Source organism: Lolium perenne, chromosome 3 (assembly GCF_019359855.2).
Source record: "Lolium perenne isolate Kyuss_39 chromosome 3, Kyuss_2.0, whole genome shotgun sequence".
In the NCBI taxonomy this organism is placed as follows: Eukaryota; Viridiplantae; Streptophyta; class Magnoliopsida; order Poales; family Poaceae; genus Lolium; species Lolium perenne.
Genome location: NC_067246.2, coordinates 35,797,286 through 35,869,374, shown reverse-complemented (window position 1 = coordinate 35,869,374; position 72,089 = coordinate 35,797,286). Strand labels below are relative to the sequence as shown.

General features: G+C 44.6%; 1 protein-coding gene and 1 long non-coding RNA gene across 2 annotated transcripts; both read left to right on the top strand.

The window, feature by feature from the left end:
- Nucleotides 1–26,833: 26,833 nt before the first annotated feature.
- Nucleotides 26,834–29,620, top strand: LOC127338049 (uncharacterized). The gene is made up of 6 exons (XR_007874174.2): nucleotides 26,834–27,137; nucleotides 27,273–27,360; nucleotides 27,606–27,662; nucleotides 28,288–28,457; nucleotides 28,639–28,757; nucleotides 28,873–29,620. It is a non-coding gene; the product is annotated as an uncharacterized lncRNA (long non-coding RNA).
- Nucleotides 29,621–30,974: 1,354 nt separating this feature from the next.
- LOC127339069 (uncharacterized) lies at nucleotides 30,975–32,945 on the top strand. Its single transcript, XM_051364968.1, has 3 exons — nucleotides 30,975–32,390; nucleotides 32,526–32,717; nucleotides 32,868–32,945. The coding sequence occupies exons 1-3, from the start codon at nucleotides 30,975–30,977 to the stop codon at nucleotides 32,943–32,945; spliced, it is 1,686 nt and encodes a 561-aa protein (XP_051220928.1).
- Nucleotides 32,946–72,089: the final 39,144 nt, after the last annotated feature.

The window sequence follows — 72,089 nt, the reverse complement described above, 5'->3', positions numbered from 1 at the left end:
AATGGTAATTCGTGATAGTTTATCATTTACCGTAATGGCTACAACAAATCGTTGATGGTTTATCATTTTTTGCGTGAAAAGTAATGGCTACAAGAAATGGGTGATGGTGTATCATTTTTTGCGTGCAAAGTAATGGATACAACAAAATCGGTGATGGTTTATCGTTTTTTGCGTGAAAAGTAATGGCTACAAGAAATGGGTGATGGTGTATCATTTTTTGCGTGCAAAGTAATGGCTACAACAAAATCGGTGATGGTTTATCGTTTTTTGCGTGAAAAGTAATGGCTACAAGAAATGGGTGATGGTGTATCATTTTTTGCGTGAAAAGTAATGGCTACAACAAAATCGGTGATGATTTATCGTTTTTTGCGTGAAAAGTAATGGGTACAAGAAATGGGTGATGGTGTATCATTTTTGTGCGTGAAAAGTAATGGCTACAACAAATCGGTGATGGTTTATCGTTTTTTGCGTGAAAAGTAATGGCTACAAGAAATGGGTGATGGTGTATCATTTTTTGCGTGAAAAGTAATGGCTACAGCAAAATCGGTGATGATTTATCGTTTTTTGCGTGAAAAGTAATGGGTACAATCCCTACAAGAAATGGGTGATGGTGTATCATTTTTTTGCGTGAAAAGTAATGGCTACAACAAATCGGTGATGGTTTATCATTTTTTGCGTGAAAAGTAATGCCTAAAAAGAGTTTATAATTTAGCTCGTGAAAAATAATGCAGAAAACCAAACTTTGCGTGAAGCTAACCGACGACAGAGAGAGAGGGTGGTGGCCCCGACCAGAGAGAGAGATAGGGGTTATCCTGCCCGTTAGATCATACGATCAACGGTCGGCGGGCACGATCCGCGTGACATGGGCTAGACCAATCAGGGCAATGTTGGGCGTCTGTGAGAGTTTGTGAAGGGAGAGGGCAAAACTGAGTAGTATCAAGAAACCAAGGGCAAGTGAGTAGTAAACAGACTAAGGGATTCAAATATGAGATTTAAAAAATGGAAAATGCGTGTTTTGTACAATGAAACCCATCTTGGCCTACCTCAAACTATTTGCAATACAAATCTACATGAGTGTGAAAATTATGGCCTCATTCAGACAAAGTATGTTTTGGGGAAAGCTGTTTTGGGTAGGGCTTATTATGGAAAACCATGCACCTTCATAGCTACTAGGTGATTTGAGAAGTGGCAATTTGTGGTGAAACTTGATTTATCTATGATTTATCTATGATTTGAGAAGTGGCAATTTGTGGTAAAGACTCCATGAGTAAGTGCCACTCTTTTTCGGAATTTTTTGCACATTAAATAACTCATTTAACTAGTTAATCCCATTTGTTGACTCTCTGTTGACCAGCCACTTGAGGGTAAAACTGAGTATATTACACTAGCCGCATTAGCACTCAAGGAGAAAACTGAGCACACAAAAAATGCTAGTATATGACTCGGGGGTATACTTGAGTATATCTAAATTTCCAGGGTTAGACCCGAGGACGCGTGTTGCGGTGCAGAAGTGCAAGACGTGCCATTGTTGACGCGTGTCGCGGTGCAGACGTGCAAATAGTGGACGCGTAGGACGCGGGTCGCATTTAGGACGCGTAAGCCCCACCCTCCCTCCCTCTCGCACACGATCGTCTCATTCTCGCTCACGCATGAAACCACCCCTCTCACGTCCCATCAACTTCTCCAAATCGAAAAAACCCCAACCGCCGTACGCACGCTACCCTGCCGGCGATGGAGAAGAAGAATGCGCCGGCGGCCGTCGCCTCCGAGCCCGTCGCCTCCGAGCCCGTCGCCTCCGCGCCCGTCGCCTCCGAGCCCGTTGCCGCCGAGCCCATCGCCGCCGAGCCCGTCGCCGCCGAGCGCGCCGCCGCCGAGCGCGTCGCCTCCGAGGGCGGCGCATCCAAGCGCGGCGCCTCCGTGAACTGGGCCTCTCTCTCGGCTGATGGACCACTTCACAAGATCGGCCAATTCTTACTGGCGAACGAGGAGTACGCCGACACCTACTCTGCTATGAGGCAAGTCTGTAGAAATTGGCGCTCAGGTTTGCCTGAGCCCGACGTGCACCTGGACGAATGGATCATGCTACACCACGCCCTTCCACGCGTCGCTGAGTTCACCTTCCTCCAACTCGGCACATCACGCTACGTCACCATAGATCTATCGGAAGTTCATACAAGGTTCAAATTCCTCCATATCTACCTTTTTATTTTCAATCTTAAACACATCTTAGTGCTGAATGTTATCTTCATCAATATATTTTAGATACTACTTCATCGGCTTTTGCCGTGGTGTCATCGTGCTTGCCCAGAAGAACCCGCCGCACAAGATACGGCTGCTGAACCCACTCACAAAGAAATCAAACACTATGTTTGAGGCACAGATGCCATCTGTTTTTCTGAAATCAGTCGCTGTTATCAAATCCCCGACTATGGTCTTCGTTGCCGCACATTACCCGTCGGAAATTGGTTGGGTCGATGAGAGCACTCCAACTAAGGATATAAATGAAGATTGGGGAGAAGGAAGATTTTCGATCAAGAACCATTGTCCGCGTTGCATTACCCCGTTCAATGGTGAACTGTATGCAGTAGCTGCGGACAATTTTGAGATCGGAAGAATAGTGTGCACCAATGTACAGTTGCGGCAGCGCGCGAGCACTGTCAAGATGGAGACACTAATTTCATTTCCAGAACTTGGACGTCAGAAGTTCTACCTTGTGAAGTCGGATGGTGATCTACTGCTTGTGTTGTTGGTCAGCGAGGCTTTGGCGGGCAAACCTTTGGTGTACCGTGTGGACACTCAGAGCCGCTCTCTCCATCCGGTCAGTAACATTGGCAGTAATGCCTTCTTCGTAAATTATATCCGGTGTATCTCCGTTGACACCAGAGTGTACCCGACACTTCGACCTGGCAGCATCTACTACGCGGATTTGGGTTATATCAGAGAGTACTCTCATGATACAAAGGCCTGGGATGAGTGGCCAGTACGTGTGGATAGAATAGGAAGCTACAGTATGAGAAATGAACACAAGCCATACCGTTTGGAGGATGTATTGGCCGCACACTGCAGACGGAAGGAGTTCAATGAATATTTCCTTGGGGAAATGCACGAATGGAGCGACGAAGAAATATATGAGGAGGAATGAAGAACAAATTCATTCATCCTAATCTTTTTGTTGTCCATACATTGCGTGCGTCTTGTATATTTTTCAGCTTAGTTTGTCGTGAACATTAACAACGTTATTGCCTGCTTTTGGCTGCTGTATGCAGTTTATGTATTATACTTAGTTTTTTGATTATGCTGTTGTGAATTTATCATATACTAGCTTCTAGATTTGCTACTAGATTTGCTGCCATATTGGGCAAAAAACGAGGGCCAAAAGACATAAATAACCCCAGAGAATTGCTACTAGATTTGCTGCCATATTGAAGAAAGACAGAAATAGAAGCTTCTCTAGATTTGATACTAATTTGGTGAAAAAGACAGAGAGAGAAAGAGGGGAAAAGGTGCTCTTAAAAATGCCAATTTGGGCCGAGAGAGACAAAACCCAGCTCCTGCTCACGTGCAACCAAACGCTTCTCGTCCTGTCCCACGCGGTCCCTTTCTACCAGCCCCACGCGACGCGGCCCCACACGACGCGGCCCCACACGACGCGGCGCAACACGCCAGCACAGAATGTCCAAATAAACGGATTCCTTCCGTCTGAGCTCCTTCTGCGGGTTTCAGACATAGGCTTGGGGAAAACTGAGGAAAAACTAAGGGGCTGGGGAAAACTGAGTACAACTAACGACCCGAGGGCACAAAAATAGAAATCCCTTTACTTTATTTACCTCTTGTTTATTTCATCATGTTTCCTCCTAAGTACACTCTAAAAGACATACCGGTAGGCTGAGGGTCTATAATTGGAAGAGATAATATAGAAAATTTCTTCACTCATGTTAGTACCGCTGAAGATTTTGAAGATAGACACTTGGTAGAACTTGCTCCTACTTATGAAATTGCTGCTGCTTCTTTAGTTCGCATGTTGGAAACTAAATTTGTTAATCTCAATCCTATAATCCAACATATGTTTCTTACACTCTCTGATATGGAGGAAGGAGAAAAGAAAGATTTTGTCTTAGAAACCCTTCTTAAAGAATTTGGTGGTGTAGCAAGAGAGGCCAGAAAGGTCTTTATTAAATACAATATGCTTGGTTCTTACACCAACTTTGCTAGTACCCTTAAAAAGATGGACATTGATAGGATAAAGTACACTAATGATGTTAACGATGTAGGGGATATTAAGACATCAATACCTTGCAAGCTCCTAGGAATGCATGAAGCTCTAGAAAATAATTATGCTTGGCTTGTTCTTGAAAATTTGTTTGATGAGAATAGTAAGCCTAAAAGCGTACAAAGAGGAGTTACTTATATAGACCAGATAACATGCATTGTTGAGGAAACTCCCAACACCCCTGGTAATGATGTTGATGCTTCATCTCTTGATAACACTTGATTCACACTTTCTGCGCCTAGCTGAAAGGCGTTAAAGAAAAGCGCTTATGGGAGACAATCCATGTTTTTACTTCTGCACTTTATTTTATATTTGAGTCTTGGAAGTTGTTACTACTGTAGCAACCTCTCCTTATCTTTATTTTATTGCATTGTTGTGCCAAGGAAAGTCTTTGATAGTAAAGCCAATACTAGATTTGGATTACTGCACAGGAACAGATTTCTTGCTGTCATGAATCTGGGCAGAATTCTCTGTAGGTAACTCATAAAAATCTGCCAATTTACGTGCGTGATCCTCAGATATGTATGCAACTTTTATTCAATTTGGGCATTTTCATCTGAGCAAGTCTGGTGCCACTTTAAAATTCGTCTTTACGGACTGTTCTGTTTTGACAGATTCTGCCTTTTATTTCGCATTGCCTGTTTTGCTATGTTTGATGGATTTCTTTGTTCCATTAACTTTCAGTAGCTTTGTGCAATGTTCAGAAGTATTAAGAATGATTATGTCACCTCTGAATATATGAATTATGCACTGACCCTCTAATGAGTTTGTTTCGAGTTTGGTGTGGAGGAAGTTTTCAAGGGTCAAGAGAGGAGGATGATACAATATGATCAAGAAGAGTGAAAAGTCTAAGCTTGGGGATGCCCCCGTGGTTCATCCCTGCATATTTCAAGAAGACTCAAGCATCTAAGCTGGGGGTGCCCAAGGCATCCCCTTCTTCATCGACAACATTATCAGGTTCCTCTAATGAAACTATATTTTTATTCAGTCACATCTTATGTGCTTTGCTTGGAGCGTCTGTTTGCTTTAGTTTTTGTTTTGTTTGAATAAAATTGGATCCCACAATCCTTTATATTGGAGATATTACGCTCCGCTGTTTCGTATGAACACATGTGTTCTTAGCTTTATTCTTAAATGTTCATTGCGAAAGTTGAACTACCTCATTCATTGATATATGGTTGGAAACGGAAAATGCCGCATGTGGTAAATGGTATAATGTCTTGAATAATGTGATACTTGGCAATTGTTGTGCTCATATAGATCTTGTTTAAGCTCTTGCATCATGTACCTTGTACCCATTAATGACTAACTACATAGAGCATGTTAAAATTTGGTTTGCATGATTGTTCTCTCTAAGTCTAGATATTTTCTGGTTGAGGTGTTTGAACAACAAGGAGACGATGTAAAGTCTTATAATGCTTACAATATGTTCATATGTGAGTCTTGCTGCACCATTTCATACTTGAGTTTGCTTCAAACAACCTTGCTAGCCTAGCCTTGTATTGAGAGGGATTCTTCTCGTGCATCCAAATCCTTGAGCCAATAACCATGCCATTTGTGTCCACCATACCTACCTACCACATGGTATTTCTCTGCCATTCCAAAGTACATTACTTGAGTGCTACCTTTAAAATTTCTATTCTTTGCCTTTACAATACATAGCTCATGGGACAAAATAGCTTAAAAACTATCGTGGTGAAGAATATGTACTTATGTGTCTTATTTCTTAGTAAGTTGCTTGTTGAGCATTAACCATGTTTTCTGGGGACGCCATCAACTTTTACCTTTGTTGAATATCATGTGAGTTGCTATGCATGTTTGTCTTGTCTGAAGTAAGGGAGATTTTCATGATCAAATGGTTTGAGTATGCATATTGTTAGAGAAGAACATTGGGCCGCTAACTAAAGCCATGAATCATGGTGGAAGTTTCAGTTTGGACATAAAACCTCAATCTCTTATGAGAAATATTAACTGTTGTTGAATGCTTAAGCATTAAAAGAGGAGTCCATTATCTGTTGTCTATGTTGTCCCGGTATGGGTGTCTAAGTTGAGAATGATCAAAAGCGAGAAATCCAATGCGAACCTTCTCCTTAGACCCTTGTACAAAGTGACATAGAGGTACCCCTTTGTGACACTTGGTTGAAACATATGTTATGCAATGATAATCCGTGTTAATCCAAGCTAATTAGGACAAGGTGCGGGCACTATTAGTATACTATGCATGAGGCTTGCAACTTATAAGATATCTTATACATAACTCATATGCTTTATTACTACCGTTGACAAAATTGTTTCTTGTTTTTAAAATAAAAGCTCTAGCACAAAAATAGTAATCCATGCTTCCCTCTGCGAAGGGCCTATCTTCTACTTTATTGTTGAGTCAGTCTACCTACTTCTTTCTATCTTAGAAGCAAACACTTGTAAACTGTGTGCATTGATTCTTACATGTTTACCTATTGCACTTGTTATATTACTTTATGTTGACAATTATCCATGAGATATACATGTTGAAGTTGAAAGCAACCGCTGAAACTTATATCTTCCTTTGTGTTGTTTCAAAGCTTTCTACTAAGAATTTATTGCTTATGAGTTAACTGTTATGGAAGTCTTATTGATGCTTGTCTTGAAAGTATTATTCATGAAAACTCTTTGCTATATGATTCATTTGTTTACTCATTATCTTCATCATTGCTTCGAATCGCTGCATTCATCTCATGTGCTTTACAATAGTATGATCAAGATTATGATAGCATGTCACTTCAGAAATTATCTTTGTTATCGTTTACCTACTCGAGGGCGAGTAGGAACTAAGCTTGGGGATGCTTGATACATCCCAAACGTATCTATAATTTCTTATGTTCCATGCTACTTTTATGATGATACTCACATGTTTTATACACATTATATGTAGTTATTATGCATTTTCCGGCACTAACCTATTGACGAGATGCCGAAGAGCCAGTTGCTATTTTCTGCTGTTTTTGGTTTCAGAAATCCTAGTAAGGAAATATTCTCGGAATTGGACGAAATCAACGCCCAGGGTCCTATTTTTGCACGAAGCTTCCAGAAGACCGGAGGGGAGACGAAGTGGGGCCACGGGGTGCCGCCACACTAGGGCGGCGCGGCCTAGAGGGGGCCCGCGCGGCCCTTGCGTGTGGGGCCCCCGTGACTCTCCCGACTCCGCCCTTCCGCCTACTTAAAGCCTCCGTCGCGAAACCCCCAGTACCGAGAGCCACGATACGGAAAACCTTCCAGAGACGCAGCCGCCGCCAATCCCATCTCGGGGGATTCAGGAGATCGCCTCCGGCACCCTGCCGGAGAGGGGAATCATCTCCCGGAGGACTCTTCATCGCCATGATCGCCTCCGGATTGATGTGTGAGTAGTTCACCCCTGGACCATGGGTCCATAGCAGTAGCTAGATGGTCGTCTTCTCCTAATTGTGCTATCATGCTCGATCTTGTGAGCTGCCTATCATGATCAAGATCGTTTCTTTGTAATCCTACATGTTGTGTTTGTTGGGATCCGATGGATATTGAATACTATGTCAAGTTGATTATCAATCTATCATATATGAGTTGTTTATGTTCTTGCATGCTCTCCGTTGCTAGTAGAGGCTCTGGCCAAGTTGATACTTGTGACTCCAAGAGGGAGTATTTATGCTCGATAGTGGGTTCATGCCTCCATTAAATCTGGGACAGTGACAGAAAGTTCTAAGGTTGTGGATGTGCTGTTGCCACTAGGGATAAAACATCGATGCTTTGTCTAAGGATATTTGTGTTGATTACATTACGCACCATACTTAATGCAATTGTCTGTTGCTTGCAACTTAATACCGGAAGGGGTTCGGATGATAACCTGAAAGTGGACTTTTTAGGCATAGATGCATGCTGGATGGCGGTCTATGTACTTTGTCGTAATGCCCTGATTAAATCTCATAGTACTCATCATGATATATGTATGTGCATTTTTATGCCTTCTTTATTTGTCAATTGTCCAACTGTAATTTGTTCACCCAACATGCTATTTATCTTATGGGAGAGACACCGCTAGTGAACTGTGGACCCCGGTCTATTCTTTACATCTGAAATACAATCTACTGCAATACTTGTTCTTTACTGTTCTTCGCAAACAATCATCTTCCACACAATACGGTTAATCCTTTGTTCACAGCAAGCCGGTGAGATTGACAACCTCACTGTTACGTTGGGGCAAAGTACTTTGGTTGTGTTGTGCAGGTTCCACGTTGGCGCCGGAATCCCTGGTGTTGCGCCGCACTACACTCCTCCGCCATCAACCTTCAACGTGCTTCTTGACTCCTACTGGTTCGATTAAACCTTGGTTTCTTACTGAGGGAAACTTGCTACTGTGCGCATCACACCTTCCTCTTGGGGTTCCCAACGGACGTGTCAACTACATGCATCAGCTACCGATGAAGAAAAGATGGCGATAGAGGCGTTGATGAAGCGCATCCACGAGCTCCAGAATACCCGCGGCAAAGAGCTGTCGGGTATTCAGATTACCGCTTATTTTCTCAGGATCAGGGTGCAGCCTCTGCAGGCTCGCAAGAAACCTCTCTGGATGTACGCTGGCGACAAAGACGTGGACCGCTTCTCCAAGGATCTGTCGGTGAAAGACTTGGAAAAGCTTGTCCGGAAGATTTCGTCACTAAGCAAGAAAGATTCCATTCTGTCCTCATGTCGCGTGGAGCCGTATAGCGGCACCAACGCCCTCCCCAAGGTAAACTATCTTTGTCCTCGATGATTTTAACTTTGTCGACTACTATTTTGCTGAGTTCACTGGTGTAACTTGTTGTCGGTATATTTTTTCCTTCTGTAGAAACATCAAGTTATATCCTCTCTACCTCCCCTTCCTGAAGGCGGCGAAGTCGAGGAACGAACCATCATCACCGACGATACCCAGGGTACTTCTCGCCCTGAGAGTGAAGTTGCGGGTTCTCAAATATCCGCGGCTTCCTCTGAAAGAGAAGCTGAATCGGAGGCTTCCGAGTCGACGCATTCTCTCCCTTCCGCTGTTTCTCCTAGGAACAAGAGGAAAAGGGGTGATGGCGAAGATTCCGGCACCTCCAAAGCCGGCGGATCACCTGCCGAGGAAACTTCTCCCGAAGAGCAGGATGTTTGCGATCCTTACACTGATGATCTTGTTAGCTCGTAAGTTATTCTGCCGTCTCTTTCTTTATATATTGTTTTTTGAGTATTCTTATACTGTCTTTTGTACATAGTGGCGATGAAGAGGAAGAGCCTACAACCAATGTGACTACTCCCACAAGCACATCACAAACTTTAGTTCTTTCGGAAACTCGTCCTGCCACGGAGGAAACCTCGCCTCCTCAACAGGATCTGCAAAAGTCAACTCCTATCGCTAGCCCCCGAGCCTCCTCGCCAAAGAGAGCGAGGATTGAACTTGGCGAGGAACACAACGTAGCCGGGAGTTCAGCGACTCCTCCTTTGGATGATGTAAGTATCTTTGCATCTTTTGTTGTTTTTTGTCGAGTTTTTGCCGCTCTGAGCCTTTCTTGTCATCTTCCTTTTCCATAGCCTCTGATGCAACACTTCATCAGTCTCGGCACTCAATTTATTGGGTATCACGACACTGTCAATGGTCTACAAGGTACACTGTCGAATTGACTATCTTGTTTTTTGTTATGTAAATTTGTATTGCTCCCCATGTTATCTTGACTTATGTTGTATTTCCTTCCAACAGAGGCTCTCGCCACGGCTAACAAGCGTGCTGATGACCTCGCCGTTAGTCTCGAAAAAAGTGACAAGGCTCGCGAGAAAGCTGAAAAGGATGTTGCCTCCGTCGGAGATCTTCGGAAGAGGCTCCATGAAGCAGAAACTGCTTTAAGCAAGAAGATTACCCAGCAGATTGCTCGAGAGGAAGATATCATTGGCCGTTTGGAGTCGCATAATCGTCTTTTTGCCAGTAAGTTCTGATAACCCACAAGTATAGGGGATCGCAACAGTCTTCGAGGGAAGTAAACCCAAATTTATTGATTCGACACAAGGGGAGGTAAAGAATACTTATAAGCCTTAACAACTGAGTTGTCAATTCAGCTGCACCTGGAAAAGCACTAGTAACAGGGGTGATGTGAAAGTAGCAGTAATATGGGAGCAACAGTAATAGTAACACAGCAACAGTAGCAGTAATATGAGAGCAATGGCACCAGAAAATAGTTGATACTACTTCTAATGACATGTAGGAACGAGTATATGATGATGAAAGATGGACCGGGGTTCCCAGCTATCTACACTAGTGGTAACTCTCCAATAACAAGTGTTGGGTGAACAAATTACAGTTGGGCAATTGATAGGATTGAAATAGCATTAAGACAGAACATCAAGATTATTAATCATGTAGGCATGTTTCCCATATATAGTCATACGTGCTCGCAATGAGAAACTTGTACAACATCTTTTGTCCTACCGGCCGGTGGCAGCCGGGCCTCTAGGGAATCTACTGGAAATTAAGGTACTCCTTTTAATAGAGCACCGGAGCAAAGCATTAACACTCCGTGAAAACATGTGATCCTCATATCTAAGCCTTCCCCTCCAGTTGTCCCAATTTCTGTCACTTTGGGGCCTTTGGTTCCGGACATAGACATGTGCATACAACTTGTAGATACAATCTAAGCAATAAGTATAGAGCTTAAATCTAAGATCATGCCACTCGGGCCCTAGTGACAAGCATTAAACACAACAAGATTGCAGCAACAATAACTTCATAAACTTTGTAGATAGACAATCATAATGTAACAATCCATCGGATCCCAACAAACACAACACCGATTACATAAGATGAATCTCAATCATGTAAGGCAGCTCATGAGATCATTGCATTGAAGTACATGGGGGAGAGAATACCAACTAGCTACAGCTAGAACCCGTAGTCCATGGGGGAACTACTCACGGAGCATGATGGAGGCGGTGGCGTTGATGGAGATGGCTTCCGGGGGCACTTCCCCGTCCCGGCAGGGTGCCGGAACAGAGACTTCTGTCCCCCGAATTGGAGTTTCGCGATGGTGGCGGCGCCCCTGGAGTCTTTCTGGAGTTTTGTCAATCGGTATCGAGGTTTTAGGTCACCAGGGCTTAAATAGGCGAAGAGTCGGAGTCGGAGGGGCCACGGGGCCTCCTCACACTAGGCCGGCGCGGCCAGGGTGGAGCCCGCGCGGCCCTGTTGTGTGGGCCCCCAGGGCACCTCTCTGGTCCCCCTTTGACTTTCTGGAAGGTTCCGGGAAAAATAAGATGTTGGGTCTTCGTTTCGTCGAATTCCGAGAATATTGCCCGAACAGCCTTTCTGGAACCAAAAACAACAGAACAACAATCGGCCCTTCGGCATCTCGTTAATAGGTTAGTTCCATAAAATGCTTAAAAACATTATAAAGTGCAAGCAAAACATGTAAGTATTGTCATAAAACAAGCATGGAACATCAGAGATTATAGGTACGTTGGAGACGTATCAGCATCCCCAAGCTTAGTTCCTGCTCGCCCTCGAGTAGGTAAACGATAAAAAGAGTAATTTCTGTAGTGACATGCTACTTACATAACCTTGATCATACTATTATAAAGCATATGAGATGAATGCAGTGACTCAAGGCAATGATCTATAGTTGCTAACAGATAGATAACATATAGCAAAACTTTTCATGAATAGTACTTTCAAGACAAGCATCAAAAGTCTTGCATAAGAGTTAACTCATAAAGCAATAAATTCAAAGTAAAGGCATTGAAGCAACACAGAGGAAGATTTAAGTTTCAGCAATTGCTTTCAACTTTCAACATGCATATCTCATGGATAATTGTCAACACAAAGTAATATGATGAATGCAAATAAGCAAGTATGTAAGAATTAATGCACAGTTGACACAAGTGTTTGCTTCTAAGGTGGAAGGAAGTAGGTAAACTGACTCAACATAAAAGTAAAAGAAAGGACCTTTGCAAAGGGAAGCAGGGATAAAATCATGTGCTAGAGCTTTTTAAGTTTTGAAATCATATAGAGAGCATAAAAGTAAAGTTTTGAGAGGTGTTTGTTGTTGTCAACGAATGGTAATGGGCACTCTAACTACCTCATCAACCAGACTCTCAAGAGCGGCTCCCATGAAGGACGTTATCTCTACCAGCAAGGTAGATCATCCCTCTTCTCTTTTGTTTACACATGTATTTTAGTTTTATTATTTATGGATGACACTCCTCCCAACCTTTTGCTTACACAAGCCATGGCTAACCGAATCCTCGGGTGCCTTCCAACATTCACATACCATGAAGGAGTGTCTATTTGCAAAATTAAGTTGCTTACTGATGAATCAGAGCAAAACATGTGAAGAGAATTATTGATGAAAGTTGATTAATTGGGGGCTGGGAACCCCGCGCCAGCTCTTTTTGCAAAATTATTGGATAAGCGGATGAAGCCACTAGTCCATTGTGAAAGTCTGTCCAAAGTAAATGACAAGATCGAAAGATAAAACACCACATACTTCCTCATGAGCTATAAAACATTGACACAAATAAGAGATAATAGCTTTTGAATTGTTTAAAGGTAGCACATGAAGTATTTGCTTGGAATGGCAGGAAATACCACATAGTAGGTAGATATGGTGGACACAAATGGCATAGGTTTTGGCTCAAGGTTTTGGATGCACGAGAAGCATTCCCTCTCAGTACAAGGCTTTGGCTAGCAAGGTTGTTTGAAGCAAACACAAGTATGAACCGGTACAACAAAACTTACATAAGAACATATTGCAAGCATTATAAAACTCTACACTGTCTTCCTTGTTGCTCAAATACTTTTACCAGAAAATATCTAGACCTTAGAGAGACCAATCATGCAAACCAATTTCAACAAGCTCTACGGTAGTTCTCCACTAATAGGTTTAAACTACATGATGCAAGAGTTTAATCATGATCTACTTGAGAGCTCAAAACAATTGCCAAGTATCAAATTATTCAAGACAATATGAAGCATTTTCTGTTTCCAACCAAATATCAATAAGTGCAATAGCTTCCAACTTTTACCATTGAACATTAAAAGAAAGTTAAGAACACCAGTGTTCCTATGAAAAAGCGGAGCGTGTCTCTCTCCCACACAAGGATTGCTAGGATCCGATCTTATTCAAACACAAACAAAAATAAAAACACACAGACGCTCCAAGTAAAGAACATATGATGTGACCGAATAAAAATATAGTTTCAATAAAAGAAACCTGATAAGTTGATGAAGAAGGGGATGCCTTGGGCATCCCCAAGCTTAGATGCTTGAGTCTTCTTGAAATATGCAGGGATGAACCACGGGGGCATCCCCAAGCTTAGACTTTTCACTCTTCTTGATCATATATCATCCTCCTCTCTTGACCCTTGAAAACTTCCTTCACACCAAACTTCTCATAAACTTCATTAGAGGGGTTAGTACTCAAAAAACTTTAATCCACTTTGGCCCTGTAGTGACACATTGCAAGAACTCAATAAAACATTAGCTACAGCTCTCCACGTCTAGAAAGCCTCACTTAAAGTCCACAAGAGACAATGCAAAAAACAGAGACAGAATCTGTCAAAACAGAACAGCCAGTAAACACGAATTTTTAAACGGTACTTCCGCTGCTCAAATCAGAAAACTCAAAACTAACGAAAGTTGCGTACATATCTGTGGAATGCGCACGTAAATTGGCAGATTTGTCTGAGTTACCTACAGAGAGCCCTGCCCAGATTCGTGACAGATAGAAATCTGTTTCTGCGCAGAAATCCAAATCTAGCATCAACCTTCTATTAGAGACTTCACTTGGCACAACAATGCAATAAAATAAAGATAAGGAGAGGTTGCTACAGTAGTAACAACTTCCAAGACACAACAAAACAGTAGCAAAATAAACACATGGGTTATCTCCCAAGAAGTTCTTTCTTTATAGCCATTAAGATGGGCTCAGCAATTTTAATGATGCACTCGCAAGAAATAAGAGTTGAAGCAAAAGAGAGCATCAAGAAGCAAATTCAAAACACATTTAAGCCTAACCCACTTCCTATGCATAGGAATCTTGTACACAAATAAATTCATGAAGAACAAAGTGACAAGCATAAGAAGATAAAACAAGAGCAACTTCAAAATTTTCAGCATATAGAGAGGTGTTTTAGCACCATGCAAATTTCTACAACCATATTTTCCTCTCTCATAATAATTTTCAGTAGCTTCATGAACAAACTCAAAAATATAACTATCACATAAAGCATGTTTCTCATGATCCATAAACATATAATTCTTATCAAGCTCAAAAATAGCGGGATTAAAACTTTCAAATCCACTTTTATCAATAATATAACAAGATGATTGATCAATCTCAAAAGATATGGGACTCATAGATAAAGTCAAGACTTCTCCAATCCCATTTTCATTAGTAGTACAATTAATATTATCAAGTAACATAGGACCATCATCTAGAGATTTATCATAAACATTTGCCAAGCAGAACTCTTTAGTACCATGCATTTCGATATCAGGCACAAACAAAGCATTATCATAAAATTTATCAAAGTAGCATGGATTATCATAGATAACAATAGCATAATTATTCTCACAAGTTTTACTCATAGGGAATATTTTAAGAGAATCCACAGGAACATAACATTCATCCTCTTTCGGTAAGCATGGAGGACAATCAAATAGTGTAAGAGATAAAGAGTTACTCTCATTAGAAGGTTGGCATGGGTAGCTAATCCATTCTTCCTCCTTTTGTTCATCACTCTCCTCTTCTTTTTCATCCAATGAGCTTTCAGGTTCATCAATTTCCTCCTCTTTTTCATCCAATGAGCTTTCAGGTTCATCAATTTCTTCTTCCACAGGTTCCTGCAAATTGTGAGTGCATTCTTGTGCATTAATGAGTCTCTCTTTATAATCAATGATATAAGGATTATCACTGTAGCTTTTTATGCAAAAATTAAGGATAGAAGAGACATAATATTTAAGGTCCTTACAAACAACACAAGTTTCATAATTTTTAACAATGAAGGATTCGATCTCAGAAGCTCCCATAAATATGACAAATTGTTCTACCTCTTCGAACCCAAAATGAATATAGTTATTCCAATTATAGTTCTTAATTAAAACTTCTTCATTAAAGCCACATTGAAATTTAAGATGTTTAGTATCCTCTTTAGAGCAACAATTTATATCATGGCATTTAAGCAAGATTTTAGCAATTGTATTCAATTTTTCTATCACAACACTCATAACTTTTCCCGATCTTGATTATCTATAATTATTATATAATTCAATAAGCTCCAAATAGGTTGTAGGTTCTCCCATAGCAACAGTTTTTAATTTTTCGTTTTTCAAATTTTTATGGATTTTTGGGTATATGAGGAAAGTAAAACAAAACAAAAACAAACTAAACAAAAGTAAACTAAGTAAAATAATACTAGACAGAAATAAACTAAGCACAAATAAACTAGACAAAAGTAAACTAAGCAAAACAAAATAAAATAAAACAGAGAGAGAGGTAGAGTGTACTCCCCAGGTGAACTTATGAGTAGAGCTATGCCTCCCCGGCAACGGCGCCAGAAAATAGTCTTGATAACCCACAAGTATAGGGGATCGCAACAGTCTTCGAGGGAAGTAAACCCAAATTTATTGATTCGACACAAGGGGAGGTAAAGAATACTTATAAGCCTTAACAACTGAGTTGTCAATTCAGCTGCACCTGGAAAAGCACTAGTAACAGGGGTGATGTGAAAGTAGCAGTAATATGGGAGCAATAGTAACAGTAACACAGCAGCAGTAGCAGTAATATGAGAGCAATGGCACCAGAAAATAGTTGATACTACTTCTAATGACATGTAGGAACGAGTATATGATGATGAAAGATGGACCGGGGTTCCCAGCTATCTACACTAGTGGTAACTCTCCAATAACAAGTGTTGGGTGAACAAATTACAGTTGGGCAATTGATAGGATTGAAATAGCATTAAGACAGAACATCAAGATTATTAATCATGTAGGCATGTTTCCCATATATAGTCATACGTTCTCGCAATGAGAAACTTGTACAACATCTTTTGTCCTACCCGGTAGGTGGCAGCCGGGCCTCTAGGGAATCTACTGGAAATTAAGGTACTCCTTTTAATAGAGCACCGGAGCAAAGCATTAACACTCCGTGAAAACATGTGATCCGCATATCTAAGCCTTCCCCTCCAGTTGTCCCAATTTCTGTCACTTTGGGGCCTTTGGTTCCGGACATAGACATGTGCATACAACTTGTAGATACAATCTAAGCAATAAGTATAGAGCTTAAATCTAAGATCATGCCACTCGGGCCCTAGTGACAAGCATTAAACACAACAAGATTGCAGCAACAATAACTTCATAAACTTTGTAGATAGACAATCATAATGTAACAATCCATCGGATCCCAACAAACACAACACCGATTACATAAGATGAATCTCAATCATGTAAGGCAGCTCATGAGATCATTGCATTGAAGTACATGGGGGAGAGAATACCAACTAGCTACAGCTAGAACCCGTAGTCCATGGGGGAACTACTCACGGAGCATGATGGAGGCGGTGGCGTTGATGGAGATGGCTTCCGGGGGCACTTCCCCGTCCCGGCAGGGTGCCGGAACAGAGACTTCTGTCCCCCGAATTGGAGTTTCGCGATGGTGGCAGCGCCCCTGGAGTCTTTCTGGAGTTTCGTCAATCGGTATCGAGGTTTTAGGTCACCAGGGATTAAATAGGCGAAGAGTCGGAGTCGGAGGGGCCACGGGGCCTCCTCACACTAGGCCGGCGCGGCCAGGGTGGAGCCCGCGTGGCCCTATTGTGTGGGGCCCCCAGGGCACCCCTCTGGTCCCCCTCTGACTTTCTGGAAGGTTCCGGGAAAAATAAGATGTTGGGTCTTCGTTTCGTCGAATTCCGAGAATATTGCCCGAACAGCCTTTCTGGAACCAAAAACAACAGAAAACAGCAACTGGCCCTTCGGCATCTCGTTAATAGGTTAGTTCCATAAAATGCTTAAAAACATTATAAAGTGCAAGCAAAACATGTAAGTATTGTCATAAAACAAGCATGGAACATCAGAGATTATAGGTACGTTGGAGACGTATCAAGTTCTAAGATCATTTTACTCGGGTCTATGTTGGTAACTCATGCTTTTCCCTCAGCAGAGAAAATGGGGCAAGATTTTGAGCTTGAAGAACCTGAGGAAGATCGTCTTCGAGATGCCCTCTCCTTACTTGAAATTCATGGGGATTTGGCGCGTCGCACTATTGTTGACGCGAAAACTGCCTTTACGCGCCTCTTCCCCTATTTCTGATGGGATTCGTAGCATAGAAAACAAAAAATTCCTACCGCAAGAACGAATAACAAGCCAAGATCCAAACTAGAAGATGGTAGCAACGAGAAGATCATGAGACTAACCCTCGAAGATTTCCAAAGCCTACGAGATTAGATCTCGTTGTTGCAGAAGATGATCACTTGCCGCTTTCAAAAACGCGTAGAAGATCTTGACGGTGCCACAGTCGGGCAGCACCTCCGTACTCGGTCACACGTTCGGTGTTGATGACGACGTCCTTCTCCCCGTTCCAGCGGGCAGATCCTCCTCGGAATCCCGACAGCACGACGGCGTGGTGGCGGTGGTGGTGGAGAAATCCTGCAGGGCTTCGTTGTAGCCGTGCAAGAGGGAGGAGGAGGAAGGGGCGGCAAGGGTTTGGGGAGAGGGAGCTAGGGCTGCGACTTGTGCACCTCTTGGGGATCCCCTTGCCCTCCTTTTATAGGTGGAAAAGGTCCTTGGGTCGTCCAAGACCTGCCCCAAAAGTTTGGGAGAGTTCTGGTAGGTTTCTGTCAGCCGAAACCTACTAGAACTAGGACTCTTTTGCCAAATCCGAATCTGCCTTAGGGGAAACTTCTTAACCCTTAAGGAAAACATGGATACACCAATTATGGAACCCTCTGGACTTCCTTAGACAGCCCGGGTCGTCCCGGACACTTCCGGAACCTTCCACAATATTCCGGACTATTCCGGTCCTTCCAAAACCTTCTAGAAGCTCCGATCAAAACACCGAACTTTTTCCGAACCCCGGAAAATGACTTCCCATATATGAATCTTATTCTCCGGACCATTCCGAACCTCCTCGTGATGTCTCGGATCCCATCCGAGACTCCGAACAACATTCAAGCTTCATTCCATATTCCATATCTACTTAAAACGACATCAAACCTTAAGTGTGTCACCCTATGGTTCGTGAACTATGCATACATGGTCGAGACTCCTCTCCGACCAATAACCAATAGCGGGATCTGGAGATCCATAATGGCTCCCACACATTCAACGATAACTTAGTGATCGATTGAACCATTTACATACGATACCGATTCCCTTTGTCACGCGATATTTTACTTGTCCGAGGTTTGATCATCGGTATCTCCATACCTCGTTCAACCTTGTCTCCGACAAGTACTCTTTACTCGTATCATGGTATATCATCTCTTATGAACCATTCATATGCATGCAAGCTAATCAGACGACATTCCACCGAGAGGGCCCAGAGTATATCTATCCGTCATCGGGATGGACAATATCCCACTCTTGATCCATATGCCTCAACTCATACTTTCCGAATACTTAATCTCACCTTTATAACCACTCATTTACGCAGTGGCGTTTGATGTAATCAAAGTACCCTTCCGGTATAAGTGATTTACATGATCTCATGGTCGAAGGACTAGGTAACTATGTATGGGAAGCTTATAGCAATTTGAACTTAATGACGTGATCTTATGCTACGCTTATTTGCACTACAAGAAAAGTTGCCATGGCCGACGAAGTTGAAGTCGCGCCGTGGTTGCTGGTGCACTATGGCCGACGATTTTTGGTCTCTCTGTGGTGCATGTCAAAACTTTTTTTCTCGTTTTTGAGGCCACCTGGCCCGACGAAAACGGCCAAAACGTCTCCTATGGTGGCCCGGGACGTGGTGCATCTCGAATTCTCGGGTTCACCGGCCGAGTCAACGCAAATCCGCACCACCCAGGGATGTAGGGCCCAGATGGCAGCCTCTCTAGCATTGTTTTTTTCTCGATCGCGCCATCTCGTTCAACGCTCTCCGATCGAGCCGTTTACGATGCAGGATCATGGGTCCCACATGTCATCCTCTATGAACCAAAATTCTTTCTTTTCTTGGATTGTTTTTGACCCCCTGATTTCTGGCTACTTCCTTTTTCTTTTGATCCCGTGCTGCCTTGGAAACGTTGAGACCGCTGCTGCTAAATGGGACTGCATGTCATCCTCTATGAGCAATCAACTTTCTTTTCTTGGAGTTTGTTTGGCACCTCATATTTGGTCACTTGCCTTTTTCTTTCGATCCCCTGCCGCCTCTCAAACGGTGATACCGCTGCTGCAAATGGGACCCGCATATTATCCTCTATGTACTATAAAACTTTCTTTTCTAGGATTTTTTTGGTACCTCATATTTGGTCACTTGCCTTTTTCTTTCGATCCCGTGCCGCCTCTCAAACGGTGAGACCGCTTCTGCTAAATGGGACCCGCATGTCATCCTCTATGTACTATAAAACTTTTTTTTCTTGAATTATTTTTGGCTCCTGATATTTGGTCACTTGCCTTTTTCTTTCGATCCCGTGTAGCCTCTCAAACGGTGATACCGCTGCTGCTAAATGGGACCTGCATGTCATCCTCTATGTACAATCAAGTTTCTTTTCTTGAATTATTTTGGCTCCTGAATTTGGTCACTTGCCTTTTTCTTTCGATCTCATGCCACGTTTGAAACGTTGAGGAACCTGCAGGCTCATGGGACCCGCATGTCATCCTCTATGTACTATAAAACTTTCTTTTCTTGGATTTTTTTGGCACCTCATATTTGGTTACTTGCCTTATTTCTTTCGATCCCCTGCAGCCTCTCAAACGGTGATACCGCTGCTGCTAAATGGGACCCGCATGTCATCCTCTATGTACAATCAAGTTTCTTTTCTTGAATTATTTTTGGATTCTGATATTTGGTCAGTTACCTTTTTCTTTCGATCTCATGCCACGTTTGAAACGTTGAGGAACCTGCTGGCTCATGGGACCCGCATGTCATCCTCTATGTGCTATAAAAGTTTATTTTCTTGGATTTTTTTCACCCTCTGATTTTTGGCTATTTCCTTTTTCTTTTGATCCCCTGCCGCCTTGGAAACGTTGAGTAAGCTGCTGACTCATGGGACCCGCATGTCATCCTCTATGTACAATCAACTTTCTTTTTCTTTTGATCTCAAGCCGCATTTGAAACGTTGAGACCGCTGCTGCTAAATAGGACCCGCATGTCATCCTCTATGTACAATAAAGTTTCTTTTTTTGGATTATCTTTGGCTCCTGATATTTTGTCACTTGCCTTTTTCTTTCGATCTCATGCCGCCTTTGAAACGTTGAGTAAGCTGCTGGCTCATGGGTCCCGCATGTCATCCTCTACGAACAATAAAAGTTTTCTTTCTTGGAGTTATTTTTGACCCCTAATTTCTGGCTATTTGCCTTTTTCTTTTGATCTCCTGCCCCCTTTGAAACGATGAGGACGCTGTTGGCAGGTCGGTCCCACATGTCATCCTCTATGAACAATAAAAGTTTCCTTTGATGGATTTATTTTGAACCCCTAATTAATTTCTGGATATTTCCTTTTTTTCTTTTGATCCCCTGCCGCCTTGGAATCGTTGAGGATGTTGCTGCCTCATGGGTCCCGCATGTCATCCTCTCAGAACGGTAAATGTTTCTTTTCTTGGATTTTGTTTACCAAACGATTTTTGGCTTATTTTTTCTTTCGATCTCCTGCCGCCTTTAAAACGTTGAGGACGCTGCTGGCTCACGGGTCCCACATGTCAGCCTCTATGAACAATAAACGCTGAGGATGCTGCTGCCTCATGGGTCCCGCATGTCATCCTCTCAGAACGAAAATGTTTCTTTTCTTGGATTTTTTACCAACAGATTTTTGGTTTATTTTTTCTTTCCATCCCCTGCCGCCTTTAAAACGTTGACGACGCTGCTGGCTCATGGGTCCCCGGGATTAAGAGCGAGGTATCCACGCAGGAACCAATGAAGCCAAGTCGAAGAAGATGATCGACGAAGTGGTGTAGCATGCACGTGGCGCATGTTTAAGCCCATATATAGAGTGACTTATTTAAGTGGCACACGTGATTGGGTTGGGATACCTCGACGAACCTCGGATGGTTGGGCACAATAAACCGTCTCGGTGAGAGTACCATGTAGAAACACATTGTTGATGTCAAGCTGATGAATCAGTTAGTCTGGAGCAACGACGATGGACAAGACGGTCCGAACAGTTGCCTGCTTAACGACCGGGATGAAATATCGACCAGATGGCTAACTCATTGAAATCTAATTAAGTAAATCATGCATTAGCAAAACCTATTCAATAAGTTCAACATAACACGATTTTGCAAGTTCTGATTCTCTTCTACCGGAATGACACCAATAATAACATATCATCATTTTTTATGAAATTGAGGATGGGACCCTGGCCTCCGCATCAAAAATATGCATAGGACATTTTTATTAATTTATTTAACAAAGGACGAACAAATAGCATGCATCGAAAAACCTGAAGCCTCCACACAACACTTACAGGCCCAACAATCACTAAACATCATGTCAATATGACATTCTACCCAGAAAACAACAAAATCCCTTCATCTGGTTTAGCATATTCTTAGCGAGCATCTCATATACACGCTAGAGATGTACGTCCGAAAACCCGCTGCCGCCAAATGAAGGGAGCCGCAACCCATGGAGAAGGGCAGGCCGCCTTTCGCTCTGTGGGCTTTGCCCAACAACCTCATCCAACGGCAATGAGGGAGGAGATGGGTAGAGTGGCGGCTAGAGTTAGGTGGAAGGGGTTGGGGGCAACCTAGAAGTTCGGGTGGCCCGTAATCTAAACGATCAAAGTTTAAGCTTGCAATTTTGCAAACCAAGTTATATTTCTTAATAAGAACAAACCACATGTCAACAAATTCAATACAATTATTATACAACAAACAAATAAAAATAAACATTACATTTGTAGGTTATGTTTACTAGTCAGCGTGCCCTGCCAGCACGCTCCTGATGATGCTGGGACTCCAAGTGTAGAGTGTTACGTCAGCAGAGTATTTTCCTCACAAGGTTGACTCGAGGGTTATATCGAACTCTCAGGCAATTAGGAAAGAGGTATCTCCCTTCCTCTTATTATAGCAATCCTGCAAAGTAAAATAAAGCCGTGTGTACCAACTCCATTGTGAAGCCCAAGGTTTCGTATTAGTAGGAGTAAATAAAAGTAGTAACACAAGTAAAGTAAACTAAACAAGTAAAATAAACTATGTAAAAGCGGTAAAGGAATGATTGTTTCTAGGTTTTGTGTGTAATTAAGAGAATTAAATATTTTATATTTTCGAATTAAAATAGTGCTGCAAATAGAAAGTAAGATAAATGCAATGAAAAAGTGTTTCTTATGATTAAAATTGGACCGGGGTTCATGGGTTTACTTGTCTACTCTCTCTTTAAAGTTGTAGTGGATAATAACAATTCATCAGTGAGATAATAATAATAATAGAACTTTAATATGTGTAAGATACACATTCATATGGGCATCACGTAGCAGCGGACGCAAGAAGAAATTATAGTGTGGGCGCACCTCTAATTTTTTTTTGCACTTCTCAATTGTGATAAAAATTTGCCAAATGAACAATCTATGAGACCAATCAGTTAAAACGCGGAGGGCATTAGAGCACACCCTTGCAGCGTATTTGCGAGCAACGAGGCGGCGCTAGGTGGTCTATGTGCGGTGGTGGAGGCCGTTGAGATAGCATGGGAATGGATCTAGGTGGTGCTGCATTGTCGAAGATACCGAAAGGGAAGGCGGCGGCGCTCGGGTGCGAGGCCCCGCGCTGAATGGAAAAGACTGGCCCTGCGCTGAACTTGGCTAGTCCTCATATGTTAAAGAAGATGCAATATCTTCTTTGCTTCATGTTTCTCGTAATTTCACGCAATTTGGATTGCCCTCTTCATTTCTACACAACAAAATTATAGTAACATATAAATGACATATTCACATATATTCCTCTCTTTATTCTACACATCAAATATTTTTTACGAGTGCCAAACTACAAGTTGAATCAGTACAAAGAATAGGACATTTTGACAACAGTATGGACAGTAATACAAAGAATAGGACATTTTGACAGTGTCCTGAAACCTAATCTTGATTCGACGGGAGAATACCTGCATAGGAGGCAGCGGCGGCAGGCAGGAGGAGCTGGGCAGTCGAGCACGGAGCTGTCGGAGTACCTGCTTATGCTTCAGCGGCCAGGGGGGAGAAAAGGGGGCAGCAGGCTAGCGGCGACCGAAGTTAAGGAGGGGAAACGAAAGGTGAGTCGGCGAAGGGAGGCACCGAGGTGGCCAGTGGGGGAAGAAGGGGACTCAGCGATGCGGCTGTGGCAGGGGGTCGAATTGGAGAATCGTGCGACTCTCCCTCCCCTGCAGTTGCGTTTTGCGGCTGACTTTCTAGGTCTGCTTGATGTCTGGATCAACAAACATGTCAATTGAGCTGTTTTCAAGCACTAACATTAGGGGTACAAAAAAAATCCAAAAATTCTGGGTGGGCCACGGCCCCCTCGCCCCCCCCCCCCCCCCCGGGTACGCCCATGACATCACGTCCTACATAGAGATGATGCAACACATCTCTCTTATACTTCACAAGAAAGGAAAATTCCATGCAATCTTGTATTAAGAATTAACACAGTATAACCATAAGTACTTTGACATGATGTTTGAATGTCAAATATGCTACATTGAACAAACAAAATCATCAGTTTTGTCACGTTACGAACATAGCACTATCCCTAGTGAGGTAGCAAAAGAAAAGGAAAATCCATAATATTTGTTGTCACTATCCGATCACTAAAACCATGCTACTCCATCTAACACACATCTTTCCACACATATTCTTGCATACAAGTTGGATCAGAATCAATACTTAAGAATGAGGTACATAATATGCATCTATCAATACATCTTACACAAAATAGATTCAAATCCCATATCCAAATATCATAGAATAAATATCCACCGCATAGGAATTACATACATAACCATAATCATGTTGGGCAGCTCATATGCTACTAAGATCTATGAAGAACACGAGACAAATAGATCAAGCTACTGCCATAAACCTGTAGTCCAGAGGTGGACTACTCCCTATTGATCATGGTGTTGATGAGGAAGACGTTGGAGAAGATGGAGATCCTCCGAGATCCTCCGGCGGCGGCTCCGGTGGAGTTTCCCCCTCCAAACTTCGCTGATGCCACCTCCATTTTCGTGTTTCTGTGTTTTTGCGGCGCTCTATTCAGAGAACCCTCGGGGGTCATATATTGCGCTTTATAGGGCAAAAGTGGTAGGTTCGCGAAAGAATCAAACGAATCGACGATCGATGGTCAAAAGAGGTGGGGTGGTGCGCACCCTTTGCTGGGCGCGCCACGTGTCCTCTTTTGAGCCTCCAGGCCCACCAGGTCAGGCCCAAGTGCTAATGCTGCTAAAAATGGCATCCCGAAATTCTAGCTTAATTTAACTCCATATAAATTTCTGGAAGTGAAAAATAATTTAGCGACCATATTGGAACAAGAACAAGAATAACAAAACAAAAGTTTCATGTTCTGCAGAGTTATTTCACCATTTAGCTAGTTTGCGTTTTTTCTTAGAAAACCAAGATAGTTTACTGATTGATAGTTGTTTAGCGACAATATAGGAACAAAAATAAGAATAGGCTGCAAGTAAGGACGTTCGATTTTCGGGGTTGGGTGATCATCGGCCAGCCGTTAGAGTAGCAGCGGAGAAGAGTTGAGCCCATGAACGCTCTCTTACGTTCATATGGCCTTATCTACACTACTTAAAAAGGAGGAACATGTTCCCTATTCTGCCACTACAACAAATATTTTGGTTGTCCTGGTCGCTCGACATCCTTTCGCCCCTCTGCTCTGGAGTCTGACTCCACCCCCTAATCGTGCCTATTATTCCTCATTGCCATCAGCGGTAATCAAACTTTTCATTCCCCAAACAACGCCAGGCGCTGCACATGCCCACATCCCTACCGCATCGCGGCCGCGCTGCACGAGCCTGCTGGCCACCGTCGCGCGATTCTACCCGCCGCCGCCTCGATCCTGCATACCCGGTTGCCACGATCCTGGACGCGAGGCCGCCACCCTGCACTCGCTGGTCGCCGCGCGTGCCTTCCCGCCGATGCGTGCCGATCTGGCCGCTGCTTCGAGTTGGGGTGCGGTGACGCCATCGGCGTGGTGGCGGAACAGTGAGCAGGGAGCACCGGGGACGGAGGCGCCTACATCGACCACAGGTCCAACGGCGAACAACGGCGGTGCGTAGGTACGTACCTGACTTTTCCCTCCTTTACTCTCCTCTCCCTCTCTGGCCTCACCTCTTCTCCCTCTGCTAGCGAGCGCAACGGCGGGCGAACCGGAAGATCTCGATCTTCGCTGCCGCATCCTTGGCTCCACGGCTTCTGCCAGCGGCGTAGTTTGGCGGTCGGGCGGTGGAGGATGATGCAGCCATCCCCGTGGTCGGTCCCCTTTCCCAAGTGGAGGAGAGGCCTGCACGTGGTCGTCGGCGGAGCGACGGGATTGGATTGGGGGCGGAGCTCCAGCCTCCTTCTATCTCACCGGAACCGGCGATCAAGGCCGGCATCCTCCTCTCTCCCTCGCCGTCGCCGCCGCCGCCATAGGGCACCTGGACAGTTCCTCCCTCTATATAAGCTCTCTTTTTATGTCTGCTTGGCTGAGGACACGAAGCGGGAGGAGGGGGAAATCCGCACTTGTTCACATCTTCCAAAGGCCTGGCCCCCGGCGCCTCATCCTGCCTGGCCGCCGTCCGCATACATCCGTCATGGAGGCACGCCCTGGCCCCCACCCCACTTCCCAGGCCGAGCTTCTCTGTGTCTGCCGGATGCAGCTTCTTATGACCTCGCCGGCTGTTCCGTCGTGTGGCTGCTCCATAGCCAGCAGCGCCACCTCCTTCTCTCGCCAATGGTGACAACACATCTAACTCTGTAGGAGGAGGCAACAGCGAGCAGGCGCTGATGCGCTAGAGTGAGGCGAAGGGAGAGGAGATGGTGGTGAGGGGAACGGCAGAAGGCTCGGTCTGGATAGACTGGACAGAGGCGTTGTTCTGTTTCTGCTGATACACGTCCAGGACGAGGTGGTTCTCCTGATCGTCGGCATGGCGGCGTCTGCGGCTTCGTATGCGGCCAAGTCACCTTAAGCTGGCAATGGATCCAACAGCAAGGCAAGTTTTTCGCTAACCGATCTTTGTGTTTTCTGCTTTTATCCTCTTTTCTTCAAGAAGTAGTCGATCGGCAAGTCAAGTTCTTCCCTGACTGATCTATGTAGTTAGATAACAAATACTAGACTATTACCATGTTTCTATTTCTCTGGATCACATGTTGTCTGGATACTTATCGATATAGACAACCTACTTGCATGCATTCATGTGTTTAGGTAACCAGTATACTGATTAAAAGATTCAGTATTAGTTATTCACTTCTATTCTTGCAAATACCAATTTTTCTTTCAATCCAACGAACACTGAAAATCTTCTTCTATTCCAGGGTAACATAATAGAGGGGTGCTAGCTGCATAGATCGACTGAAGGCACAGCTCAAAGAAAGTTCAGTTTACACCTTTGAAATGTTCATGGTTGTTGATACATGGAGGAAGTACAAGATAACAGATTATCCATACGAAATCAAGATTACTCATCGCTCAAAGATCCAATAGATTATCCCACTTGAGGTCCTCCAAGCATGTACTGTCGACAACACACTTCTATATGGTATTTTATTTACTCCACACACTTCTTTAATTATTCATTCTACCCTATTATTATTATTATTATTATTATTATTATTATTTTCCCCTCTAACTGCCATTTTCCTACTAAGCCAATACTTTTCTCATGTGTCACAAGATGTTGGTTTAGTGGATGTGGTGACAGATATCATACCATAAGAAACAAATCAAGACCCAAGAACAAATATTCACCTTATCGACACAAGGTATAATTTCCAACACATCCACCGATAGTTTGACTTCTAATTAGAACACGACACAGGGTATAATTTCCAGAACACAGTTTCAGATAATTTGAATTCAAATAGTTTTTTGTACTGCCCTGTCCAGAAACTTGATGTTACATGGTTTCATCAAACTAGAACTCTTGGGAGTGCATTGCATGTTGAGTTAAATTTGGCTAGAATATTATTGAGTAATTATTTCAGCTGAAAATTTGTTCGTGATGCAGATTGTGGGCAATCATGGATAGGAGATACAATTGATGTTTAGTAATATTCACTTCATGGTATGTTTCCCCTTTCACCGTATTTTGTATATTAGAGAAAATATGTTGTGACCTTCTGGTCTAGCAGATGCTTCTTGATTTGAGGATCCAACACTTTAAGTGATTCATTTTCGTGATTCGTTTTCAAGTCCATGTAGATTACTCATTTGAATAACAAGAACAGTATCTTCTACCAGGTTGTTTGAGCACCCTCTATCAGATAGTCAAGCATAGGTACATCTTATGTTAGTTCCTGATTCACGTTTTCCTGGACTCATATATGTATGTCCACATATGCAGAACAATAATATTTTTTTGTGGTATTGGGAGTATCTTTGTTCTTTGCCTCAAACTGGCCCAACGGGGAACATTATCCACCTACCTACCGATGTAGGCATGCGTACCACCTACATTATCAATGCATTGGGGATTGTTTGTGCTTTCTAGATAAAATTATGTTGTATAATACTGTAAAATTATTTGTTGCCTCAATGGTTTGGACCCTCCAGAAAGTTTTGTGGGCAAAGTAACGTTAATTGTGATTTTTTATGCTTTACTACTTGTACGTATCTGCAGACGAAATATGATTAATTATTCCTCATTAGAAAGTGTGGCATGTTGATCGATAGATGTGCATTCTCTCCAGCTGCTACAAGAGCAACGAATGGCAATTAATAAATTACATGGATGGTGTCAACCTATAGCTTCCGTGTATCCAAGTGGCTCTCCTAAATTTAACTTGCAGCAGTCCAACTCAGCGGGAAGGAAATTTAAGGAAAAAGCCTTCGCCGAAGGCCAAAAAGGCTTCTCCAAAAGGTATTCAGTCTAAGTTTGTCCATGCGCATTATATTATGCTGTTATCTTCTTGTAACAATAAGACTAGCTGCGAAAACTTTAAAATGAATGGATCTTACATATATTTATTTTCCTTGATTCCATTCCATCTTTGTTGAAAATCATTTTGCTATTGGTTTGACCGTCCATGTTTTGACCCTAGCCGCCTCTATCTCCGATGAGGACTTCTACATCGGCGCCTCCCCTCCTTGCAGTCTCCGTTTCGATTCTGCAGGGGCTTTCTTACAAGCTACGGAGAATTTGGGATTTGTTTATGCACATGTATGTAGTCCACCTGTCTTATTTGCAAACCCTTGATAATGCAATAATTAATTGTGCTATAGTTGATAAAAATTCCTGCAGGGAAAGTAACTAACTATGTTAACTTTTCATTCAGAAAGTGCATATTTAATGGAAATGGAAGACATTGGAAGATCTTGTTTTAGCCGCAGAGGGTGGAGTATCTGAAAATATAGACAGTGAATTTGATTTTGATTTGGAAAATATTAGTACCGATGCTGAGTTGCAGGAAATAAAGTGCCTGTTTTGTTCTCAAAATATTACCATAGGTACAATTATCCCTCCGATGTTCCTTGTTGCTCTAATCTCAAGGGAGATTATCTTAGTTGATGGATATATAAGGATATGTATTGGTTTCTAAATTCAAGCATACATGGTAAATAGTCCTTGTGGAGGGGGCATAGCATCACAGAAGCGTTGGCGAGGTACACGGTGGGTACGGAGATCACAATTGGGCTTGTCAAATCTACCTGGAAGCCTAAATTTGTAAGGATGTTCAGAACATATCAATAGACACAGTAGAATGGATCGGAATTAGAAGGTTCGATTCATTTGAAGCAAAATACAGACTGCAACGTTCATACTGAAGTTCAGAAGAGATATGATGACATGTTATATAGGTATAGCTGAAGCTTATTAGACTAATTATTGTAGAATACAAATACATAGATCTTTGAGATGGCTGAATTAGGATGGCTAGCTGTAGGGCATCGAGCTATACATTATTTTGTTGCTTAAAGCATATGAATATGCAGAAAGACCGAGCACCGCCGAAAATAGAGATTGTGGCCTAGCCAAGGGTACATCTTGTTTTATCAGTGGTGGAGCAGAGCATATCCACGTCAAAACCAAATTTGTACTATTATGAATCTACTTTGAGTGTCATAATTTAGAGACGTTCCTTGTGCTTGAAACGAAAATGATACTGTATTTGGAAGTAGAGTTTTTCTGAGCATGTATTTTTTCTTCCCCTTGTTTACACCTCAACTTGGAAAAACTGGCATTTACCTCCAGTTTGGGCATGCCTGCATCCGCCAGCTTACACCAAAAACCAACAAGAAAGTCCATTGAACTAATTTATGTTATGCCGATTTAGTAATTTTGCAAAGTTTGGCTAATTATTTTTCTATCAAACATGTGCTTCAAAATATTGCCTCCTTACAGGGTGTTCCCTATTGGCTGGCTGCTAGAATTTTGAATTTTCATGGCATGTAAGATGATGTGTTGCTGTTCACAACATGGCCTTCTTGTCTACGTGTGGTATAAAAATTGTTCAGGGAAGTAATGAAAAATAAATCAGACTATAACACAAACATTCCTTCTCTCAGATATATACGTAAATCACATTCCAGATTATTCATGTCACTACATTGTTATTCATTCTTCAATACTTCCTCGAGTTATGTTATGCTAAACAATTTAATCACAACCAGATCAGCCATCGACCTGGTGGAGCTATTGAATGCTAAAAATGTCACTGTGGTATGTGTTCAATAAATGCAATTTGCATATAATCCAGATTGGCGGATGGGTATGTGGTTATGCTATCGAAATTGGTTCTTGCTTCCCTGACAAACTGTTGGTGGGTATGAAAAGGGCAAAAACAATTCCTTAACATGGGAGGCCCAATAAGCCAATCGTTTACACCCAAATTATTTTGATAACTGGGTTACATCCAAATCATTTTAACCAAATGCCACCTAGAATTTTTTGTGCTCGAGTGGCAATGCATGCTTGAGATGTTCGAATATTCGCATGCATTGTGTTTATATACTCAATAGAAAGGAATGGCAACACATGTAAATTTTACTATGAATATCAAAGTGTTGATTAGACTAATCAGAAAATAACTATTCCTTCAGTTATACATGTGTTTGCAGCCCCCATGTTTTGTGAGACAATAATACATGCAAAAGAAAAGGTTATTGAGTTGATAGTTATGACGACCTATAACACAGGTGTGGGATTTACCGTGAAAAAGCAACAAGAAGACTCAGAACTTGGAATCACGCAGAGGCACAACAATACTGTTTTGTTATTGCGTTCGGCATTATCATGTTGTAGTAAATTATGATATCCCTAATTTTTTTGAATTCTCATAGTGAATTCTGAATTATATATGTGCATTGGGAAATAAAATTTGAAAACCCGTAGCAACGCACGGGCATCTGAACTAGTAATAATTACAGTACGGGCCACATGATCCAGGAGGTGGAGGTCTCTGTTTTCTCGCAGGGTGCAAAGGGGTTGATGGAATCGCGACCCTGGAGCCGACTCAGGCGATCACCGCCGCCGGATGGATCCGACCTCATCAGCGTCCTTCCTGACGAGATGCTTCGCCTGATCATCGCGCGCATAGGCTGCGTCCGCGCTACCGTCAGGTCCGGCCTCCTGTCGCGCCGGTGGCGCGGCCTCTGGATCGGCGTCGGTCACACCAATCTCATGCTGCGGGATTTTACGCCCGCCATGACCGAAGCTCTTCTCGCCCGCTTCGCCGCATCATCAGCGCTGTCCACCATCGACATCCGCCTTTCGAATAGTATAACCTCGTCGGACCCAGTCAGACAAGTCAACTCGTTGCTGCGGACCGCCGCTCTGTTGTCGCCGACGGAGCTAGCCTTCACCCTCACGGAAAATTTCGTGAACTACGCGGTCTCTCCCTTGGACATCGAGCTTCCTTGTTTCAACCGCGCCACCTCGATTGAGCTGGACACTGGGTCCCGTCGCATGAGGCCGGCGGCGCCGGCGGGCGAGTTCACCCAGCTCCAGAGCCTGTCCCTCAGGGGAAAATTCGTCGACCTTGGTGCCATGCTGGACCGCTGTCCGCGCCTGCGCACCATCAACCTCGCCTTCCGCAGCGTCGCGCCAGATTCAGTCGAAGCGACACTCGCCTCGCTCGACGCGGCAGCGCCCGGCGCCTCTGTGTGCCTCCTTGACATCTGCATCCATCAAGGACATCATATCGATGCCGCTCGTTTCGCCTCGTTGCTCCGCACCCTGACGAGGGTCTCACCGCAGGAGCTGGTCTTAACGAGACCTGCTCCTGACTTCACTCACCGACGAATCCATCATGACATGACCATGATTGATGCCCAGCTGCCCTGCTTCAACCGTGCCACATCGATCAACATGTCCTTGCACAAGATATGCTTCACGCAACTGCCGGCCGGCGAGTTCATGGCGCTAGAGATGTTGTCCCTCTCCGGAAACATAATCACGGACCTTGCCACATTGCTCAACCGCTGCCCACGCCTACGCGAGCTCACGCTCGTCTGTAGTGAGTCTACAAGCAACATCAGAATCCACTCGATGACGCTGCAGAAGCTCAATGTCTACAGGGTCAGGGAATGCCAGAGCATCGACATCGTGACTCCGGTGCTTCAGCAACTGATGCTCGAGGTGCACGCCGACACAAAATTGAGCATCGACATCGTGACTCCGGTGCTTCAGCAACTGATGCTCGAGGTGCACGCCGACACAAAATTGAGCGTCTCCATCTCAGCGCCAATGGTGCAGAATGTCATGTGGGAGCGCTCGTACATAGGGTTGCCTTCTGTGTTTGGTTTTTGGAGCATTCCGTACATGAGCTTAAAGACGGTTCATCAGCAATCACGCGTACATGTCTTATGCTTGCACATATCACCCGATGTAGGTCGCATATATGCTCCCTGCTAAATCTATTGAATTTAAACAGTACTTATCTAAATTAGTTTTACGTGATATCTGCTCTTTTTTCTTTTTTCTTTTCAGGATCCTCTAGGTGCGGAGCTGGACTTTGCAATAGAGATGGAGAAAATTCTAGTTACTGAATTCTCTATGTTGGAGTTACATCTCGGAGCGACGAACCATATTTCTGGAGGACTTGTGTCGCGACTCCTTGGGATGCACCGCATCCAAGCTGCTACCCAAAGGTTTAAGGTCATTCTAGAGCATCCCTCCAAGGTAATTCTTGGTGCTCTTTATATATCTTATTACATGCATAGTATACCTGTTAAGCATACTTTCTCTAGATAGTATCGAGATAAGGTCTCAATTTTCATGAACCAATAAGCAATGTGGTGCATAATTATCATATTCTCCAGGTGATAACAGAATGCCGAGGTTGTCCATGTGACGAACCCAAGAACTGGAGCAGCCAATGTCTATTCTTGCCTCGTCTCGAAGAAGTAGAAATTGAAGGCTTCAATGGAGATCATCGCCACCTTGATTTGTTGAAACTGCTATTGAGATGTGCGCCAATTCTGAAGACAGTAACTATAAAGCTGGCATCTGGGCTTCATAGAGAAAACTTCCGCGGTGGCTTCAGGAAAATCTACAATATTTTGTGTGTGTATCCATCCGTTAGTTACTCTGTTTATGTCTGCACTGGTGGACTGTTTGGGTGTTCCCCTGCTTAGCGTGCTCCTAGATGCAACAACAATGTTTTCATACATTTCACACACATGAGAGTGCAGGCTCGTGCGTGGCATGGAGCAATTTTCTATGAGATATTCTTTCGACCGATGTGGGTAATTTTTGCCGCTGTGGAATGTTGAGATTCATCATTTTTTAATTAAAGAATTTTCTTGGTTGGTTTCTTGGATAAGCAATTTGATCGAGGAAACTTGATCCATGTGGATGGAAGGAAAGTGAGAAGTGTGGGTCGTGCAGTTAATGCTAGTGAAACCGCCCGTGGATCACTCATTTGATCCGTGTCTTTGGATCGATCATCTAACATTTTTTTTACAATCAATACCATATATATTTATAGTGGCACATAGCACATGGTATAGTTCACTTAATTTGTGTAGTATAGTTCACTACATTAGGTTTAGAAGTGCACGTGTTTTTATGTTTGTTTTCAAACCATAGAGAAATTCTTGTTGGCAACTTTAATGGAAAGCTGACGACACACCAAGCCGAGCTCTAGATTTCGGCTTTTTCCTCTAAAGAAATAAGGAGAGGACATATTCTATCATTCATAAAGTAGACTTTACTTTCAAAGATTTTAATTTATACAATAAGAATATTAATTCTTAACAAAATGAATTAGCTTATAGATAGAGGGAGCAACTCTCTGACAGCAATTTATAGATTATTTTGAAACATGATCCATGTACACAATTTACCTTGATTAAGCCGTCTAGGTGTTTTTAATTCAAACCACAAGAAACGGCTCACTCATTTCTCTCTACTCGATGTAAAAGCCGAAGGAAATGGATGGAAACAATGCTGAGAAAACAGAGACGGGCAAATTTATCAGCGGAAAACCGGCATAGATATGGGATACAAGTGTAGGCCCGTGTCACAAGTTCCTGCTCAATGTATTTTTTCAACCGGTCTTCCACCCCTTTCCATTGCATTTAAAGGAAATGACAGGTCTTATGTCAAGATTACAATGCAGAAATAGGAGTAGGGAGACATAAGCGAGCTGGTGCAGTATCAGGAAACCCACTGCGGGTATTCGACATCGAATACTCATCATGGGACAAAAACCTGGTACCACAAGCATACGGTTTTAGAAAAGGGGTAGTTCAAAGAAACAAAACAGGAAAGGAAACAAGTCTAAAAAAGCAAAAAGCTACAGGGAGCAAGGGGCATCAACTTTTGGCAGCATCTGAGAGATATGACCAACAACAAGAGAGCAAGAAAGTCTTCATTTCCTTCAGGCACCCGTAATCATCAACATCTGGCCTGGGGCAGTGGAGCCTCACGAGCGTAGATGGTCGAAGCGGCATGCATCATCTTCTGAGCTCCCATGGACAGACGTTCTTTATCCTCCGCTTTCTGCAAACCTGCCCAATACATTAACAAGGAAATGGAAAAGAAAGTGATTTCGCTAGAGGATCTCAACACATGCTCTTCAAAGGTCACTTTATTTCTTACTTTCCAAATAGCCCATCAAGTGGCTCTAATTAACACCATAAAAACTTATCAAAAACAGGACTGTACTTATGAAACCAAGCCATAGTTTGCCAAAATTTGCCGGCGCACAGCTAGTACCCATTGCTGATCCCAAAACCCCCCCACATGGGTCAATCCGTATTCCGTCCAACAGCAATCTTCGCTAAGTCAGTGCAAATTTCCAACATCATTTTATGGGGTGTGAAAATAACAATCTACTCCTAGCTATTACTACATAGAGTTCAAGTGTGTCTCCTATATATATATTGAAAAGCACAAAAGCTAAACGGAAACCTTAGGTTTAGGGGAGTCCAATAAATCACGCTTCGTAGGCCACAAACAAACCCAGATCCATGTACAACTGATCTTCTAATATTTTGCCAGGAAAAACAATCAATTCACATATCATCTTTGCGATCAATGGCGTCTTCAAGACCTCGGCGCCCGTCCACATGGCCGGACCTGCCGAATCTCTTGGGCGTCGTACTTCGCGGCTTCCGTTCCCTCGCCGACAGCGTTCGCCTCCATGCCGTGTGCCGCCCGGGGCACTTGAACGCCGCACCCGTGCTGCACCAGTCTCCGCCACAACTACCCTGGCAGCCTGGCTCACTTTCCACGAAGGCACAACGTCTCCAACAACACCGCCCACCGCCCGCGATTTCCGAACGAAGGCGCGAGCTACTACTGCGCCGGCGAGAACATGCTCTTCCTCCTGCATGGCGACGGCCGATGCTCCTAATAAACAACTTCTGCAATGATGTGACCCCTCTCCCCGAGCTAACCACTCTCCTGAAGGCTCACGACGTCGAGAGCACTGATCACTTCTGCTCCGGTGCTCCCCCTAGCAGAACTTTGGATGCGAGAAAAACATGAACGGTGGAGATCCTTCCCATACCCCTTCGTAAGTGGGGGCTTGATTGTAAAATTTAAAAATCTAGCGCGTACGTACAACCTTGTAGTGGTCCATATGCCCGTGTTGTCTTGTATGAATAATTTATGTACGTAGTGTACTAATACGGTCCCACGATATCACCGGAGGTGGTGGATACGACCGGCGCGCCCTTAATTAGCTGAATCCCTGCCGGCGTAGCGATACCATTGTCCGATGGTGCCGTTGTCGGATCCTAGCAGCAGGTTTCGAAACCGCATGCACGACGTGGAGCGGTAGTTAGGAAACTGGGATGTTACCTGGTCACGTAACCTGTTTTTTTCAACACAGTGTATAGATAACGTATGTATACAGACGAATATATATATAAGCTAGATATGGGTTTCGGTGGTCCTAAGTTAGGAGAAAAATTCGAGTATAACCCCGTAACTTCTGTTAGAGGGAGCACGGGAGCAGGACCCAGCACTGATATCATCAGGGTGCTGGTGTCCTCGGCGCCTCGAATTGTAGCGGTTCTGTTCAGGTCCACCTATGGATCCGGCATTCTGGCTTCTATCTGCTGGCCAGACAGCAAGATTCAGTCGTGCCAAGTACTGAAGAGTGACCGGTACATTGGCAAGATCTGCGACAATGTTATATAAGACCGAGAGAAGGGGGGACGAGGGGGGCTTAGCCACCCCCATTATTGGGATTTTATGAAGAACTAGCAAAGTGCCCGCGCTTTGCTGCGAACTTTTCGCTCTCAATTTTTTAAAACTGGGCCTACACTATATTGTGTTATGCCATTGTGTATAATGCAACCAACCATGATACTAATCAGGTATACAAATGCGTTAAAGACGATATACTGGATTTTCTTCTCTCGTTCACTCACATTACTCTTGTTCTTAGTCACTATCTTTGTGGCTACTATGCCAGGTATATTTGTAAAATGTGTTTGCTCCAGTACAACCTCTTTCCATAAATGCAAACACAAAAATAGCTGAGATTGTTTGATACTTCTTTACAATTAAGACATGGTGGTCTTTAAAAAAAAAAAAAAAGATATACATAGCCCTTTACAAAACCCAGATGGCCCAACTTGTATGCATGAATATAGCACAATAATTGTGGGTTGCAACAGTCCATCAAATAAAAATATTTTTTTGAAAATAAATTATTTAAAAGATTTCATCTTCACCACGAATGAGAATATTCTTTACCGGGAGCAACCATTATGTCGGTATTCAGTTTTGCGGGACCCTCTTTTCATCTTGTCCAGCGATACCTATCCAATGCTCAATCGACCAATCTAATTTGATCCGCAATCAATTGAGTGATCCGGTTTCACACTTACTTTCAATCTCGGAATACCCTTTTGTTGCCATGGGACAACAAAATACATGTAATGTCTTTTTGGATGTGTGTATTCAACCTTGGAATTGAATTAGAGTTGGAATATGAAAACCGAGCTGGAAAAGAAATGGCCTCCAATAAAAAGGTGTCATCCAATTCCAATTCATGTTTGATGTAGAAACCCGTTGAATTGAATGTTTTGTTGATTTTGGACAATATAGAGTTGTCTAGTGCATATACATAAAATAGTCGTGTTTATACTATATTTTTGTATACAACTTTGTGCCACTTTCTACCCAATTTAACAAAAAATTCTCAAAACTACCCCATTTAAGAAACTTGTTTCCACTTTTTACCCCCTTTATATTTTCTCCCATTCTTTTTTTCTTTTTTTGAAACGAGGCAAAAGCTTTGCCTTTCATTGATATAGGAGAAAAGAGTTGGCCCGTTTATGAGGAAAACTGGCCAAAAACCGTTACAACACGACACCACACGCCAGCCCCGAGGCTGCGCTCCACACGGGTCGACGACCATACAGGTCTACACCACACCTCAACGCAACAGGCGGATGCGAAAGACCGGAGACATCGCTCCAAACTACCACGCCGGCCCCAAGGCCGCGCCCCTCCTGGCCGAAGACGAGACCACCTCCGCCGAACCGCCAAAACACCCCGCAAGACCCTCTGACCGGTGGACGTCCAAAGCGCGGCCCCAAGAGGCAATGCGACACAAGAGCGCCGCCCATGCCCGATCCTTCTAAGGATCTAGGGTTTCCCCCGGAGAACCCGGGCAGAGGTCAGGAAAACCCGCTTCGACGACGCCTTCAAGAAGGATGCGGCGCCCACGGGCGTCACCGTCGTCGGTCCTGGCCGGCCGCCAAGACAAAGCTTTCGCCTAGCAGGGAGTCCCAAGACCTCGCGCCCGCCCAAACAAGGACCGGCACAAACCACCAACTGCAACCACCGCAACGCGATCCCCGGAGAGACGCCGCACGTACCCCACCACCGCCGCGCTACACAACCTGTAGCCATCGGAGTACCGCCGAAGAGCGCCGTGGGCGCAGCCGGAACGCCACATAGAGGGGACGCCGACCAACACCGACACGAGGCTCGAAGACGAACGCCGAAGACCGCAGACTTGCGCAACACACACATCCACATGACCGCCACCCCGGCATCCAGCGCCGCGCCCTCCCCAACATCAACGTCGGAGCAGACCAGGAAGAAGAGCCCACGCCGCAGCCCCGGCGACCACGACCGAGCCCGCGCGAGACAGGGGGAACTCCGGCCAGCCCGCCGGAGCCCATCTGGGCCCGAGCGCCCGCCGCGACGCCTGCGCCGCAGCACCACCGCCAAGCTCCGCTACGCCTGCGCCGTTGCACCACCGCCGCTTCCCGACCGCGCGCCAACGCTCCGCCCGGTGCCCGGCCCGCCGGAGCCCATTCGGGCCCGAGCGCCGCCGCGACGCCCGCGCTGCAGCACCACCGCCAAGCTCCGCCACGCCTGCGCCGCTGCAACCACCGCCGCTCCCCGTCCGCGCGACGACGCTCGGCCAGCGCCCGCCGCCCCGCGCCCGACGAGCTCCCTCTCGCCAGGGGACGCGGGGGGAAGGAAAAGACCGCCCCGCCGCCACCTTCCCTGGGGGGCGCGCGGCTTTGCCGGCCCCCCTCCAGCGGCGGCGAAGCAGGGAGGAGGGCGGAGGGGTCTACTGGCGCGGCGGCTAGGGTTTCCCCCCTGGTCGCCAGAGGAGGGCGACGCGGGTCTTCGGTCTTGGGTTGTATTTGCCTTATTTTCTCCCATTCCGACCAATGGGTCCTAGCTCTCTCTCTCTCCAACGCGGCGTGTTATAGTCAGTTTCTAGCGCCAAGCCGTTTAGAAAGTGGTGGTTTATTCTGATCTTAGTCTAGGACGGCCAGCCCTGTATTTTGCCGAGCTAAACCAGATCGCATAGACGTGTCCGCGGTTTAGTAACAACAAGCAGAACAGGAGATGGTTGTCACAGCATCCAGCTCGCCGCCGCCGCTACTCCGCTACCGAACGAAGCCCGCGTAGAGCATGTCGCCGTAGGACTCGTGACGCTGCCGCGGCTTCACAGTCACACAAAGCTCGCGCCAGAGCTAGTGGCCGTACCACACATGCCACCGCCAAAGGTGCTCCGCTAGGTGCAGCACAAAGACCATGGCGGAGGAGGTAGCCTAAGGGCATCTCCAGCGGCGCGACGCATTTTAGCGTCCGCGCGCGTTCGTTTGCGTCGGTCCTTTTGGTCGAAAACGACCGCGCGTCCGTTTGCGTCGGGGGTGGCTCCAGCGGCACGACGCATTTTTTTTTAGGACGAACCATTTTTTTGAACTGAAACATAATTTACAAAAACTGAAACATAACTTACATACTTGAAAACATAAAAAAAAACCTAAAACGCCTACTGGTCGCTGTCGTGGTCGTGCTGCTCCTCGTCACTGTCGAGCACGATGACCTCCGGTATGTCCCACGGCCAGTTGCCATCCGGGGGAGCGTACGCCGGGCGCGATCGCGGTGCTCGAGGTTGAGGAGGCTGCGGCTGAGGCGGCGGTGGAGGCGCCCAGGGCTGCGGCTGTGGCGGTGGTGGGGGAGGCGCCCAAGGCTGTGGCGGCGGTGGAGGAGGCGCCCAAGGCTGTGGCGGCGGTGGAGGAGGCGCCGCCGAGTCCAGGAGCGCCTGTCGAAGGGCTTCATCCGCGGACAGGCCCGGCGGCATGACAGCGGTGCCGTAGCGGGGCAACGGCGGCTGCACAGGCGCGTCGTACTCGGAGACGAGGAGGCCGAGCTTGGCTATCTCGTCGTCCGTCATGTTATCGGGGAACTCGAAGTTCCGGCCCTCCGCCATGGCCTGCTGCCATTCGTGGAAGACGAGGCCGACGTAGTCCTCGCTGTCGTCCTTCACCTCCTCGCTATGGTACGCGAGCGCCTCGATGTAGTCGTCGTCGTCATCGTAGACGGCGTAGGCTTCGTCGTCGTCGTCCTCGTCCTCGCGGTCGTTGTGCTGCGGCTGCTCACGTCGCATCGGCGCCTGCTGACGACGAGCCGGCGGTGCAGGGCCGAAGGGATAATCCCTGTCGCCCATGAAGCCAGCCCTGCGTCTACTGTCCGTCTCCGTGGACAGGTACGTACGCCATTGCTCGGAGTCGATGGCGTACGCCGGATCGGCGCGGAGGTCCGCCGGCAGATACCGCCTCCTGCGCCGGATCTCCTTGGTCCGCTCAGGCTCGCGCGCAGGTACTGGAGGGATGGGCATCCGGCGGCAGCTGAGCCGCCAGCCGCCAGGCAGCTGCACGCTGGACCAGGCGTCGCACGGCACCCATTTGCCGTGCATGAGCCTCCCCACCGTGACGGGGAGCGCCACCTTCTTGCTGCCGCTGCCGGAGGCCTCGAAGTCGTTCTTCTTCCCCATGGCGCAGCGGCGGTTGTGGTGCGAGTGGAGCTGTGGGCGAAGGAGCAACGCGGCCGCTGGACTTTTAAGGGCGGCCGCGCACGGGATACGATGCCATTGAAGGCGGCGCAGAAGCCCAGCCGCCGCCCGCCAGTGCACGCGCAGAACAGGAAGCTGCGGCATTCATGGCGAAGGTTGCGGCGCAGACGCGGAAGCGCTGACCGCGGAAGCGATGGCCGCGGAAGCGATGCCCTCCATGCAGGCTCGCTGCCAGGCGGGCCCAGTGGAGACCGCAGCGGACACTTTACGCGTCCGCGCAGCGTCCGCCGAGACGCAAACCTGGCGCATATTTGGGCCAGGTTTGCGTCTCCGCGGACGGCCCGGTCACTTTGCGTCGTGCCGCTGGAGAGGGTGCCAGACGCATTTACGACCAAAGCGGACGCAAACGGTCGTGCCGCTGGAGATGCCCTAAGCCCAATTGACACCATCGCCAATGGTTCCCTGCCGCACGAACTAACGCCAGAGCATATGGCTGCAACAGCCATCACGTTGACGCCGGTGCTCTGTTGTCGCGTACTCATGCAAGTAGAAAAACATCATGAAAAATACAAACGGAGCCATGAACGAAGAGACAATGACTTGCCGCTAGACGCCCAAGAAAACCCTAATTCTCCAATGCGCAACTCGGTCGCTCAATCAGGCAATCCTGGTTTGTTCACCAATTGGTGTGGAAGATGTTTGTGTCGATCAATCCCACATGGCACGCAATTTCAGCTCAAAGACACGGACAAGAAATTGCATTGGCGATGAACATGAGGCATCTCCAACGGGAGCGACGCAAAACAGACGCCTAAATTGTCCACGCGCGTCTGTTTGCGTCGGCCGAAATGGTCGAAACTGATCGTGTGTCCGTTTGTGTCGGGGCTGCCACCAGCGGCACGCACAATTTTTTATGGTCCGTCATTGTTTGAACATAATTTACATAGTGATAAAAAGAAAATATATAATATATAAACTAAAAGCCCTAGCCTACTCCTCGTTGTAGTCGAGCACGACAAAGTCCGGTACCTGTCACGGCCAGTTGGCAACCGCGGAATGTACGCTGGTTCCGCCAGTGGTGGAGGTGGAGGTGGAGGAGTGATACGTCTCCAACGTATCTATAATTTCTGATGTTCCATGCTTGTTTTATGACAATACCTACATGTTTTGCTCGCACTTTGTAATGTTTTTATGCATTTTCCGGAACTAACCTATTAACAAGATGCCACAGTGCCAGTTCCTGTTTTCTGTTGTTTTTGGTTCCAGAAAGGCTGTTCGGGCAATATTCTCGGAATTCGACGAAACGAAGACCCAGTATCTTATTTTTACCGGAAGATCCCAGAACACCGAAGGAGAGTCGGAGGCGGGCCAGAGGGCCACCACACAATAAGGGGGCGCGACCCCAGGCCTGGCCACGCCAGCCTACTGTGTGGGCCCCCCAGGCACCCTCCTGCGCTGCCTCTTCGCCTATAAGACCCCTTTCGACCTAAAAACGCGAGACGAATTGACGAAACTCCAGAAAGACTCCAGGGGCGCCGCCGCCATCGCGAAACTCCAATTCGGGGGACAGAATCTCTGTTCCGGCACGCCGCCGGGACGGGGAAGTGCCCCCGGAAGCCATCTCCATCGACGCCACCGCCTCCATCATGCTCCGTGAGTAGTTTCCCCATGGACTACGGGTTCTAGCTGTAGCTAGTTGGTACTCTCTCCCCCATGTACTTCAATACAATGATCTCATGAGCTACCTTACATGATTGAGATTCATCTGATGTAATCGGTGTTGTGTTTGTTGGGATCCGATGGATTGTTACATTATGATTAGTCTATCTACAAAGTTTGTGAAGTTATTGTTGCTGCAATCTTGTTGTGTTTAATGCTTGTCACTAGAGCCCGAGTGGCATGATCTTAGATTTAAGTTCTATACTTATTGCTTAGATTGTATCTACAAGTTGTTTGCACATGTCTATGTCCGGAACCCGAGGCCCCAGAGTGACAGCAACTGGGATAACTGGAGGGGAAGGCTTAGATATGAGGATCACATGTTTTCACAGAGTGTTAATGCTTTGCTCCGGTGCTCTATTAAAAGGAGTACCTTAATTTCTAGTAGATTCCCTAGAGGCCCGGCTGCCACCGGCTGGTAGGACAAAAGATGTTATGCAAGTTTCTCATTGCGAGCACGTATGACTATATATGGAAAACATGCCTACATGATTAATAATCTTGATGTTCTGTCTTAATGCTATTTCAATCCTATCAATTGCCCAACTGTAATTTGTTCACCCAACACTTGTTATTGGAGAGTTGCCACTATTGTAGATAGCTGGGAACCCCGGTCCATCTCTCATCATCATATACTCGTTCCTACATGTCATTGGAAGTAGTATCAACTATTTTCTGGTGCCATTGCTCTCATATTACTGCTACTGCCATCGCTATCTTTGTTATCACATTATCTGCTCCCATATTACTGCTGCTTTCACATCACCCCTGTTACTAGTGCTTTTCCAGGTGCAGCTGAATTGAAAACTCAGTTGTTAAGCCTTATAAGTATTCTTTGCTTCCCCTTGTGTCGAATCAATAAATTTGGGTTTTACTTCCCTCGAAGACTATTGCGATCCCCTATACTTGTGGGTTATCAAGACTATTTTCTGGCGCCGTTGCTGGGGAGGCATAGCTCTACTCATAAGTTCACCTGGGGAGTACACTCCACCTCTCTCTCTGTTTTATTTTATTTTGTTTTACTTAGTTTACTTCTGTCTAGTTTATTTGTGCTTAGTTTATTTCTGTCTAGTATTATTTTGCTTAGTTTACTTTTGTCTAGTTTCTTTTTGTCTTGTTTTATTTTCCCTATATACCCAAAAATTCATAAAAATTTGAAAAACCGAAAAATTAAAAATTGTTGTTATGGGAGAACCCACAACCTATTTGGAGCTTATTGAATTATATAATAATTATAGAGAATCAAGAACGGGAAAAGTTATGAGTGCTGTGATAGAAAAACTGAATACAATTGCTAAAATCTTGCTTAAACGCCATGATATAAATTGTTGCTCTAAACAGGATACTAAACATCTTAAATTTCAATGTGGCTTTAGTGAGGACGTTTTAATTAAGAACTATAATTGGAATAGCTATATTCATTTTGGGTTCGAAGAGGTAGAACAATTTGTCTTATTTATGGGAGCCTCTGAGATCGAATCCTTCATATCTAAAAATTATGAAACTTGTGTTGTTTGTAAGGACCTTAAAGATTATGTCTCTTCTATCCTTAATTTTTGCATAGAAAGTTACAGTGATAATCCTTATATCATTGATTATAAAGAGAGACTCATTAATGCACAAGAATGCACTCACAATTTGCAGGAACCTGTGGAAGAAGAAATTGATGAACCTGAAATCCCATTGGATGAAAAAGAGGAGGAAATTGATGAACCTGAAAGCTCATTGGATGAAAAAGAAGAGGAGAGTGATGAACAAAAGGAGGAAGAATGGATTAGCTACCCATGCCAACCTTCTAATGAGAGTAACTCTTTATCTCTTACACTATTTGATTGTCCTCCATGCTTACCAAAGAAGGATGAATGTTATGCTCCTGTGGATTCTCTTGAAATATTCCCTATGAGTAAAACTTGTGAAAATGATTATTCTACTGTTATCTATGATAATCCACGCTATTTTGAAAAATGTTATGATAATGCTTTGTTTGTGCCTGATGTCGAAATGCATGGTACTAAAGAATTTTGCTTAGCAAATGTTTATGATAAATCTCTAGATGATGGTCCTATGTTACTTGATACAATTAATTGTACTACTAATGAAAATGGGATTGGAGAGGTCTTGACTTTATCTAGGAGTCCCATACCTCTTGAGATTGATCAATCATCTTGTTATATTATTGATAAAAGTGGGTTTGAAAGTTTTAATCCCGCTGTTTTTGAGCTTGATAAAAATTATATGTTTATGGTGTAGGGATTCGTTGCATAGAAAACAAAAAATTTCCTACCGCGAGAACGCAATCCAAGCCAAGATGCAATCTAGAAGACGGGAGCAACGAGGGGATGATCAAGACTCACCCTTGAAGATTTCCAAAGCCTATAAGAGTAGGCTCTTATTGCTGCGGTAGACGATCGCTTGCCGCTTGCAAAAGCGCGTAGAAGATCTTGATCACGGTGCCACGATCGGGCAGCACCTCCGTACTCGGTCACACGTTCGGTGTTGATGACGACGTCCTTCTCCCCGTTCCAGCGGGCAGCGGAAGTAGTAGATCCTCCTCGGAATCCCGGCAGCACGACGGCGTGGTGGCGGTGGTGGTGGAGAACTCCGGCAGGGCTTCGCCTAAGCGTATGCGGGAGTTGTATGTGGAGGAGAGGTAGCTAGGGTTTGGGGAGAGGGGGCTTGGGCGCCGGCCACTTGGGGGCTGCGGCCAAGAGTGGCTTGGTGTAGCCGGCCCCTCCCCTATGCCCCTCATTATATCGGTGGAAATCCCCAAGAGTTGTAGTCCAAGTCTTCGAATAAGACCCCAACAACAAAACCTCCCATAGGTGGGAAACCTACTCAAGGGGGGAGTCCTACCCAAGGTGGGACTCCCACCTTTCCCTTAGGTGGGGTGGCCGGCCACCTATGGTGGAGTCCACCTGGGACTCCACCCTTTAGGGTTTGGCTGGCCATGCAAGGGGACTCCACTTTCCATGGTGATTTCTTCCGGACTTTTCTAGAACCTTCTAGAACCTGCCATAAATGCACCGGATCATTTCCAAACTTGGAATATGACTTCCTATATATGAATCTTATTCTCCGGACCATTCCGGACCTCCTCGTGATGTCCTGGATCCCATCCGAGACTCCGAACAAAACTTCGAACTCCATTCCTTATTCCATATCTACTTAAACGACATCAAACCTTAAGTGTGTCACCCTACGGTTCGCGAACTATGTAGACATGGTCGAGATCTCTCTCCGACCAATAACCAATAGCGGGATCTGGAGATCCATAATGGCTCCCACATATTCAACGATGACTTAGTGATCAAATGAACCATTCACATACGATACCAATTCCCTTTGTCACGCGATATTTTACTTGTCCGAGGTTTGATCATCGGTATCACTCTATACCTTGTTCAACCTCGTCTCCTGACAAGTACTCTTTACTCGTACCGTGGTATGTGGTCTCTTATGAACTTATTCATGTGCTTGCAAGACATTAGACGACATTCCACCGAGAGGGCCCAGAGTATATCTATCCGTCATCGGGATGGACAAATCCCACTGTTGATCCATATGCCTCAACTCATACTTTCCGGATACTTAATCTCACCTTTATAACCACCCATTTACGCAGTGGCGTTTGATGTAATCAAAATACCTTTCCAGCATAAGTGATTTACATGATCTCATGGTCATAAGGACTAGGTAACTATGTATCGAAAGCTTATAGCAAATAACTTAATGACGTGATCTTATGCTACGCTTAATTGGGTGTATCCATTACATCATTCACATAATGATATAACCTTGTTATTAATAACATCCAATGTTCATGATTATGAAACTAATCATCTATTAATCAACAAGCTAGTTAAGAGGCTTTACTAGGGAATCATTGTTGTTTACATAACACACATGTATCAATGTTTCGGTTAATACAATTATAGCATGGTATATAAACATTTATCATAAACATAAGATATATAATAACCACTTTTATTATTGCCTCTTGGGCATATCTCCAACAGTCTCCCACTTGCACTAGAGTCAATAATCTAGATTACATTGTAATGTACCTAACACCCATGGCATTCTAGTGTTGGTCATACTTTGCCCTAGGGAGAGCTTTAGTCAACGGTTCTGACACACTCAGAAACGTATGTATTTTGCAATTCATTTGCGTCTTCACGCATCACTCATTTTCCAAATGAGTCGGCATTAAATATGTTTGGTCTTCTGGTGGAACCTTAATTCCGCGGTCTGAAATATGTCACTAATATTGTCATACACAATATAGCTTCAAAGTTCTGACACTATCGGAACTACACCAAGTTCTCAAAGAACCTCTTGACTTAACATCCTCAGTCATTGTCAAAACAATGACATATTCTGCCTTCATTTGTAGAATCCGTCACAACATTTACAACTCATCTAAATCTAGCATAGACAAATTCTAGCTCATTGTGCTACCTTTTAAACAACACTTAGCCTAATTTGAGATTGAAATTTTATTTTTATATGTGACCAAACTAATATCGTTGCAACACCTTACAACGATTTGTTTGTCATTACTCATACAAAACTATATATCCTTGGTTCTTCTAAAGTACTCAGGGATATTCTTTACTGTTTATCCAATGATCATCACATGAATCATTCTGGTATATGCTCCTAACCATTTAGAGCATATGACATCTGATATTGTACATATTATTCGTGATCTAAAATCACTCATGTGTTTTTACTCATTGAGTGTCAGATACACTCAAGTTTTGTTAAAACTTCACATGACAAGAACATTTTCTTAATATTTCTATATTGAACTACTTCAATATCCTTTCTATGTATTTTGACTTAAACTTATTATGTGTTTCAATCTATCTTCATAGATCTTGACACTAAATATGTTTCAGTCCATATCCTTTCATTGAAGTTAATTCTCAATGAAACCTTTTATAATCAAGTATATAATTACATCATTTATAACCAACTATATGTATTTACATAAAGTATTATAAATATGTCTCAGCGCTCCCACTTAATTTCTTGTAAATGCAAGCCTCTTCATCATTTCTGATGAAATCATAACTCTTTGATCATTTCATCCGGTGAAGATTCCAACTCCGTAATACTCACTTCATCCAATTGAAGTTCGTATACCTATCTAGTATTCCACGGACTAGCAAAACAATTGGTTGTATCTTGTATACACCTTTAATACATACTTCTGTTAAGTAATGTATTTTGCCATCCTACTATCATATCTCATGAAAGAAATATGTAGCGATTACTAGAATAATCCACATAGACTATAAGCATTGCTACGGAAGATCTAATCTTATCATAGTCAACTCTTTGAACTTTGTCGTAAACAACTTTTCGACAAGTCGAGCTTATTCAAGGATATTCCATCCAAGTCCATCAATTTTATAGATCCATTTACTTTCAAAAAGTATTCATCTATCTTGGATTTCATGGCGTATAGCCATTTTAACGGAGTCAGGGCCCATCATAACTTCTTTGTATGTAGTTGGTTTATCATTGTTCAAAAAACAATCCTTTGTTCACAAATCATTTATTTGATCACAAAGTAAACCATACCTACAAGGTTCAATAAGTACTTCGATCTCCATGGCTAAAACACTTTGTAGTCATGAGAGCCATGATCGTCGTGGCCGCTTCCGGAACCAATTCCGATGCTGTGCTACTCTGATCATTATGCTCAGGTTTCATAAACCTTATCAAGTTCTATTGTCCTCCCACTCAAATACTTCGCTAGAAACAATTTCTCGGAAATACGAAACATTGACAAACACTTTTGACTTTGTCTCCATAGTGGAAAGAATTCCCAATTAATTCTGTGGGATAACCAACAAAGACATTCATCCGATTTTGGTTGTAAACTTATTTACTTTATGCTATGCATTCCAAAATTTAAGAAAGGACTATTAGGGTTCATACCCATGCCATAACTCGTATGGTGTCATTTCAACGGATCATGATGATGCTCTATTCAGTGTAAAAGCGGTAGTCTCTAAAGCATAATCCACAAAAATATAATGGCATCAATATTTTATCTCATCATTGATCCAACAAGGTTTGGATACATCTCTCGGATACTCCATCATTATTATGATACTCCAAGAAACATGAGTTGTAGAACTATTTCATAACTCTCTTAGATGTTTGCTAAAACTCGTAATTCAAATATTTCCCCCATGATCCAATCATAGATATTTGACTTTTCTATTACGATGATTTCCACTTCATGCTGAAATTTATTTGAATCCATTCAAATGTTTCAAACTTCTTCCTTATCGAATATATCCACATATATACTCAATTCATTGTCGGAAGTTTTCATAAAGTAGAAGAATCTCCCGCACACAACTATGCCCAGTGAACCTCATACATCATCATGTATGTTTCCACTAAGTTAGCTGTCCGTTCAACTCTTGGCCTATGAACGGTATTTTAATCATTCTCTTTAGAAAAGATTTGCAAGTGCCAAATGATTCAAAAATCAAATGACTCCAAAATTCCATTTGCATGGAGTTCCTTCATGCGTTCCTTTCTAACATGACCTAAATGGCGGTTCCACAAATAAGTGGAATTCAAATCATTTGCCTTATGGCATTTTAGCGTCAGTGTTATATATGTGTGTTTCACCATTAAGATTTATAATAACTTATCCATCGTACATGGAGTAATGTCATAATTTGAACAACTCATTGTTTTCATTTGACCAGAGCAAAATAACAATTATTAAGTTCTTTATTATAAATTCTAAGGACTAGATAGGATGCCAACGACGAACATAATAACACTTTATTTTTGTTTCAGAAGTGCATTCCTATCATATTCCTTGTCATTCACTTAGGCCATTGTATTCTTGTATTGCGTTGTTTTGTATGACATTTCATACCAACCAATATGGTACTAATACCCAAGAATTTCATTGTGTGACCAAACTAGGAATACAACCATAACATGTATATTATGTATATACACCTGATCTAGACTTTCTAATCTTCTCTTTTCTTTCTGCCAAAATATCTTTTGTAGTTTCTCTTTTAGATTTCCTCATTATTCAGAAAAACACTTTAACATCATTAACTTCTAGGTTTGTTGGTCAAATACCAATAACCTTGAGGTTCTTACTTTGAAGTTGATCATCATATGACAAGTGTTTCAGATTTCACTATTAGTAACTTTGTAATATGATGAACAATTTCACTCATAATTTTATCCATCATATCATGACGACTTTTCCGAGACCATGTCTGTACATGCTAGGCTCGTAAAGTTTAACCTCAGTATTCGCATGTGCAAATCTGGCTTGCACCCGTTGTACGCACACGTAGAATCTATACCTTAGTATTCGAAACGACGAGTCTTTAGCAACGGTGCTTACTAAGGACGATCACTTCATGGATATGTGAATATCGTTAGTGCCCCAATAGTTGGAGGATTGGGACGCCTTGCGTCTTCAACCTTCGTACATTCCCATAAAACTTATGAGTTTATGTAGTCTCACTAGATTATATTCTATCATCTTGCAATAAGGTCTTAGATATCACATATATCTCATACCTTGCTTATTTCTGAAAACTAAATTTTTCAGCTCCTTACTTTTTCAAACAGATTTGAACTTCAAGTTTCATGGAGTCAAGATAACTTTAGGTACTAATTGAAATCATAGCTCTTTGAATCAACAATGTGAGGTTTACTAAAAGTTTGCAATAGGACTTAATCATTTCTTGATTCTTTAACAATACGGTACCAGTCCGTAAAGTTTCTTGTCAGATTTTAACAGTATTTCTATCTCAATTACAAGACTAGCGCTTGGTAGAAGAACGGATGCCAATACTACAAATTAATTCAAAACACTACTCAGACTATGTTTATGATAATTAGTTCATGCTTTAATCTAATTACTAATGAACTCCCACTTAATACAACATCCCTCATAGTTGTTAAGTGGTACACGATCCAAATCCACTACACCAAAACCGATCATCACGTGAGATGATGTAGCTTCAATGGTGAACATCAACATGTTGATCATATCATCCATATGACTCGTGTTCAACCTTTCGGTTTCCGTTGTCCCGAGGCCATGTCTGTACATGCTAGGCTCGTCAAGCAAACCCAAGTATTCCGCGTGTGCAACATGGCTTACACCCGTTGTATGTGAACGTTGAGTCTATCACATCCGATCATCACGAGATGCTTCGAAACGACGAACTGTGCAACGGTGCATACGAGGGGAGAACACTTTATTATCATGATATTAATGTGAGGAATCATCTTATAATGCTACCGTCGCGTTCTAAGCAAAATAAGATGCATAAAGGATTAACATCACATGCAATTCATATGTGATATGATATGGCCCTTTTGTCTTTGCGCCTTTGATCTTCATCTCCAAAGCACGGACATGATCTCCATCATCAACAGGCATGATCTCCATCATCGTCGGCGTAGCGTCAAGGTTCATGGCGCCGTCTTCATGGTTGTTCACCTCATGTAGCAACTATTACAACTACTTTGAAATATTACTCAACATGAAATTTAAAGACAACCATAAGGCTCCTGCCGGTTGCCACAATACAATAATGATCATCTCATACATATTCATCATTACATTATGGCCATATCACATCACCAAACCCTGCAAAAACAAGTTAGACGTCTCTAATTTGGTTTGCATATTTTACGTGGTTTAGGGTTTTCGAGTAAGATCTAATCTACCTACGAACATAAACCACAATGGTGATACTAGTGTTGTCAATAGAAGAGTAAATTGAATCTTCACTATAGTAGGAGAGACAGACACCCGCAAAGCCTCTTATGCAATACAAGTTGCATGTCGAACGAGGAACAAGTCTCATGAACGCGGTCATGTAAAGTTAGTCCGAGCCGCTTCATCCCACTATGCCACAAAGATGCAAAGTACTCAAACTAAAAAACAACAAGAGCATCAACGCCCACAAAACCATTGTGTTCTACTCGTGCAACCATCTATGCATAGACACGGCTCTGATACCACTGTAGGGATTCGTTGCATAGAAAACAAAAAATTTCCTACCGCGAGAACGCAATCCAAGCCAAGATGCAATCTAGAAGACGGGAGCAACGAGGGGATGATCAAGACTCACCCTTGAAGATTTCCAAAGCCTATAAGAGTAGGCTCTTATTGCTGCGGTAGACGATCACTTGCCTCTTGCAAAAGCGCGTAGAAGATCTTGATCACGGTGCCACGATCGGGCAGCACCTCCGTACTCGGTCACACGTTCGGTGTTGATGAAGACGTCCTTCTCCCCGTTCCAGCGGGCAGCGGAAGTAGTAGATCCTCCTCGGAGTCCCGGCAGCACGACGGCGTGGTGGCGGTGGTGGTGGAGAACTCCGGCAGGGCTTAGCCTAAGCGTATGCGGGAGTTGTATGTGGAGGAAAGGTAGCTAGGGTTTGGGGAGAGGGGGCTTGGGCGCCGGCCACTTGGGGGCTGCGGCCAAGAATGGCTTGGTGTGGCCGGCCCCTCCCCTATGCCCCTCATTATATAGGTGGAAATCCCCAAGAGTTGTAGTCCAAGTCTTCGAATAAGACCCCAACAATAAAACCTCCCATAGGTGGGAAACCTACTCAAGGGGGGAGTCCTACCCAAGGTGGGACTCCCACCTTTCCCTTAGGTGGGGTGGCCGGCCACCTATGGTGGAGTCCACCTGGGACTCCACCCTTTAGGGTTTGGCTGGCCATGCAAGGTGGAGTCCCTTCGGGACTCCACTTTCCATGGTGATTTCTTCCGGACTTTTCTAGAACCTTCTAGAACCTACCATAAATGCACCGGATCATTTCAAAACTTGGAATATGACTTCCTATATATGAATCTTATTCTCCGGACCATTCCGGACCTCCTCGTGATGCCCTGGATCCCATCCGAGACTCCGAACAAAACTTCGAACTCCATTCCTTATTCCATATCTACTTAAACGACATCAAACCTTAAGTGTGTCACCCTACGGTTCGCGAACTATGTAGACATGGTCGAGATCTCTCTCCGACCAATAACCAATAGCGGGATCTGGAGATCCATAATGGCTCCCACATATTCAACGATGACTTAGTGATCGAATGAACCATTCACATACAATACCAATTCCCTTTGTCACGCGATATTTTACTTGTCTGAGGTTTGATCATCGGTATCACTCTATACCTTGTTCAACCTCGTCTCCTGACAAGTACTCTTTACTCGTACCGTGGTATGTGGTCTCTTATGAACTTATTCATATGCTTGCAAGACATTAGACGACATTCCACCGAGAGGGCCCAGAGTATATCTATCCGTCATCGGGATGGACAAATCCCACTGTTGATCCATATGCCTCAACTCATACTTTCCGGATACTTAATCCCACCTTTATAACCACCCATTTACGCAGTGGCGTTTGATGTAATCAAATTACCTTTCCAGCATAAGTGATTTACATGATCTCATGGTCATAAGGACTAGGTAACTATGTATCGAAAGCTTATAGTGTTATCACCAGAATTTGACCGAGTCAGAGGTGGGCCGCGATCAAGATGGGCTTGAAGAATATACATGGAAGGAATACATGAATTAGCCTTATATGCAAGGTTTGGGCTAGTTCGCCCGTGTATCTGTAATATAGTAGGATACGTATCGATTAGATAGAGTTTGGCTCGTGCCCGGTTGGGATTATTCCCACGTTAGAAAGTCTACGGACTATAAATATGTATCTAGGGTTTATGAAATAAACAACAATCACGTTCACCACAAACCAATCTAGGCGCATCGCCAACTCCCTTGTCTCGAGGGTTTCTTCCGGGTAAGCATCATGCTGCCTAGATCGCATCTTGCGATCTAGGCAGTACACGTTTATTCGCTGTTCATGTGTTGCTCGTAATGAAGCCTTTTTGATGGCGAGCAACGTAGTTATCTTAGATGTGTTAGGGTTAGCATTGTTCATCGTATCATATGTTGTCGTCGTGCAACCCTTAGGTGTAAGGGCGGCACCCCGCTTGATCATTATTTAGTAGATCCGATCCGTTATGATTGCTCCTTGTTCTCCAAGGATTAGTTTAATATCTGCATAGTTAGGCCTTACAAACGGGTTGAAGGATCCAGTGGCGCGTAGGGTGTAGTTTGCTAGCCCTAGACAGGATGTTCCGGGGATCAACTTCGTGTTGGTTTTTAGGCCTTGTCTAGGGTCGGTTTACGATCACCGTGCGTGGCCGCCAGGCTCAATCACGAGTAGGATGTTCCGATTATGTGGTGAAAACCCTAAATCGTAGTAGGTCGTTTTAGCTTTATTTTGATCAAGCAGGACCACCATATATTCGTACACCTCGTACGGATCATGGGTGGATCGGCTCTTTGAGCCGATTCACAGGACAACCTGAGAGCCGATCGAGGCTCGTATTTAATGTTTACGTGTATGCCATGCAGGAAACTAAGCGAGGCACATCCATCACCTTCCTGACTAGGTATAGGTCAGGTGGCACGCCCTTGCACCAGCATCGGACGTGCGTGCCGAGTCTTTGCGGGCCGTCGCTCGGAGGGACCAGGGCCAGCCGCAGTCCTGGGAGCCTCCCGGCTCTTCGTGTTGCCCGTCGCTGCTCGCCGGTGGGTTTCTGACCGCAACACATTCTGGCACGCCCGGTGGGACCATCTTCGACATCAACCGCATCGCCATCTACATCTGAGATGGCGGAAGGCACTCCAGTCACGTACGAGGATCTGACCGAGGAGCTCAAGAAGAAGTATGACGAGGTCAAAGCAATCCTCGAAGCCGACCTCATCGGCTCTTTTCACGTGCCGCTCACATGGCATCAGGTGGAAAGGGTTCTCACCTGAAGGCGCGCTCGATGGAGTGGACCTGTCCGTCCCGTCAGAAGAACGCACCAGGTCCCTGCGTCAGGAGATTAACTTCATGGTAGCTCACTCGCTGCACCGCCATTCTGAGAGCCTGGTGAACACTTTGGAGCGTGTCGCTCTTCGGGTGATCAAGGAAATCATGAGGCATCAGTACTCTCCGTCAGGACCAGCTCTAGGGACTTACCAAGGAGAGATGCCACTCCAGTCCCGTCCACCGCTGCCATTCGCGTTGGCAGCACCGTAAGTGCCGAATTCACCGGCATACGTCGTCTACAAGATCGGTGGTGACCCTAGTGACTACCGGTTCTTGCATGAGGCGCCTAAGGAGATCCCTCACGGATACACGTGCACATACGTGCCGCATCGCGAGAATCGGGCACTCACAAACCAGGCTGCAACAGCGGGGACTTGGGAACAGCGGGAGGAACTTCGGGAACAGATCTTGAGAAGCGCACGTGGCTAGCTAAGTATGCCACTCCGACAAACCTCCGCAGCTCAGCTCCTGCGCAGCTTGGCTCGTAGCTGGAAAAGCAAGCATGGCTGGCTAAGTATGCACTCCGGCGAATCTTCAGAGTTCGACTCCTGCAGCCAGCACCGCGGATCAGATCAGTACAATCCTGAGAGACCAGTTCGGCATGGTGCCGAAAAGGAGGACAATCGGCTATTCCAAGTCGTACCCCAACGAGTACGAGTTGATCCCGCTACCACCCAAATATCGGCTCCCTGATTTCTCCAAGTTTAATGGATCAGATGGTTCCAGCTCCATCGAGCATGTGAGCCGATATTTGGCACAGCTGGGCACGATCTCAAAGATCGGATGAGCTGCGTGTGAGGTTCTTCGCACGATCCCTCACAGATCGGCTTTCGGGTGGTACACATCGCTGCCACCAGACTCAGTCCGAACGTGGAAGCAGTTGGAAGAGCAGATCCACATTACGTATCACTCAGAGGCTTCCGAGGATGGCATAGCCGATTTAGAACAAGAACGACGAAGCGCGGAGAAACAAGTGTCGAATACGTCCGCGCTTCAGACCGTTAGGAACCGATGCTATTCGGCTCGTGTGACCGAAAAAGAAGCGATCGGGTGGCGGTGGTGGGTCTCGCATCACCGATCAAGGACGTGGCCTCCCATGCAGACTACCCTTCACTGGCGCACATGGTGCAGAAGTTGTCAGTATATGAACAGCGCCACCCAGATGTATACCAGGATAAATTCAAGCGTGCGGTGGTCCTGGTTGAGGCAGATGAAGACGAAGGCTCTGTGGGAGATCAAGAGGTAGCAGTGGCTGAATGGACTCGGGGGGCAAGCCCCGTGTCCTGCAAGTGGGTTAAGCCACAAGGTCCTCCCAGAGGGTTTGACTTCGACGTTACCAAAGCTGAGCAGATTTTCGACCTCTTACTTAAGGAGAAGCAGCTAAAGGTACCCGAAGGCCACAAGATCCCCACGGCGCAGGAGCTGAACGGAAAGCCATGCTGCAAGTGGCATAACACGTTCACCCATGCCACCAACGACTGCAGGGTGTGGCGGCAGCAGGTCCAAATGGCGATAGAACAAGGGCGTCTAATTTTCAGCCAGTACGCCATGAAAGTCGACACACACCCCTTCCCCGCCATTAACATGGTGGAGTGCACTTACCCTGGAGGGTGCCAGCCAGGATTCTCGTTCAACATCAACATGGTAGGACCTGGACACCACTCTGGTAAGGACGGAGACGAGGGCAGCTGCTCTCATAGCAAGGACACAGAGGAAGCCATTCCACGCGATCGGCTCCATCACGATGGCAAGCGCTACATCACAGAGGGAGAAGTGAGGAATGTGAGATATCAGCGACCTCTCTCTGATCACCTCCTCAACAAGTATGTGGGTCAATATGACCAACGCCGACGACCCAACGACGGTGATGAAAGAGATCGTCTGGCTAGGGACGCCAGGAGACATCGTCGGCATGATCGCGACGAGGAGAGATATGAGCGCCATGCCAAGGAAAAGTCAAGAGAGCAAGACGACGAGGATAGGCACTGGGACTGTCCCTTCTTCAGACACTGCTGGGATTCAGGAATGAGCCGATTGCCTACAATCGGCAATCGCCGTAATGTAGACAGAAGAGGAAGGATGCAGCTAACGTGTCCGTGTTCAAACGTCTAGGGCCTCTCCCGCCTCAGAACAAGCACGCTGAGTCCTCTCGGGTGGAAGATCTCGAGGATTTGGAAGACGATGATGAAGAAGAAGAGGATAAGTACCACCGGCCAAGGTGGTGCCCTAATGGACTCAGCCGGTCCCAAAAGCGTAGGGTTCAGCGACTACGTGGTTTGGAGGAAGCCGAAAGGTTATACCTGCACACGTTGAGGAAGGCGCGGCCTGATCTGGCCGCTAAAATTCAGCGAACCCTGGACGAAGAAGGTCGGCCACAAAGGAAAGAGTGGCGCCCCAGACAAAAGAAAGCCGATGATGAAACATCGGCTGGCACAAACATGGTGTTCATCCTTCCGACGGAGTTTAGTGCTCCAGGATTAGACGAAGCACCTGTGGCACAACTTGACTGCGGCCCACGGCCAGTTATCTTTGAGAAGCCACGAGAAAGAAGCTACAGACATCTGAAGGCCCTGTACTTGCGAGGTTATATCAATGGGCAGCCTGTCAACAAGATGCTGGTGGACATCGGAGCGGCAGTCAACATTATGCCATACTCCATGCTACGTCGGTTGGGACGCTCTAGCTCGGATCTGATCAAGACCAACGTGACACTGAGCGATTTCAACGGCCAAGCGTCTGACGCACAAGGTGTTCTGAACGTGGATCTGACCGTAGGAAGGAAAACCATCCCTACGACGTTCTTTATTGTCGATAGCAAGGGCACCTATGCTGTCCTACTAGGAAGAGATTGGATCCACGCCAACTGTTGCATTCCATCCACGATGCACCAATGCGTAATACAGTGGGATGGAGATGAAGTAGAGGTCGTCCATGCAGATGACTCAGCCGAGATTTCAACGGCTGGCATGAACGCTTGGGAGACAACAGGCCAAGAGCCACTCTCAGGCATCAATTTGGACGACTGCGAGCGCATCGACGTGACGAAGGACGGGGTTAGGCTGGTCTTATCCACCGGCCTGACCGTATAGCAAGAACAAACCTCTGGACAAACGTGGCGAGGCCGATCCTTGGGATCGGCCCCAAAGATCTATGGAGGAACATTGCAAAACCTTCATTGAGCGATTCAATCAACATGGAGGCCGATTCCAGCAATCGGCCAAAATTATCCTCACCATACGTTCTGCCTGTGTTCAACGTCGATCTAATGGGCAGCGGTTTTACGTCGGCTGATGAGCTGGAAAAAGTCAACATTAGTCCTAACGGAGCCGACGTTCAAATACAGTGCCTTGGCTAACTACAGAGCCGATATCTGCAGTTACCTGGCAGATTCGGCTCGGGGGGCACCTAATCAGATGAACATGTGCGATACATGTGCAGTGAAATATTGGGGGGCGGGCCGATAAAAAAATCGGCCAGTAAAAAAAAATTCTCATGGTATACAGCCGATGCACGGACATCGACTTTAGAGCTAAGAAACAAAGCCGATGCACAGCCATCGACTCTAGTACAATTACACAGGATCTACCCGCTGCGTGTTCAAGACGCGGATTTTCACCAAGTCGGTCTTCAGTTCAGAGTGAACAATGAGAGCTTCCTCAGCTGCAATGAGCCGATTTTGGTGCCCGAACTTTCTCTTCGAGGACTTCCAACCCTTTGCGCCAGTTCAGCAGTACTGTCAGAAGCGTCAGTTTTGGCATGCAAGGCAGCCTTTTGATCATTAAGCCGTTGGTGTTTCGTCTACAATATCGGCTTTCAACGGAAGAAGAGGCGATCGATGGGGGCAAGTTTGGCTGGCTCTGCATGGTGGCTGTCTCAGAATTACCTGAGTTCAAAGCCCTTTGTCTGATCTGTGCATCCTCACCGCTATTCTCGCCTTGACTGAGGCTCGGGGGGCAGCTGGCCTGGTAGATGCTCTGATTTTAGAAGCCGATTGGGGTGTCATCGGCTGGTCCTTCGTCGCAACCTTCTTCAAAAATGGTGAGTTCTTGCAGAAGAGGATCACTGGAGCTGGTGGGAGGAATTTAAGGGCTCTCTTGAAGGCAAGGGTCTTCCACATTATCCACCAGATCTCAAAGTCATCAGTCGAAGAGTTGAAGGATAGATTGTGAAGAACCGATGCGTTGCCATCGGCTCATTGAGCATTGGCTAAGTGAACAATCGGCAAAGTTAGTATGAGGGGAAATCGGCTAAATTAGCTTAAAGGAAATCGGCAAAATCAAACTGGGGGAAATTCTTCATTGATAAATAGGATTTCTTACATAAAGAGCTGATTGCTCTCAAAAGGAAGTACTAGGGGATACATTGCCCCATCTACGGCTACTGATCCTATGCTAAGGGTCCTATCTACGGGCCGTCGCTGCCCTCGTCGTCGCCGTCGTCGCCGCTGTCGGCGCTACTCCCGGCGGGCTCGTCGTCGCTGCTGCAGCGGCCGCCGGCAGGGCCCTCGTTGTCCACGTCCTCCTCGTCAGCGTCGTCGTCGTCGCTGTCGAAGTCGCTGAGGTTCCCCGGCCGAGGCGTAAGCGCTTGGCCGGCGGTTCGTCGGAGGAGGTGTCGTCCTCCTCCTCCTTCTCCTCCTCCTCCTCGGGGGAGGTGAAGTCATCACAGGAGAAGCGATCGTCATCGCTCTCCTCCTCCGTTTCCCCGTCGGCAAGGAAGCGGAGGTCACTTTCCCCGTCGGTCGAGGACTTGTCGTCCTCAGACCAGACGGAGAAATCGTGACTGGACTCCTCCCCGGCTTCGATGGCGCAGCGGATGTTGGCCGCATGGGCCTCCTCCGGGTCCCACTTCGGCGTCGGCTCGCGGGAGGAGGAGGATTGGGTGGAAAGACCCGATGAGGCAGAGGAGGAAGAAGACATGGTGGCGCAGGAGGGCTTTTGGAGTGCTAATGCGAAGGGGATGAAGAAGCAAACTGTTTGGAGCGGTTAAATAAAAGGGGATATAGTGGAGATTCAATGCCACAGCAGTTTCCGAGGAGGTGGTGCCCAAAGAAAAAAAAACTGCCAAGTCACGCGGAGAAGTTGAGAAGGCAAGGCATCATGATGAAGGATACTGCGACGGTTCTGCCACGACATGACCCGACGAAGAAAAAGCGGAGTGATTTTGGAATTATCAATTCCAAAACCAGGGGGGCATGTGTTATCACCAGAATTTGACCGAGTCAGAGGTGGGCCGCGATCAAGATGGGCTTGAAGAATATACATGGAAGGAATACATGAATCGGCCTTATATGCAAGGTTTGGGCTAGTTCGCCCGTGTATCTGTAATATAGTAGGATACGTATCGATTAGATAGAGTTTGGCTCGTGCCCGGTTGGGATTATTCCCACGTTAGAAAGTCTACGGACTATAAATATGTATCTAGGGTTTATGAAATAAACAACAATCACGTTCACCACAAACCAATCTAGGCGCATCGCCAACTCCCTTGTCTCGAGGGTTTCTTCCGGGTAAGCATCATGCTGCCTAGATCGCATCTTGCGATCTAGGCAGTACACGTTTATTCGCTGTTCATGCGTTGCTCGTACTGAAGTCTTTTTGATGGCGAGCAACGTAGTTATCTTAGATGTGTTAGGGTTAGCATTGTTCATCGTATCATATGCTGTCGTCGTGCAACCCTTAGACGTCTAGCCGCCCTTACACCTATCTTAGGTGTAAGGGCGGCACCCTGCTTGATCATTATTTAGTAGATCCGATCCGTTATGATTGCTCCTTGTTCTCCAAGGATTAGTTTAATATCTGCATAGTTAGGCCTTACAAACGGGTTGAAGGATCCAGTGGCGCGTAGGGTGTAGTTTGCTAGCCCTAGACAGGATGTTCCGGGGATCAACTTCGTGTTGGTTTTTAGGCCTTATCTAGGGTCAGTTTACGATCACCGTGCGTGGCCGCCAGGCTCAATCACGAGTAGGATGTTCCGATTATGTGGTGAAAACCCTAAATCGTAGTAGGTCGTTTTAGCTTTATTTTGATCAAGCAGGACCACCATATATTCGTACACCTCGTACGGATCATGGGTGGATCGGCTCTTTGAGCCGATTCACAGGACAACCTGAGAGCCGATCGAGGCTCGTATTTAATGTTTACGTGTATGCCATGCAGGAAACTAAGCGAGGCACATCCATCACCTTCCTGACCAGGTATAGGTCAGGTGGAACGCCCTTGCACCAGCATCGGACGTGCGTGCCGAGTCTTTGCGGGCCGTCGCTCGGAGGGACCAGGGCCAGCCGCAGTCCTGGGAGCCTCCCGGCTCTACTGTGTTGCCCGTCGCTGCTCGCCGGTGGGTTTCTGACCGCAACATATAGCAAATAACTTAATGACGTGATCTTATGCTACGCTTAATTGGGTGTATCCATTACATCATTCACATAATGATATAACCTTGTTATTAATAACATCCAATGTTCATGATTATGAAACTAATCATCTATTAATCAACAAGCTAGTTAAGAGGCTTTACTAGGGACTCATTGTTGTTTACATAACACACATGTATCAATGTTTCGGTTAATACAATTATAGCATGGTATATAAACATTTATCATAAACATAAAGATATATAATAACCACTTTTATTATTGCCTCTTGGGCATATCTCCAACATATGGATCATGAGAAACATGCTTTATGTGATAGTTATATTGTTGAGTTTGTTCATGAAGCTTCTGAAAATTATTATGAGAGAGGAAAATATGGTTGTAGAAATTTGCATGGTACTAAAACACCTCTCTATATGCTGAAACTTTTGAAGTTGCTCGTGTTTTATGTTCTTATGCTTGTCACTTGGTTCTTCATGAATTTATTTGTGTACAAGATTCCTATGCATAGGAAGTGGGTTAGACTTAAATGTGTTTTGAACTTGCTTTTTGATGCTCTCCTTTGCTTCAACTCTTATTTCTTGCGAGTGCATCATTTAAATTGCTGAGCCCATCTTAATGGCTATAAAGAAAGCACTTCTTGGGAGATAACCCATGTCTTTATTTTGCTACTGTTTTGTTGTGTCTTGGAAGTTGTTACTACTGTAGCAACCTCTTCTTATCTTTATTTTATTGCATTGTTGTGCCAAGTGAAGTCTCTAATAGAAGGTTGATACTAGATTTGGATTTCTGCGCAGAAACAGATTTCTATCTGTCACGAATTTGGGCAGGGATCTTTGTAGGTAACTCATAAAAATCTGCCAATTTACGTGCGTGATCCTCAGATATGTACGCAACTTTCATTAGTTTTGAGTTTTCTGATTTGAGCAACGGAAGTACCTCTTACAAATTCGTCTTTACTAGCTGTTCTGTTTTGACAGATTATGTCTCTGTTTTTTGCATTGTCTCTTGTGGACTTTAAGTGAGGCTTTCTAGACATGGAGAGCTGTAGCTAATGTTTTATTGAGTTCTTGCAATGTGTCACTACAGGACTAAAGTGGATTAAAGTTTTTTGAGTACTAACCCCTCTAATGAAGTTTATGAGAAGTTTGGTGTGAAGGAAGTTTTCAAGGGTCAAGAGGGGAGGATGATATATGATCAAGAAGAGTGAAAAGCCTAAGCTTGGGGATGCCCCCGTGGTCCATCCCTGCATATTTCAAGAAGACTCAAGCGTCTAAGCTTGGGGATGCCCAAGGCATCCACTTCTTCATCAACAGTTTATCAGGTTTCTTCTATTGAAACTATATTTTTATTCGGTCACATCATATGTGCTTTTACTTGGAGCGTCTGTTTGTTTTTATTTTTGTTTGTGTTTGAATAAATTCGGATCCTAGCAATACTTGTTTGGGAGAGAGACACGCTCCACTTTTTCATATGAACACTCGTGTTCTTCGCTCTTACTTTTAATGTTCAATGACAAAAGTTGGAAGCTATTGCACTCATTGTTATTTGGTTGGAAACATAAAATGCTTCATATTGTCTTGAATAATTTGATACTTGGCAATTGTTTTGAGCTCTCAAGTAGATCATGTTTAAGCTCTTGCATCATGTAGTTTAAACCTATTAGTGGAGAACTACCGTAGAGCTTGTTGAAATTGGTTTGCATGATTGGTCTCTCTAAGATCTAGATATTTTCTGGTAAAAGTGTTTGAGCAACAAGGAAGACAGTGTAGAGTCTTATAATGTTGCAATATGTTCTTATGTAAGTTTTGCTGTACCGGTTCATACTTGTGTTTGCTTCAAACAACCTTTCTAGCCAAAGCCTTGTACTGAGAGGGAATGCTTCTCGTGCATCCAAAACCTTGAGCCAAAACCTATGCCATTTGTGTCCACCATATCTACCTACTATGTGGTATTTCCTGCCATTCCAAGCAAATACTTCATGTGCTACCTTTAAACAATTCAAAAGCTATTATCTCTTATTTGTGTCAATGTTTTATAGCTCATGAGGAAGTATGTGGTGTTTTATCTTTCGATCTTGTCATTTACTTCGGAAAGACTTTCACCAATGGACTAGTGGCATATCCGCTTATCCAATAATTTTGCAAAAAGAGCTGGCAGCGGGGTTCCCAGCCCCAATTAATTAACTTTCATTAATAATTCGCTTCACATGTTTTGCTCTGATTCATCAGTAAGCAACTTAACTTTGCAAATAGACACTCCTCCATGGTATGTGAATGTTGGAAGGCACCCGAGGATTCGGTTAGCCATGGCTTGTGTAAGCAAAAGGTTGGGAGGAGTGTCATCTAAAAAATAAAAAATAAAAAATAAACTAAAAGTACATGTGTAAACAAAAGAGAAGAGGGATGATCTACCTTGCTGGTAGAGATAACGTCCTTCATGGGAGCCGCTCTTGAAAGTCTGGTTGATGAGGTAGTTAGAGTACCCGCTACCATTCGTTGACAACAACAAACACCGCTCAAAATTTTACCTTTATGCTCTCTATATGATTTCAAAACTTGAAAAGCTCTAGCACATGATTTAATCCCTGCTTCCCTCTGCGAAGGGCCTTTCTTTTACTTTATGTTGAGTCAGTTTACCTACTTCCTTCCATCTTAGAAGCAAACACTTGTGTCAACTGTGCATTGATTCTTACATACTTGCTTATTTCCATTCATCATATTACTTTGTGCTGACAATTATCCATGAGATATGCATGTTGAAAGTTGAAAGCAACTGCTGAAACTTAAATCTTTCTCTATGTTACTTCAATGCCTTTACTTTGAATGTATTGCTTTATGAGTTAACTCTTATGCAAGACTTTCGATGCTTGTCTTGAAGTACTATTCATGAAAAGTTTTGCTATATGTTATCTATTTGTTAGCAACTATAGATCATTGCCTTGAGTCACTTCATTCATCTCATATGCTTTACAATAGTATGATCAAGGTTATGTAAGTAGCATGTCACTACAGAAATTATTTCTTTTTATCGTTTACCTACTCGAGGGCGAGTAGGAACTAAGCTTGGGGATGCTGATACGTCTCCAACGTATCTATAATTTCTGATGTTCCATGCTTGTTTTATGACAATACCTACATGTTTTGCTCGCACTTTGTAATGTTTTTATGCATTTTCCGTAACTAACCTATTAACAAGATGCCACAGTGCCAGTTCCTGTTTTCTGTTGTTTTTGGTTCCAGAAAGGCTGTTCGGGCAATATTCTCGGAATTCGACGAAACGAAGACCTAGTATCTTATTTTTCCCGGAAGACCCCAGAACACCGAAGGAGAGTCGGAGGCGGGCCAGAGGGCCACCACACAATAAGGGGGCGCGGCCCCAGGCCTGGCCGCGCCAGCCTACTGTGTGGGCCCCCCAGGCACCCTCCTGCGCCGCCTCTTCGCCTATAAGACCCCTTTCGACCTAAAAACGCGAGACGAATTGACGAAACTCCAGAAAGACCCCAGGGGCGCCGCCGCCATCGTGAAACTCCAATTCGGGGGACAGAATCTCTGTTCCGGCACGCCGCCGGGACGGGAAAGTGCCCCCAGAAGCCATCTCCATCGACGCCACCTCCTCCATCATGCTTTGTGAGTAGTTCCCCCATGGACTACGGGTTCTAGCTGTAGCTAGTTGGTACTCTCTCCCCCATGTACTTCAATACAATGATCTCATGAGCTGCCTTACATGATTGAGATTCATCTGATGTAATCGGTGTTGTGTTTGTTGGGATCCGATGGATTGTTACATTATGATTAGTCTATCTATAAAGTTTGTGAAGTTATTGTTGCTGCAATCTTGTTGTGTTTAATGCTTGTCACTAAGGCCCGAGTGGCATGGTCTTAGATTTAAGCTCTATACTTATTGCTTAGATTGTATCTACAAGTTGTTTGCACATGTCTATGTCTGGAACCCGAGGCCCCAGAGTGACAGCAACTGGGATAACTGGAGGGGAAGGCTTAGATATGAGGATCACATGTTTTCACGGAGTGTTAATGCTTTGCTCCGGTGCTCTACTAAAAGGAGTACCTTAATTTCCAGTAGATTCCCTAGAGGCCCGGCTGCCACCGGCTGGTAGGACAAAAGATGTTATGCAAGTTTCTCATTGCGAGCACGTATGACTATATATGGAAAACATGCCTACATGATTAATAATCTTGATGTTCTGTCTTAATGCTATTTCAATCCTATCAATTGCCCAACTGTAATTTGTTCACCCAACACTTGTTATTGGAGAGTTGCCACTAGTGTAGATAGCTGGGAACCCCGGTCCATCTCTCATCATCATATACTCGTTCCTACATGTCATTGGAAGTAGTATCAACTATTTTCTGGTGCCATTGCTCTCATATTACTGCTATCAAGCATCGTGTTATCGTTACTACTGCTCTCATATTACTGCTGCTTTCACATCACCCCTGTTACTAGTGCTTTTCCAGGTGCAGCTGAATTGACAACTCAGTTGTTAAGGCTTATAAGTATTCTTTGCTTCCCCTTGTGTCGAATCAATAAATTTGGGTTTTAATTCCCTCGAAGACTGTTGCAATCCCCTATACTTGTGGGTTATCAAGGAGCCCATGGGTTGAACGACGGAGGTGGAGGCGGCGGCGGGTGCGGTGCCGAGTTCTGCAACGCCTGTTGTGGGGCATGTTCCTCTATGACGCCAGGCGGCATAAACTGGGTGGCGTATCGGGGCAGTGGCGACTGTACCGGTCGGTCCACCGCCGAGCCTATCGATCTCCTCATCGGTCATGGTCGGCGGGAAATCGAACTTCCAACCCTCCGCCACGGTCGTCTGTCATTCGTGGAAGACGCATGCGATGAGGTTGCCGCTGTCGTTCTTGGCTTCCTCGTTTTGGTCGCCTCATCCTCGTCCTCATCGTCGTCCTGTGGAGGCGCCGGTGAGTGCCGTGTTCGACGACGATGTGACGGATTGTGCGCGAACGGGAAGTCTCGGTCGCCAAGGAAGTCCACCACCCTCCTCGGATCCTCGTCGGTCTCGCGCCAGGTGTGCCAGCTATAGAGTCGACATCGAAGGTGGGATCGGCGCAGAGGTCCGGCGGTAGGTACCGCCGCCTGCGCCGGATCTCGGCGCTCCTCTCCGGCTCGCGATGAGGCACCGGCGAGATAAGCACCCGGCGGTAGCTAAGCCGCCAGCCGCCGCCATGAAGGTGCACGTCCCTCTAGCGATCGCATGCCACCCAGTTGGCGTGCAACACCCACGCCATATCGACGGGGAGCGGCACCCTGCTCGCCCCCGCGTCCTTCTTGCCCGCCTGTGGACGCCTCGGAGTCGTGCTTTTTATTTTCCATGGTGGATGCGGCAGCGCGCGGAGGTGAGCGGACGTGTTGTTGGTGTGGGTAATGGCAGGGACGATGCCCGTCGCATTTTAAAGGACGGACGCGCGGGACATGATTCCATTAATGGCGGTGTAGAAGCCCAACCGCTGCCCGCTGATGTCTACAGGTGCTTCTATTCTTGTAGACAGTGTTGGGCCTCCAAGAGCAGAGGTTTGTAGAACAGCAGCAAGTTTCCCTTAAGTGGATCACCCAAGGTTTATCGAACTCAGGGAGGAAGAGGTCAAAGATATCCCTCTCATGCAACCCTGCAACCACAAAGCAAGAAGTCTCTTGTGTCCCCAACACACCTAATAGGTGCACTAGTTCGGCGAAGAGATAGTGAAATATAGGTGGTATGAATAAGTATGAGCAGTAGCAATGGCACCAGAAAAGTGTTTTGCTGTCCAGGACTGGCGTGTGGTTGATGGTGGTAATATTGCAGGCAGTATAAATGCAGTAAAACAGTAAACAAGCAGCGATAGCAGTATTTAGGAACAAGGCCTAGGAATCATACTTTCACTAGTGGACACTCTCAACATTGATCACATAACAGAATAAATAAATAGATGCTAGACTCTACACCCTCTTGTTGGATGATGAACACCACTAATTGTGTAGGATTACACGAACCCTCAATGCCGGAGTTAACAAGCTCCACAATATTCAATGTTCATATTTAAATAACCTTAGAGTGCTTAACAGATCAACATAACCAAACCAAGTACTAACATAGCATGCACACTGTCACCTTCACGCTACGAAAGGAGGCATAGATCACATCAATACCATCATAGCAATAGTTAACTTCATAATCTACAAGAGATCACAATCATAGCCTACGCCAAGTACTACACGATGCACACACTGTCACCATTACACCGTGCAGGAGGAATAAACTACTTTAATAACATCACTAGAGTAGCACACAGATAAATTGTGATACAAAACACATTGCAATCATAAAGAGATATAAATAAGCACTTCACTATGCCATTCATAACAGCGAATAAATATTCTGTGAAATATAGCCTAAGAGACCCACACGGTGCACACACTGTCACCTTTACACACGTGGGACAAGGAGTCTCCGGAGATCACATAAGTAAAACCCACTTGACTAGCATAATGACATCTAGATTACAAGCATCATCATATGAATCTCAATCATGTAAGGCAGCTCATGAGATTATTGTATTGAAGTACATAGGAGAGAGATGAACCACATAGCTACCGGTACAGCCCCGAGCCTCGATGGAGAACTACTCCCTCCTCATGGGAGACAGCAGCGTTGGTTAAGATGGCGGTGGTGTCGATGGAGAAGCCTTCCGGGGGCACTTCCCCGTCCCGGCGGCGTGCCGGAACAGAGACTCCTGTCCCCCAGATCTTGGCTTCACGATGGCGGCGGCTCTGGAAGGTTTCTCGTACCGTGGCTTTTCCGTATCGTGTTTTAGGTCAGGGACCTTTATATAGGCGAAGAGGCGGCGTCAGAAGGTCAACGAGGCGACGACACAACAGGGGGCGCGGGCCCCCCCTTGGCCGCGCCGGCCTACCATCTGGTGGGCCTGTGGCCCCCCTCTGGCGGCTCTCGGGTGTTCTGGAAGCTTCATGCAATCCTAAGATGCTGGGCGTTGATTTCGTCCGATTCCGAGAATATCTCCTTACTAGGATTTCTAAAACCAAAAACAGCAGAAAACAACAACTGGCCCTTCGGCATCTCGTCAATAGGTTAGTTCCGGAAAACGCATAAATATGACATAAAGTATGCATAAAACATGTAGATATCATCAATAATGTGGCATGGAACATAAGAAATTATCGATACGTCGGAGACGTATCAGCATCCCTGCTTAGTTTCTCGCTCGTCCCGAGCAGGTAAACGATAACAAAGATAATTTCTGGAGTGACATGCCATCATAACCTTGATCATACTATTGTAAGCATATGTAATGAATGCAGCGATCAAAACAATGGTAATGACATGAGTAAACAAATGAATCATAAAGCAAAGACTTTTCATGAATAGTACTTTCAAGACAAGCATCAATAAGTCTTGCATAAGAGTTAACTCATAAAGCAATAAATCAAAGTAAAGGTATTGAAGCAACACAAAGGAAGATTAAGTTTCAGCGGTTGCTTTCAACTTATAACATGTATATCTCATGGATAGTTGTCAATGCAAAGTAATATAACAAGTGCAATATGCAAGTATGTAGGAATCAATGCACAGTTCACACAAGTGTTTGCTTCTTGAGATGGAGAGAAATAGGTGAACTGACTCAACATAAAAGTAAAAGAAAGGCCCTTCGCAGAGGGAAGCATTGATTGCTATATTTGTGCTAGAGCTTTGGTTTTGAAAACAAGAAACAATTTTGTCAACGGTAGTAATAAAGCATATGTATCATGTAAATTATATCTTACAAGTTGCAAGCCTCATGCATAGTATACTAATAGTGCCCGCACCTTGTCCTAATTAGCTTGGATTACCGGGATTGTCATCGCAATACACATGTTTTAACCAAGTGTCACAAAGGGGTACCTCTATGCCGCCTGTACAAAGGTCTAAGGAGAAAGCTCGCATTTGGATTTCTCGCTTTTGATTATTCTCAACTTAGACATCCATACCGGGACAACATAGACAACAGATAATGGACTCCTCTTTAGTGCATAAGCATTTAGCAACAATTAATGTTCTCATATGAGATTGAGGATGTATGTCCAAAACTGAAACTTCCACCATGATTCATGGCTTTAGTTAGCGGCCCAATGTTCTTCTCTAACATTATGCATGCTCTAACCATTAAATGAGTGGTAAATCTCCCTTACTTCAGACAAGACGGACATGCATAGCAACTCACATGATATTCAACAAAGAGTAGTTGATGGCGTCCCCAGGAACATGGTTATCGCACAACAAACAACTTAATAAGAGATAAAGTGCATAAGTACATATTCAATACCACAATAGTTTTTAAGCTATTTGTCCCATGAGCTATATATTGCAACGGTAAAGAATGGAAATTTTAAAGGTAGCACTCAAGCAATTTACTTTGGAATGGCGGAGAAATATCATGTAGTAGGTAGGTATGGTGGACACAAATGGCATAGTGGTTGGCTCAAGGATTTTGGATGCATGAGAAGTATTCCCTCTCGATACAAGGTTTAGGCTAGCAAGGTTATTTGAAACAAACACAAGGATGAACCGGTGCAGCAAAACTCACATAAAAGACATATTGTAAACATTATAAGACTCTACACCGTCTTCCTTGTTGTTCAAACTCTTTACTAGAAATTATCTAGACCTTAGAGAGACCAATTATGCAAACCAAATTTTAGCAAGCTCTATGTATTTCTTCATTAATAGGTGCAAAATATATGATGCAAGAGCTTAAACATGAGCACAACAATTGCCAAGTATCACATTATCCAAGACATTTTACCAATTACTACATGTAGCATTTTCCGTTTCCAACTATATAACAATGAACGAAGCAGTTTCAACCTTCGCCATGAACATTAAAAGCTAAGAACACATGTGTTCATATGAACCAGCGGAGCGTGTCTCTCTCCCACACAAGGATGAACTTATTCAAACAAAACAAAAACAAACAGACGCTCCAAGTAAAGTGCATAAGATGTGACCGAATAAAAATATAGTTTCAAGAGAAGAAACCTGATAAGTTGTCGATGAAGAAGGGGATGCAGCTTAGACGCTTGAGTCTTCTTGAAATATGCAGGGATGAACCACGGGGGCATCCCCAAGCTTAGACTCTTCACTCTTCTTGATCATAGTATATCATACTCCTCTCTTGACCCTTGAAAACTTTATCCACACCAAACTCGAAACAAACTCATTAGAGGGTTAGTGCATAATCAAAATTTCACATGTTCAGAGGTGACACAATCATTCTTAACACTTCTGTACATTGCACAAAGCTACTGGACATTAATGGAACAAAGAAATTTATCCAACATAGCAAAAGAGGCAATGCGAAATAAAAGGCAGAATCTGTCAAAACAGAACAGTTCATAAAGACGAATTTTAAAGTGGCACCAGACTTGCTCAAATGAAAATGCCCAAATTGAATGAAAGTTGCGTACATATCTGAGGATCACTCACGTAAATTGGCATAATTTTCTGAGTTACCTACAGAGAATTAGACCCAGATTCGTGACAGCAAGAAATCTGTTTCTGCGCAGTAATCCAAATCTAGTATGAACCTTACTATCAAAGACTTTACTTGGCACAACAATGCAACAAAATTAAGATAAGGAGAGGTTGCTACAGTAGTAACAACTTCCAAGACACAAATACAAAATAAAAGTACTGTAACAAAATAAACACATGGGTTATCTCCCAAGAAGTTCTTTCTTTATAGCCATTAAGATGGGCAGTTTTAATGATGCACTCGCAAGAAATAGTAGTTGAAGCAAAAGAGAGCATCAAGAGGTAAATTCAAAACAAATTTAAGTCTAACATGCTTCCTATGCATAGGAGTTTTGTAAATAAACAAGTTCATGAAGAAAAAAGTAACAAGCATAGGAAGATAGAACAAGTGTAGCTTCAAAAATTTCAGCACATAGAGAGGTGTTTTAGTAACATGAAAATTTCTACAACCATATTTTCCTCTCTCATAATAACTTTCAGTAGCAACATGAGCAAACTTAACAATATAACTATCACATAAAGCATTCTTATCATGAGTCTCATGCATAAAATTATTACTCTCCACATAGGCATAATCAATTTTATTAGTTGTAGTGGGAGCAAATTCAACAAAGTAGCTATCATTATTATTCTCATCATCAAATATAGGAGGCATATTGTAATCATAATCAAATTTATCCTCCATAACAAAGTGTACTAAAAGACCAATATCATTATAATCATCATAAATAGGAGGCAAAGTATCATCAAAGTAAATTTTCTCCTCAATGCTTGGGGGACTAAAAATATCATGCTCATCAAAGCCAGCTTCCCCAAGCTTAGAATTTTCCATATCATTAGCAACAATGGTGTTCAAAGCGTTCATACTAATATGTTCCATAGGTTTTTTAATTTTCGCATCAAACCATCCATGTCTTAAATCAGGAAATAGAATAAGAAGCTCATTGTTGTCCATTATGCCTAACTAGTGTAAACAAGAAACAAAAAGATGCAATTGCAGGATCTAAAGGAAATAGCTTCGAGCACACACACACAACGGTAACAGAAAAGTACTTTACCTGGGACCGGAGTATGAGTGCCTTTTACCTTTCCTCCCCGGCAACGGCGCCAGAAAAGTGCTTAGTTGCCGGGGTCCGGTGTGTGTGTGCCGTTTACCTTTCCTCCCCGGCAACGGCGCCAGAAAAGTGCTTGATGTCTATGGGTGCTTCTATTCTTGTAGACAGTGTTGGGCCTCCAAGAGCAGAGGTTTGTAGAACAGCAGCAAGTTTCCCTTAAGTGGATCACCCAAGGTTTATCGAACTCAGGGAGGAAGAGGTCAAAGATATCCCTCTCATGTAACCCTGCAACCACAAAGCAAGAAGTCTCTTGTGTCCCCAACACACCTAATAGGTGCACTAGTTCGGCAAAGAGATATTGAAATACAGGTGGTATGAATAAGTATGAGCAGTAGCAATGGCACCAGAAAAGTGCTTTGCTGTCCAGGACTGGCGTGTGGTTGATGGTGGTAATATTGCAGGCAGTATAAATGCAGTAAAACAGTAAACAAGCAGCGATAGCAGTATTTAGGAACAAGGCCTAGGGATCATACTTTCACTAGTGGACACTCTCAACATTAATCACATAACATAATAAATAAATAGGTGCTAGACTCTACACCCTCTTGTTGGATGATGAACACCACTAATTGTGTAGGATTACACGAACCCTCAATGCCGGAGTTAACAAGCTCCACAATATTCAATGTTCATATTTAAATAACCTTAGAGTGCATAACAGATCAACATAACCAAACCAAGTACTAACATAGCATGCACACTGTCACCTTCACGCTACGAAAGGAGGCATAGATCACATCAATACCATCATAGCAATAGTTAACTTCATAATCTACAAGAGATCACAATCATAGCCTACGCCAAGTACTACACGATGCACACACTGTCACCATTACACCGTGCAGGAGGAATAAACTACTTTAATAACATCACTAGAGTAGCACACAGATAAATTGTGATACAAAACACATTGCAATCATAAAGAGATATAAATAAGCACTTCACTATGCCATTCATAACAGCGAATAAGTATTATGTGAAATATAGCCTAAGAGACCCACACGGTGCACACACTGTCACCTTTACACACGTGGGACAAGGAGTCTCCGGAGATCACATAAGTAAAACCCACTTGACTAGCATAATGACATCTAGAT

Coding starts and splice junctions, on each gene's coding strand:
- LOC127339069 (XM_051364968.1), top strand. CDS start 30,975: ATGATCCAGGAGGTGGAGGTCTCTGTTTTCTCGCAGGGTGCAAAGGGG. Junction 32,391..32,525: donor CGGTTCATCAGCAATCACGC/GTACATGTCTTA, acceptor TTTTCTTTTCAG/GATCCTCTAGGTGCGGAGCT. Junction 32,718..32,867: donor TTCTAGAGCATCCCTCCAAG/GTAATTCTTGGT, acceptor AGGTGATAACAG/AATGCCGAGGTTGTCCATGT.